Raw genomic sequence first — 72089 nt, forward strand, 5'->3', positions numbered from 1 at the left:
GAAAACCTAAGATCTTCGATCAGGTAACCACAATGTTTGTGCATTTTTTTTTCTTGGAGGCGTTACTTATGGAGAACCTTTTTTGTAGTCCGGGTGCTGTCTTTGGTGGTGGTTAGAGTGTTGCTGCTACGAGTGATTGATCACCGTGGCGAGGTCTTTTTTCTCCTTTTTCATTTTCTTTTTTGGTTGTGTGGGTCCTTAATGTCTTCGGGCATGTTGTTAGTGCAGAGACTAAGTGTAATTGGTATACTTGCAATATTAATATATTCCATTTCTCAAAAAACTTTGCAATGTGTACTTTAGACAAATCTCATGCTGATTTGAGCTAAACTCAAATACGGACCAGCCCTATAACATCAAACGATGTTCCAATTGGCACGAACACAAGTACCTCCGATGTTGGAATCACGCTTTCAGAAATTCCTGCATCTCGCAAGTATACATGTCGTTTTAAGAAAAGGAAACATAGTTCTTCGACATGCAACTTTGACCACTTAGCAAAAATTATAAAATACATTTTTATGGAAATATTCTCCATAACAAAACCAAGGGTATTATTTTCACCTATCTAATCTTCACATTCTCGCATACATATATTGTGAGTTTTTGTTAAATTTGACTTCACACGTTCTAAAAGGACAAATTTGCTAATGGAGCAAGCAACTTCTAAGACTAGCCACAATGGGTAGTAACATAGACTAGTAACATGCCCATGTTACTAGTCTATGTTACTATCTCTATAGTGGGGAGTAACATATGTGTAGTAACATGAAGCACTTCATTTATTAGGCTATAGTGGGGAGTAACATATGTGTGATGTTACTCATAGTAGTAGTAACTAGCTATGTTACCACTTTCATCTCTTTCTTCATTTATTGCATGCCACATCATCTATTTAACCTAGATATGTGTGATGTTACTACCTATGTTACTCCATTATGGGTAGTCTAAGGGAAAATCCCAATTTTTTTAACATCATATTGTTTCAAAAAGAAACAAGTACAACGCGCGTGCACGCGCGCGCGCACACACACGCACAAACTCGTACATCATCCACTAAATACGATAGTCGCGAAACTTCAAGATTGTCGAATCAGCACTAGAGACTTGCTATTGACGGGAACATGGCCTTCCATTGCGAGCTTCTTTGATCTTTAAAACGCAAAAATAATAAAGATGTAGGATTGGAATTACATTGCATTTTGAGATCTATGGAGACTAAAAATGCGAGATTGTTCAATAGATATTGTTTAGTTGCACCAGAGGAAGAATGCATGACTTTTTTGTGAATGATTGGGTTGTACACTACTAGATCTCCAAATATAAAGTGATGCTCCCGTCAGTTATGACTATACTCCCTCCTTTCCGGTTTATAGGGCTTATCTCAAAATTTTAGTTTTTCCATTTTATAAGGCTCAATTTGGTTGTTCCTTATCACATGTTCAGATTCTAAGGTGCATTAAATCATTGCATGCAAGTATTAAGAGAAAAATGTCCAATGCATGTGCTTTATGCATGCATGCATGGCAATTAATGCATTGGTAAACATATTTTTTTAGGAAAACAAGAGCATTAATTGGGTGCTTTTGCAAACTACAAAAAGTATTCCACCACTCACCATCTACCTTGGTTTGGTGAGATTTTTGAATTGAGCCCTATATAGCGGAAAGGAGGGAGTACCTGACAGTGCACCATCAGTATCTCCCATCGGTGATGCTCGGTCGACCAATAGGCGACGGTACTGTCGGCTGTCATCTTTGCCCACGATGCCCAGCCAACGATGAGCCGTCGACTATTTCTTGGTCCATGGTCGCCTCACCATGTCGAGACGATGCATATAACTGACTGTGCCCCATCAATTATGTATTTTACGGCGGCAATTTCTCCCATTGGTACTGACAACAGTCGACGGTATATTTATCCCGTTGAGTTTAGTCATAGCCGAGAGGATGCCTAACATGATTGGTATCAATAATGGTTAACAGTGCACATAGAGACCCTCAAGGAAGGCTATAGCCAAGAGGTGTGACTCACTAGGTTACCTAATCTAGTCATGCATATTGTTATCATTTACTGCAAGAATTTCACGGGTGCAACAATTAATTATATTTAGCATAATCTCATAATGTATCGCAAGCACACCGAGAGTTGTATCCAAATCACATTAACCCTTAAATGATCCATGGAAAGAAAACATAAAATGGTAACTAGAACATAATGTTCTACACATTTTTTAAAGATAAATGGTCTTGAAACGTCAAACACCATCAACATTCCAACTTGAGAACTTCACTCAGATGATCTACTTCAACCACCAGTCTTGGTTAAGGTCACCTAGCTTCCATCATCAACTGATTTCAAGACCTCACCTTGCTACCTTAGTCGTCATTGAAGCTTCCTCAATCGACACGGACAATCATCTTCATCATCAGCTTCCTTTGGTTTAGTCCACCTTCATCGATGCAAACAAGGATGCATGTCAAACATTTTATTTTCATTTTTCCAATTTCTCACACCACAATGAAAAAACATGAATGCGCTTAATTAGATACTACAATTTCCCCTTTCATATCCCATGGATGGATTAAGACTTTTTTTGGAATTTAGCCTCTCCACCACTATACTAGTCAAGATTGCCTTTCATCATTAACGGGATGAATATCTCGCCTAGTTTGGTCGATGGGCGTACATGGTATAACGGCCGTCTTCTCTTATTTAGCCTGGACAAGACTATCTGCCATGAAGTACTCAAAAACGCTTGCACCGTTGGTCTAGACAACGCCATATATTAGTCTGAACCATATTTAGAAGTGATGGAACGCATGCATTAACCCATGGTTTAACATGTTGGCTATTTATAACCATGTTGCAACCAGCAATAGTTGTTTGTCGTCAGCAAATTATTTACAACAAGCCGACAATTATCTGGGACACATGCATGGGACGTTCCACATGTTTATCCTTGTCAACCAATGAAATATATCACCGGGGGAGTGAATGCCAACTACCAGTTGTTGTTATTCCCCACCGAATATTATCTAATAATCGAGAGTCACATACAACTCGTTGGCCATTTTCACTCATAGATGAGAGTTTTAGTTGGACCTTCGCCTATTAGATTTCACCGCCGGTTATATCATGTAAAAATAAACACTACATTAAAAACCATTGTTATTAGTACGCACGGTTGGGCACTAGATTTGGTAGCCGAGAGTTGGATTTTTTAGGAAATTTATAATATTGTTGATTATCGGTAGTCATACTCGTGAGATTGATGATAGCCGTCCACCATTACTCGTACATTGGCTATTAGTGTATTATCCAATGGGTCATCGGCTATTAAGTTTCATCGCCGGAAATAAGTGGATTTGTAGTAGTGGTATGTCAAAGTTGTCACTAAAATACAAACATGTTCACGAGGTTAGACTCAATGTAAAATTTTCTTTGAAATTGCATCCAAATCAGACCACACAAAAAATGCATATGGTTTGCAATTCTACAAAACAAAACAAGCTTCGTAGAAAATATCCCAAAGGATGAGATCATCTAAATTACAATAAAATTTCTTTGAACCAAATGCCCTAACTGAATATTTGTTTTAACGAGGATCTTATCCAGTATACCCGTTACAACCATCCCTGTAGTCATCCAACAAGAAGTTGGTTCTCCACCTAATACATACACATTTTAGAGAGTACTTGCAACTACATCTTGTCAAAGTGGACAGGAACTTTTGGGACATGGTTCCACGGGCACCCATTAGAACAGTAAAATAAAGACACATATTAGAAACTTTTTTAAAAATATCTGAATTTTCTTGTAACATACGTAGTCCGCCGGTATACTCGCGTATGAAGTTTCACAAAGAAATGAAATCCCTGGTAATATGGGCGAAAATAAGAAAAAACGAAGTTGTATTAAGAAACATTGTTTGATGAATAGTAAGGTTCCAATTATATTTTCTTCACTAAGAGTACTATGGCTGTCAAAACTTCACACATGAGTAGAATGGTCGACCAAGTTTGATACCCCGAAATTTCACAAAAAATATATTAATTTTCCTAGTATTTTTTTAATTTACTATTCATGTGGGTGCACGTGAAACCATGTTCACCTTGATATTGTCGTTGTCAATATACCTTATATATAATCCTTAATTGTAAAACCAAACAACTTACCCTTGAATGCCAAAGTTGTACGGAGTTTGTTCCTCTGAGTACTACAAGGTGGGGGTACTCTATGGGGGTGGATCCATACACGTAGTGGATAACCAGTTTAAGTGGATTAGAAAATCAATAGTAATTGAAAGAATTAGTATAAGAAAAGCATAATAATTGAATCTTTCTGAATTATCATTCTATAAATTCTCAAAATTTGACTTGAAAATGAAAAAGAAAGAAAAATACTGTAAGATACTTCATGAAAGAACCAGGAATAACCCACAAACTTCACTGGATATCTTAAACTTTCAAAGTACAAGAGGGGAAATAAAATCATAATTATACTAGAAAACTACTTACTTCAGTCCATAAGATGTTCTATTTTTTTGTAAATCGGTTGTGCATACACACATTTTTAGTGTGTTTGTTCACTCATTTTAGTCCGTATATAGTCCAGAATATCTTATATTTTTGTGAACGGAGGGAGTAACTTTTAGAAAACAAATCATGTGTGTTTTCATGTTAAGTCGATTTTTTGAACACGGTAAAATCGCAAATGATACATACATGCACATGCACCCCACCCCCCCCCCCCCCTCCCCCCATGAACATAAGCACGCACACCCTACCCCTATGAGCACCTTCGAGATACTGAGCCGACGCGACATCTTGAGATCGACGAAGTCACCACCGACACCTCGTAGCCATCTTGAGATCGACGAAGTCACCATAGATGCCTCGTAGTCGAATGAAACGTCTCGTCCCACTAAACAAACAACATCGAAAAGACTGAAATAAATCCAAAAAATTATGAGCACCAGTGAAGTCTAGGACTTTTTTTTTTAAACAAGGCAAAAGATCAAACTTGTCTGGATTTGAAGTCAAAATATGTACATGTTTTGTACTACTAGTTATTTACAAATCAAACTTGTCTGGATTTGAAGTCAAAAACCTGAACTGGACTCGGGGTAGCGGGAGAGGAGGACGTAGGTGTTACAGCTTTTTTACCATTGTGATCTGCAACTGCAGCAGGGAAGACACCAGGCGTGACCTGTGTGCACCTGCATGCTCCAGCTGACGTCGTACGGTGCACAGCTCTTTTGCACCGCAAGGAAGAATATTTGAGGCGCGCCATTATAGCCTTTTGACTTGCCAAATTAAATCCCCCGTACGAAAATATATCCTGCCTATATATAGCCGGCCTCTCCCAGTGAACGAGCACACACACACAAACACAGAAACGTCCAGCGCGCTCGGCATCCATCGATCGGTTGCTCCTGTCTTGGCCATCCGCTGACAAGATCATCGACAGGCGCCTCCCCCCAGGGATCGATCGGAGATGCCGAAGATAGCGCTGGGCCACCGCCGCGAGGCGTCCGACCCCGGCTGCCTCCGGGCCGTGCTCGGCGAGCTCGTCCTCACCTTCCTCTTCGTCTTCGTCGGCGTCGGCTCCGCCATCGTCGGAGGTACGTGCGAGCACGGAGCAGTGCTCCTCCGCCACTTAATGCCGGCCACATCTGTTCGTTCCGTGCATGCAGTGCACACACCCTGAAGCAACCGTTCGATTTGTTTATTAGTTCATTATTTAGTTTTTGTTACAACTAGGTGGGGCACATACGCGCGCCAACTACGGGACGACACGTGTGTTTTGCCCGTAGAAAAATGGAAGCACCTGCGCCAAGTTTGGATATCGTAAAAAAATGACAAAAAGGCGTCTGAGGAATCGGTTGAGATAGAAAGTGACAGACTAGAACCAGTAGGTTGTGAGCGGTAGGTTCCTTGCCACGTCGAAGTCTCAAAATTTACAGCACCAATGCTTGCATATTATATTGGTTTATGAAGCTCGCACGTCACCATGCGGATGATTGAGTTGTCAAGTTTCTTCTCCCTCCTTTTTGCGGCAAAAAAGAGTACTGGCATGCATAATTTCATCAGTTAATAAAGTACTGGCATGCATATGTCATCTCGCGGCGGCACTGTATTGTATAGACTTTAATCGAGAGAAATGTCGCGACCACCTAGAGCTTCAGATTAGTCATGTCCAGTGCTCCCGTGAAGATACCCTTCCATTATGTTCCTTCCATATCACCCGCATTTGCGGTGTGATGGCACGATCGTCTTGAGAAAATGCAGTGTGGAACCAGCGTATCAGGATCCGCAGGCTGCTGATTTCTTTTGTGTATTCGTTAATCAGGACAAGCAGTCGCTGCCGGAGGCGACACGTCGGCGGCGTTGATCGCGGTGGCGCTGGGCCATGCGCTGGTGGTGGCGGTGTTCGCGACCGCAGGGTTCCACATCTCCGGCGCCCACATGAACCCGGCCGTCACGCTCAGCCTCGCCGTTGGCGGCCACATCACCCTCATCCGCGCCGCCTTCTTCGTGCTCGCCCAGATGCTCGGCTCCTCCCTCGCCTGCATCCTGCTCAGGGCCCTCACCGGCGGACTGGTACGTCGCGTCGATCCTCCTACCTGTCACATGCATGCCTGACCACCTCAAGGTACTACTGTACCACAATAGTAAGTGCCATTGTTGACGATCTGTGCACGCTCCGGCGTGTCACGCTGCAGGTCACTCCGGTGCACGCGCTGGCGGCGGGCGTGGGCCCGATCCAGGGCGTGGTGGCGGAGGTCGTCTTCACCTTCACGCTGCTCTTCACCATCTACGCCGCCATCCTCGACCCCAAGAGCTCCGCGCCAGGGTTCGGCCCGCTGCTCACCGGCCTCCTCGTCGGCGCCAACACCATCGCTGGCGGCGCGCTTACCGGCGCGTCCATGAACCCCGCGAGGTCCTTCGGGCCGGCGCTGGCCTCCGGAAACTGGGCCAACCACTGGGTCTACTGGGTCGGCCCGCTCGCCGGCGGGCCCCTCGCCGTGGCCGTCTACGAGTTCATCTTCACCGTCCCGGCGACGCACCAGCAGCTTCCAACGGTGGAGTGAAAGGAGCTCGTCCTACTGGGGAAGCTCTCGGTAAGTTGCGGGCCGTTGGATGATCAACCGCTCCGACCAAAGCTGTTATCTACGGTATATGATACATCGAGTGTTCAAGTGTGTTTGCCCCGCGTGTTTGAGGGCTGGCTTGATTTGTGCGTAATGGGTGGTCGTGTGAAGAATATGCGTGCGGTGCGTGCACGCATGTGCGTCTCAATGTTTCGTTCGGCCAATGAGCCGTGGAAGTAGCAACATTGTTTCTTTCACCGTAAGTTTGTAAGTGTATAAGGCCTCCCCGTGCATGGAAATATATGTGGAATATACATACATGTTATTACTACTATCTCGTTGTATCATCTTCTGTATTCCTTTCTCTTGACGGAAAAAAACTTACAATCCATTCATCTTCAATCATGACAGTTAGTCAACTACGCACAACTGGTTGCAGCCAAAAGGCTCTTTTTAACTAGAGGTGACACCCGAGATTGGCGTGGGTGCTCGCATTTTCTTGGATTTAATTCAGCCTTTTTGATGATGTTCGTTGATTACGGAGGCTCGTGTACTTGTCTATTTGAAGATGATGTGCCACGACAAATTATTTAACATACCATGGCAATTTATCTTAACATACCATGACAAATTATGTGACTATTTCACAAGTTTTCTTTATTCCTTTTGTCATTGTCTTTTGAAATCATTTTTTGTGGCAAATATGGCTAGGGCTGGGCATTCGGTTCCCCCGAACCGATCGGGTCGGTTTCTCGGTTGATTTGAAGTTTCGGTTCTGCCAAAATACTGACCGATCGGTCAACGAAAGATTAGCTGACCGAAGATTCTTTGCACCGAAATTTCGGTTCGGTCGTCGGTTCGACCGAACAACACCGAGATACTGCCTCTATTCTTAATCTATAATACCCGTACCAGTAGCAGGAGCTGCTATAGTTTATTCTGATGTACAGTGCCTCCTTGGCTACTGCATCTGATTGATTCTCGCGAGCAAAATTTTACTCTGTAAATTTAGTGGTGGGGCTCACAAGGTGAAGTACCTACCCGAGGGTGTACTACTTCTCTTTTACACAAAATTTATGACAACATTGGCTCAGTTGGTCAGGTTCACCACTTCCCAACGCGGCTGTGGGACTCGTGCAATTACAACGACGAAGTAGAAAATAGACTGTCCATATTCTTACGAAAGAGCACTTGAGTAGGAACAGGCGCGCAGCGGCGCAGGTTTTACCCCTATGTTTACTCGGTTTTCGGTCCATTCGGGTAACCAAGGGATACACCCGAATTCACCGGACTAATTTCGGTTTTCAACAAATGTAAACCGAACGTACTACCGAAGTTCTCGGTTTCGGTGAATTCGGCTTCGGTGCCGGTTAATTCGGTTCGGTACATCGGTTTTCGGGTTATATGCCCAGCCCTAAATATGGCTATGTGATGACTACAAACAATTTTTTTTAAATGATGCTTTTTGAGAAACATTTCCCCCTTAATTTTCCATGTGGCTATTACAACTTTTTTCAAATCTTGCTAGGAATTTTAGGAAACACACATTTTCCTGTAAAATTGCCATATGAGCATCAAATGCATTTCTAATTTTGCCATGTTTCCAGAAAGCATTTTTCCCTTCAATTTTACCATCCAAGCACTTTTACTCTAACATGCGGCATTTTTACGCTATATAACATGGCAATTTTGTTTGTGTTTTGAGATGGCAATTTTTTAATGTATGATTCTTGAAAATGGCAAGTCGTTTTTCAACATATATGTGAATTATTATCATGAACAAGACAAACTTCCTATTGTGTTTAAGATGACAAAATTTGGAACATTTTGTTTTCCCATACTACCTATGGCAAATTTAAGAATTCTCATTATGTTTTTTTGCGCGAGTCTCATTATGTTTTTTAACTAACATTCTGGAATTTTACTTTCTTGTACTCCCTTCGTCCAAAAATTCTTGTCTTAGATTTTTCTAAATATGAATGTATCAAGTCACGTTTTAGTATTAGATACATCCGTATCTAGAAAAATCTAAGACAAGAATTTTGGGACGGAGGGGGTATCATACAGTAGCATTTTGTGTGCTTTCCTCTTCCTCCTGACTTTTTTTAATGTAACCCTGTCTATTTTTTCCTACAGCATGAAAAATTCCTTTTTTGTACATTTTTTGTTCAAGGAACGTGATCATGCTGGGAGGCCTAGTAAAGGGCTTGTGCGGCATGGTTCTCGTAGCAAACTAAAACGTCCGCTTGTCCCCCTATCAAAAGATTAGAGGGGACGATTCGTTTACTGGATCCTGCTTTCACAGTTGATGTCCCCGTGATATTAAGGTTTTTTTAGGGGAAAGTTTGGAAACAGGTTTTTTTAGACAAGTTTGGAAACATTTTTTTTTTTTGAGAATCAGGTGTTTCTTTCTAGCCGTAGTTTGGAAACATGTGGCAGTATCTTCCGCACCGCGTCTTGTTGATTTGTTCGGCCCAAAGCCCAGTCAGCACTTTATCGTACAGACTTTCCTCCTAGGCCCAGTGAGCAGTCGAGACCTGTCTCCTAAAAAAAGCAGTTGGGACCTGGCGCAACCAGCAAATATGCCCTCTTCCCTCAAAAAAAAAGAGCAAATATGCCGTCCCCAATTCCCCACCCCTTCAGCGGCGGCGGGTATAGCTAGGGCTGGGCATATAACCCGAAAACCGATGTACCGAACTGAATTAACCGGCACCGAAGCCGAATTCACCGAAACCGAGAACTTCGGTAGTACGTTCGGTTTACATTTGTTGAAAACCGAAATTAGTCCGGTGAATTCGGGTGTATCCCTTGGTTACCCGAATGGACCGAAATCCGAGTAAACATAGGGGTAAAACCTGCGTCGCTGCGCGCCTGTTCCTACTCAAGTGCTCTTTCGTAAGAATATGGACAACCTATTTTCTACTTCGTCGCTGTAATTGCACGAGTCCCACAGCCGTGTTGGGAAGTGGTGAACCTGACCAACTGAGCCACCGTTGTCATAAATTTTGTGTAAAAGAGAAGTAGTACACCCTCGGGTAGGTACTTCACCTTGTGAGCCCCACCACTAAATTTACAGAGTAAAATTTTGCTCGGGAGAATCAATCAGATGGAGTAGCCAAGGAGGCACTGTACATCAGAATAAACTATAGCAGCTCCTGCTACTGGTACGGGTATTATAGATTAAGAATAGAGGCAGTATCTCGGTGTTGTTCGGTCGAACCGACGACCGAACCGAAAATTCGGTGCAAAAATCTTCGGTCAGCTAATCTTTCGTTGACCGATCGGTCAGTATTTTGGCAGAACCGAAACTTCAAATCAACCGAGAAACCGACCCGATCGGTTCGGGGAACCGAATGCCCAGCCCTAGGCCCACTGTTCTCGTGCTTGATACAAATCCGGAATCCTATTACGGCTGGAGCTCCATTACCAGGCGGATTATTGGTCCAGGTTCAGTTTCGCATATAATTAATCTGCAGCGGCACACACAAATCAATCCATCGATCTGTCCAACAACACCCACCTCAACTTTCTGAGGAATCGAAGATTTGTTGGTGCGCTTTGTTCATTCTGGGATTCCTAGTTCGTACGCCCATCGATCGATTAGCCATGGCCTTGCGATTCTTTCTCAAGAAAGCCTACCACCCGTTGGCCATATCAGGAGACCTCTTGCATGCGTCTGCTCCAGCAGCAGCAGCCGCCGCCGCTCCGGCGGCCGGACCTATCTCGGTACGTACTCTTAAGTTGTTCTTGTGCTGTTCATTCAATTGGTGAATACCCCCCTGGAATATATGTTGTTTCCGCACGTGGGTGATTGAATGTCTCATATGTCAGGTTGGTGCTAGAACACTCAGTAATGCTTATGGTGGAGTTCTCTGTCTCCACCCAAGCATGGATATGCCCAATAATATCGGGCTCCTTATTTGTTAGGATGTTATATTGTTCAGCTGATTTATGAGACATCACCGGAGTTTAATCCTAGGGCCAAATCAGTGCGCCTTGCCTCCTTGAGTGAATGCAAGACCTCCTATTCAAATTTTGCAAAATACAAAAGCATGCCTCAACTGATAAAATTAAGTACTCTAATTGCAGTCTTGGACCCTGGCATCTCACATGTATGTTTTTGACTTGTTTTTCTTGATTACTTGTCTAACTGGCCAAACCTTACCTGGCCCGGCTCACCTTCTTGAATGAATGCTAGGTCTCCTACCCTAATTTGAAAAAACATTGGTTCAACTGGTAACATAGTCTTTGTACTTGGCATTAATCTCAATTCTCAAATATGTGTTTAACTTGTTTTGTTCTTGGTTAGGCTCTAACTAGCCAAACCGACCTATTGTGTCTGGCCTTGTGAATGCTAGAGGTTCTATCCAAATTTTGATAAAAAAACGCATGCTTTGACTAATTTAAAAGGAGTAATGTGATATTGGACTTCCACATGAATCTCAATGTTCGTATTTATGTTTGGCTTGTGTTTCTCTTGATTGCTTCTCTATGTGGCCAAAATGAGTCCATCGCGCCTCACCTTCTCAAGTGAATGCTAGAACTCTTATCCAAATTTTAAAAGCTAAAAAAATTGGTCCTACTTATGAAAAGTGTATTCTTGGACATGGCAAAAATTTCTCAATTCTCAAATATATATTTTGACATAATTTTGTCTTGGTTATATCTCTAGATGGCCAAAACTTGTTGGAAAACGGCTCCTACGACCACGACTGCACCCTCCTGACCGAGTCCTGCGGCTGCACCAGATCGCTCCCACGACGCCTCTCTTCGTGCCTCTGTTATGCACGTCGCCCTTGAGTATAGCTCGGGCTGTTGTAATCTCAAGTGTATATATTGTAACTCTGTATCAATGATAAACTGTGCGTGAAATATATCTTCCAACTTGGTATCAGAGCTCTCTTTCCTCAGGCCCATGGCGATGGACAACTCCTCCTCCTCCTCCTCCTCCGGCGACACCACGAGCCCTATCCCTCCTCCTCCTCCTCCGCTGCCCTCTTCTCTCGGGCTCACCTCACCCATCGGCACTGCCCCACCCGCCTCTTCCACCTCTGCCATGACCGTGGCTCCCATGCTCCCGGCTGCGGCGCCTTCCGCCGCCCTCCCCTCCATCCACAACCTCAACAACATCGGGAGTCTCGTCACCGTCAAGCTCGACGTCCAGGCTGGCAGCTACTCCAAGTGGCGCGAGCTCTGGCGCTGCATCCTCACCATGTACGCCGTCGAGAGCCACGTCGACCACTACTCCGACCCCTCCCAGCAGACTCCTTCCTGGCGCCACACCGATCTCACGATCCTCCTGCTGATCTACTCCACCATCACCGACGCCCTGTACGAGGTCATCCGGGGCGACGGCAACACGGCGTACCGCGCCTGGCACATGCTGCAGGAATTCTTCCTCACCAATCAGCCCGCGCAGGCGGTCCACCTCAGCGCGGAATTCCGCACTCTCACCCAAGGCACCCTCCGCGTCGCCGACTACTGCGGCAAGCTCAAGGCTATGGCGGACGCCCTGTCTGACGTCGGCGAGCGCATCATTGACCGCACCCTCACCCTCCAGATGCTACGCGGCCTCTCCCGACGCTTTCAGGTGATCGCCACGGTTCTGCCGATGCAAAACCCCTTCCCCACCTTCAATCAGGCACGCTCGCAGCTGCTCCTCGAGGAGCTCACGCAGGACGCGCGCGACCGCGCTGACGGCTCCACCGCGCTCGCGATCGGGCTCGGCGGCAGTGGCGGCGACGGGGGCGGGGGGCCCTTGTCCGGTGCTGGTGGCTCCTCCTCCGGTGATCGCAGCAAAGCCCCGGCTGATGCGGGCACTCCGGCGCGTGGCGGCGGCTACTCTCGCGGGCGTGGCCAGGGGCGCGGCCGTGGTCGCGGCCAAGGTCGCGGCGGCTTCAACAACGGGCAGCCGGCCGGGCGCGGCCATGCTCATCTGATGCCGGGGGGCCAGACTCCCTGGATGGGCTACTTCGTGCCCTGGGGCGCGCCTTTTCCCCCGCAAGGTCGTGCGCCCTGGATCCCGCCCAACGCCGCCGGGGTGCTCGGACCGCGCCCTGGCAATCCTGCCCATGCCTACCGCATGGCCTACCACGGCGGCGCTTCGTCCTCGACTCCGCCTCCGCCGCATCAGTCGTCATGGGATCAGGCCGGTCTCCTCGCCGCTATGCACAACCTGTCCATGCAGCAGCAGCAGCCTGGCGCCCAGGACGAGTGGTACCTCGACACCAGCGCCGCCGCCCATGTGACCGGGAACCCAGGTAACCTCGACACGCTTTGATCTCCATCAAAGTTTTCTTCTTCTAGCATCATTGTCGGTGACGGGTCTCATCTTCCCATTACTGCCACTGGTTCATCTACCCTCACCTCGCGCCCATTCTACCTCCGCAACATCCTCTACTCTCCACGCGTTGTTACGAATCTTATCTCTGTCCGTCGTTTTTGCATTGACAATTCCGTGACAATTGAATTTTTCCCTTTTGGCTTTGTTGTGAAGGATCTAGCCACTCGGACACCACTCATGAGCTCCAGTAGCTACGACCAGCTCTATCCGTTCTACGGCGACACCACGACTCGTCCAGCGGCGCTCTCCGTGAACGTTGACAGCCTCTGGCATCGGCGCCTCGGTCACCCCAGCGCGGCATCACTTTCCCGTTTGCAATCTTTTTTACCTTCGTGTAATAAGCTAGTGCACCCCGCAGTGCGTGTGAGGCGTGCCAACTAGGGCACCAGGCTCGCCTCCCCTTCCCTACTTCGGTCCACTTTACCACTTTTCCTTTTCAAATTGTCCACTGTGACCTATGGACCTCTCCTGTATCAAGTTTTTTCGGATATAAATACTATTTGCTTATTCTAGATGATTTTACACACTTTTCTTGGAGTTTTCCTCTCCGCAATAAATCTGATGCGCTGCCACTCTCGAACGCTTCTTCACCTACGTCCGCACACAATTTCATGTTGTGATCAAATGCCTGCAATGCGATAACGGAGGCGACTTCTTGGATGTACGCCTCTGCACTTTTCTCTCCGATCACGGCGTTGTGCTCCGTCTCTCCTGCCCCCATACGTCTCCACAGAACGGGAAAGCCGAACGTGCCATCCGCTCCACAAATGACATCCTTCGCACCCTCCTCCTCCAAGCCCACATGCCACCCGAGTTTTGGGTCGAATCTTTGCACTCCGCCACCTATCTCCTCAACATTCGTCCCTCGCGCGCTGTAGGAAACCTTACACCTTATCTCGTCCTCTTTGGCACCCACCCAAACTACGCCACCCTACGCACCTTTGGTTGCTTGTGTTTTCCTAACACCTACGCCACCATGCCCCACAAACTCGCGTCGTGCTCGGTTCGCTGTGTGCTACTTGGCATGCCATTAGAGCACAAAGGCTACCGTTGTCTCGACCTAGCCACCCATCGTGTTATCACCTCTCGGCACGTCGTTTTTGACGAGACAACTTTTCCTTTTAGCTCTCGCCACGCCACACAGACGACCGCCCCGCACCCACCACACCGGATCCCGCGCCAGCCTTCCAGCCTATCCACCTCGATCCCCACCCCTCACCAATCCCCGCACCTCGTACTGACCGATTCCCCCCAGGATCCCGCCCCACCAGCCCATCTTCTCCGGATCGCGAGCCCACCACACCTGCGTCGCCCTCGCCCGAGGACCCGGGGCCCAGCGCATCCTCCTCGGATCACGCGCCCACCTCGCCCGCTCCCCGCTCGCAATCTCGCTCGCTGTCCCCTACCAACCCCACCGAATCTGCCCCGTCCTCTCCTGATACGCCACCTGCCCGCCCACTACCACCGCGCGCCATCCCAGTCGCGCCTCCCAAGAACCTTCACAATATGCGAACGCGGGCTAAATCTGGCTTCCTCCAACCACGTAAACTAATGACGATCACCACTACCCCATCCTCCATCTCCCCCATTCCCCCTAACTATAAAATCGCTCTCAAAGACCCCAGCTGGTATAATGCAATGCTTGAAGAATTTAACGCTTTGGTGCAAAACAAAACGTGGTCTTTGGTTGCTTGTCCCGCAGGTGTCAACTTGGTGTCCGGCAAATGGATTTTTCGCCACAAACTCCACCCCGACGGCTCCCTCGCTCTCTACAAGGCACGTTGGGTACTTCGAGGTTTCACTCAGCAGCCCGGCGTCGACTACAGCGAGACCTTCAGCCCGGTGGTCAAGCCGGCCACCATCCGCGTCATCTTGAGCGTCGCCGTCAACAACAACTGGGCCATCAACCAGCTCGACGTCAAGAACGCGTTCCTTCACGGGACGCTCGACGAGGTCGTCTACAGTCAGCAACCGGCCGGCTTCGTCGACAGTGCGCGGCCTTCTGCCGTGTGCAAGCTCCATAAGTCCTTGTATGGGCTCAAACAGGCTCCTGGGCCTGGTTCCACCGGTTCACCACGTTCCTGCTCACGCTGGGGTTCTAGGCCTCACGCAGCGACTCCTCGCTGTTCATTCTCCGGCGAGGCTCGTCCGTGGCCTACCTACTCCTATATGTCGATGACATAATCCTCACAGCCAGCACCGCCGCGGTCCTCGCCTCTCTCACCACCGCGCTCACCACCGAGTTCGCCATGACTAACCTCGGCGCCCTCCATCATTTTCTTGGCATCAACGTGCAGCGCAGCTCGCGCGACCTCTTTCTCTCGCAGCAGCAGTACACTCTCGAAATCCTCGACCGCGCCTCCATGCTCAACTACAAACCCATAGCCACTCCCGTCGACACCAACGCCAAACTCTCCGCCACCGACGGTGCTCTCACATCGGATCCCTCTCTCTTCCGCAGTCTCGCTGGGGCACTCCAATACCTCACGCTGACCCGCCCTGACATAGCCTATGCCGTCCAGCAGACCTGCCTGGTCATGCACTCCCCTCGCGCACCGCATGTCACCCTGCTCAAACGCATCCTCCGCTACCTCTGTGGCACAGTACATCTCGGGCTTCACCTCCACCCATCTCCCTCATCTCAGCTTGTGGCCTATACAGATGCTGATTGGGCGGGGTGCCCGGACACCCGCCGGTCCACCTCCAGATACTGCATGTACCTCGGGGACAACCTCATCTCCTGGTCCTCCAAACGACAGGCGACGGTGTCTCGCTCCAGCGCCGAGGCTGAATACCGAGCCGTCCCAACACAGTTGCTGAATCATGTTGGCTGCGCCAACTCCTGCAGGAGATCGGCCGCCCCCCGGAACGAGCGACCATCGTCTACTGCGACAACATCTCTGCCACGTACCTCTCCTGCAACCCCGTCCAGCACCAACGCACGAAGCATGTGGAGATCGACCTCCACTTCGTTCGTGATCGCGTGGCTTTCGGCGACGTCCGCGTCCTTCATGTACCGTCATCCTCCCAGTTCGCCGACGTGTTCACGAAAGGGTTGCCGACGAGCGTCTTCCTCGAGTTCAGGTCCAGCCTCAACGTCATCGCCGATCCCGTTTCGACTGCGGGGGGCTGTTGGAAAACGGCTCCTACGACCACGACTGCACCCTCTTGACCGAGTCCTGCGGCTGCACCAGATCGCTCCCACGACGCCTCTCTTCGTGCGTCTGTTATGCACGTCGCCCTTGAGTATAGCTCGGGCTGTTGTAATCTCAAGTGTATTGTAACTCTGTATCAATGATAAACTGTGCGTGAAATATATCTTCCAACTGTCCCACTTTGTCTCTTCTCCTTGAGTCAATGCTCAAGAAGTAACCTGATGTTGGACTTCTGCATCGATCTTAGTACTCAAATTGAAATATCTGTTGTTTCACTGAACCGGGAAGGGGTGGGGATTAATCTCCATTCTGTGATGTATGTTTTGATCTGTTCTTATCTGTTCTTGTTCACTTCTCTAGATGGATTCATATGTGTATGTTTTGATTTCTTATCCTTAATGCAGGCAACGAGGTACTTAAGCACATCTCCATGTCGTCATGCTGCTGCTGCAAAAATAGGCTACCCCAAAACTGGCATGCCCTCAATAAATATCAATTACATGAGGTCCATGCAAACTTCTTCGACCAGGGCAACCATGATAAATGTCGAGTCATCTTCAGCATCCCAACTCGCAGCGTAAGTACCAGTTCAGTATCTCTTGTTACATTTAAATTGGATTTATTGAAAGAGTATGCTTGTGCTTGCTGTTTCCTGTATGGCATGTTAGAAGGAAGAGAGGGAGATTGGTGGAATATATCATTATATTGCTTGAGCCTCGTAGGCATATATATATATAGGAGTACATGATCTATTTGGAGTACAAGACAAGCCAGAATACTTCCTAGTTTATCCTATGTTTCCTAATACAATCACGTTACTCAACATCCCCCCCGCAGTCACAACGGTAGCGACGCAGACGGTGAGACTGGAGAAGAATCCGAAGGCAAGCCGGGGCGACGGCGGGAAGACCTCGGGGCGGCGGCTGGGACCGCGGGCCGTGGCGTTGCGGCCCGAAGGGGCGACGCAACGGCGGCGCGCGAGTCGGTGCAGCCATGGGGACGGCCTCGGGCGGCGGCAGAGACCGCGTATCGCGGCACTACGGCCCGTAGGGGCGACGCAGCGGCGACGCACGAGTCGCTGCAGCCACGAGGAGAACCACGGGGCGGCGGCGCTGCGGCCCGACGGGGCGACGCAGAGGCAGCCCGTTGCTCGATCGGTGGAGGGGCGCGCTGAACTCGGGGACGATCTTCACGGGACCTGCGGAGGCGCGCGTAACCAACGGGCCAGGTCGGTCACGCGGCGTAGATGAGGCGGATCGCGGCGGGGAGTGGGTGATCAAGCCGATCGCGCGCGAGGTCGGGGACGCCGCTCGGTGGAGGCGGGGTGGTGGTGGAGTCCGCGATGAGGCCGGCGACGGTGGGCGGCAGGGGCGGCTATGATTGGCCGCCGCATGGCGCGAGGCCGCCGGGTCGGGGTGATGCAGGTGTTCCGGTCGGAGCAGGGCGGTGACGGCCGACGCAGGGCGAAGGGCGGACCGACGCGCGGACGGCGGCTGGACCGGACAGGCCGCCGCGGCGCGCGTGGCCGCCGGGTCGAAGGAGAGGCCGGCTGGTCGCGCCGGGGTCGAAGTAGAGGCGCACGGGGGTCGACGGCGGCGGCGGGCGACGCAAACCGATCAAGATTAGATCGGAAAACCAAAAAGAAAAACGCCGATCAAAACGATCGGCGAGAGAGCGAAAAAAAACCGGAGCAAGGGCTCGGGAAAAAGACTCTCTAGGGCAGCCGGTCAACACAACCGGCGGACGAACCCTAGGTACGGGCTGCGCGGCCCCCGGCGGCGATCATGGAGACCGACCGCCCCGGGGGCGGCGCGGAGCGGAAGCGACGGCGCGGCTAGGGTTTGAATCGGTTAGGCTGATACCATGTTAGAAGGAAGAGAGGGAGATTGGTGGAATATATCATTATATTGCTTGAGCCTCATAGGCATATATATATATATATATATATAGGAGTACATTATCTACTTGGAGTACAAGATAAGCCGAACTATTTCCTAGTTTATCCTATATTTCCTAATACAATCACGTTACGCAACATGGCATATATTCAAAACAAATGTGAGCCACACCCCATGGGGACACCTCAATGCAAAAGGCACCATATGAGGTAGGGGCAGAATGCAGCGTGAGGCGACCCTAGGCTTCCACTTGTGACGGCATTATTACATTTTCTATATTGGGCCATGTTTGTATGCGTTCCCGTCTAAAATAAGTCCCTATATAGGCCTGTGGCGCTGGCTCTGTTAGTTCATTTCTACAGTGTTTCTTGTTGCCCGAGTGGTCATGTTTGCAAGTAGTGAATTTCATGGTGTTATTAACACAATTTTCTGACTAAAGTTGGTTCATTGTCCATTCAATCATGGTAGAGTTGTGAAGTTGTCCAACGAATGCTACGCCCACAGCTGTGTTTTTTCTTTGTCTGAGGGATAGTTTTGCGCCTACATCATGTTAGAATAAATCCGAGGTATGCGAATGATTCACCGAGGAACAAGCAATCATAGACAATGACGACACCGAGATTTGTTAACGAGGTTCGGCGAACTCGCCTACTCCCCGGGGCAATGATTACGGGCGCTCCTCCCCGAGATACCGCAACACCGGCCACCCGGGCGCCGGCACAAGCCGCCAGCACCCCCTTGCGAGCCTGTCGCTATCTAATCGTCATGGGTTACAACGTGGGGTGCTTCCTCATATATAAGAGGCCAAGGGTACAACGTGTCCGGCTCCGACACTACAAGTATCCTACCCACACTACAACACCAAGTCCAAGCATAACCCAACTAGTACAAAATATTCGACACAAACACAACAAACTCCACCTTGGCGAATATTCTCCACCACCTTGAATTTGTCCATGCGTCAAACTTCCATGTACTCCGGACTTGTGTTGTCTTCTTCGTAGCTTACTGTGAGCTACTCGACGAGTCTGCCCCAGACCCGCCGCCGCCGTGAGACCCCGCTGCTACTCCTGCAACTCCAGTCTTCGTGACTCCACCTGCAATAGTGCTCCCTTGCAACTTGTAAAGATGCGAAGCCGTCCTCTCTCCAATCATCACGGTCACCTTATCTTCCATGATTCTCATGATCTTCCTATCCCGATCACAATGGAATACCATACCACCATCATGAAGAACACCAAGCGAAATTAGATTCCTCCTTAGCCCTGACACATGCCTGACTCCCCGAAGCATCCGCTCAACTCCGTCAAACATCTTGATTTTGATGTCACCCACTCCAGCAACACGATAACCTGTGTCATCGCCCACATAGGCAAAACCAAACTCATCAGACTTGTACGAAGAGAACCACTCCCTGTTGGGTGTCGCATGAAAAGAGCAAGCTGAATCCAACATCCACGCTTCACCTTTGGTTGACCGCCTGTCTGATAGTATGAGAACATCACTACTGCTGTCTGAGTCATCACCATAAGTTGCCTTATTAGCACTTGCCCCACTATTGAGTTCTGGACAGTCCTTTCTCATATGTCCCCACTGCTTACACTTGTGACACTGTATATTCTTTTTCTTTTTCTTGTTCTTCCCAGCCTCATATCCCTTCCGCCACTGCTCACCCTTGACTAGCAAACCTTCACCATGAGAGACTTCCACCGCGTTCTTCTTTCTCATATCATAAGATAGCAATGCCGCAGTAATATCCTCATTCTTGACGGTCTCCTTGCCGTGCGTCAAAGTAGTGATCAAATGGTCATAGGATGATGGCAACGAACAAAGAAGCAGAATTGCCCTATCCTCGTCGTCAACCGTTGCACCCAAGCGTGCTAGATCTGTCACAACTTGATTAAAGGCGTTCATATACTCCACAAGATCTGACCCCTCCTGCATCCTCATCCCATACAACTTTTGCTTCAGATACACCTTGGTCGTTGCAGTCTTGGACATAAACTGACTTTCCAGCTTCTCCCAGATCTTCTTCGGCGAATTCTCATCCATCACATGATAAATAACCTGGTCCGACAGACACAACCATATAGTCCCGACTGCTTTCAACTGTAACTCCTCCCAGTCATCCGCCTCCATCTTAGCTGGCTTGGCTTCCTGCAACAACGCCTTCAAGCATCCCTGTTGTGCCAACAAATCTTTCACCCTTGTCTGCCATAACCCAAAGCTTTCAGTTCCGTTGAACTTCTCCACCTCAAACCTGGTATCCGATGGCGCCATGGTTCTTTGTACAACTGACCTTGCGAAAAATTATCCGAGCTTTACACGCGATGCCCAAGTACACAAAGAGAACACTAGTAGCAATTCCAACCAAAAAATCCCTTCCGGTCTTCAGCGTGTAGCAGCTTTGATCTTGGCTCAACTCTTAATTGCTAGGCTAATTGCTTTGCCCCAGCCCTTGCTCTCGATGGATGCGTGTATCTCCTGATGGAATTTTCTATTCTACCGATCTATTGTTTTGTCTCGTTATCCAAGGACCTGCCCTGCCGCTGCTTTTATTACCGAGCTGCGCATCTAGCAGTCCGCCTCGGAGACGATTCCCTTCGGGACTCGGTCCCTTCTTTTCTCAAAACAAATCCAGTCTGATCCCGCCACGCGCTGCACCGCTATTTCGCTCCAGCCGCTCGCACACTTCGGAGTCCCTGTGCCGCACGCCCGCGCCCGACTCAGTCGGGTCGCCCAGCCCAGCTGGCCTCACGCGCGTCTAAGCCTTGGATTTCCATCGCTGCACGGCTGCACGCGCGTCGGGTCCCAGCCGCTCCTGCTGCCTCCGCGTGATGCTTTCCGATCTCATCGAGATCCCATCGAATAAGTCGCACCGCGGTATACGCAACGAGCTCAACAATGGCCTTCCTCTGGATCAATGCACAGCAACCTCTTCGTAACCTTGCTCACGATACCACTTGTTAGAATAAATCCGAGGTATGCGAACGATCCACCGAGAAACAAGCAATCATAGACAATGACGACACCAAGATTTGTTAACGAGGTTCGGCGAACTCGCCTACTCCCCGGGGCAATGACTACGGGCGCTCCTCCCCGAGATACCGCAACACCGGCCACCTGGGCGCCGGCACAAGCCGCCAGCACCCCCTTGCGAGCCTGTCACTATCTAGTCGTCATGGGTTACAACGTGGGGTGCCTCCTCATATATAAGAGGCCAATGATACAACGTGTCCGACTCCGACACTACAAGTATCCTACCCACACTACAACACCAAGTCCAAGCATAACCCAACTAGTACAAAATATTCGACACAAACACAACACATCATGTGTTCTAACGAGTTTTCTAGAAGTTCTTGTATATGAACTTAAACCCACCTAGCAATTTTCTGTGCCCGCAACTGAATTTACTTGAAGATAATCTGAATACATATACTCCTAGTTGAATTTTTAACAGGACAACTTAGTCAAAGAATGTGAACTCTGGGCTATATGCATGTTGAACTTTGTAGAGAAGTTTATTCTGTTCACCAGATTTGTTTTTGGTTTTTCAGGTCAGGAGCTAGTTATCGAAGATTTTTGAAGAATGTTAGGCTCGTCGCCTGTGGTTTGAGCTTGGTGTGGGCCTTTACGCTATACTCTGCATGGTCAAACCAGCATAGATGTTCTTGCAATGGTCGATGTGGCCATTCAAAATCCTCTAATATGAAAAGAGGAGGTCAAGTAGTTTGAGGCAGCGGTGGCCTATTTTGGTAGTTTTTCTATCCTCGTGAGTATCCCTCTTGACTTGCGTGTGCCCGACTTGAACAAAAATTCATGTTATCTCGTTACATTGTCTTTTTTACCGAGTCATCCACATATCTGTGATCATTGAAACAAGAAAAAAAAACTGCATGGACGTCGGAAATGATCTAACTGAGAGCTTGGGAGCTCTGGAAGTATATACCCATGTAAACTTTTTACAAGGGTATTTTACCGGCCACCAATAGAACTTTCGAATATTCCCTTGTAATTGTTTATGCTTGTAAAGTCCTGTTTGGCTGAAACAATACAGAAATGAATTTTGGTGACAGAAACGGCAACTGGAGATTTGAAACCAACCGGAGTAATTTTACATGCTCATACAAATAAACCGGTGGAATGCAGGTGTAAGATCATTCCGTTCCTATGAGCTACTCCCTTCGTTCCTAAATGTAAGTCTTTTTAAAGATTCCACTACAAACTACATACGGATGTATATAAACATATTTTAGAGTGTAGATTCACTCATTTTGCTCCGTATTTGGTTCATAGAGGAATCTCTAAAAAGACTTATATTTAGGGAGAAGTACTTCGGTACAACCCCCCCCCCCCCCCCCCCAATAAACGTAAAAGGGGTAGTATTGTCCGTACTAAATTATGTATTTGTGTACCCGCCGTCCGTCGTAGGGCCGGCCGCCTGTGTACGTCCCGGCCCGTACGCCCGCGTCGTACGCATACCGTGCGGTTCGGTAGTGCGATCGGGAAAGGAAAAAAAACGACGCCCCACCCCGACACCCCATCCCCGCGTACGAAACCCTAGCGGCATCAACGGCGCCGTGGTCCACCGCCGTCACGACGTCGGGCAGCGTCCGTAGTCACCACGCGCCGTATCATCGGTGTCGCGTGAAACCGACACCCCATCCCCCTAGGAAACCCTAGCGGCATCAACGCCGCCGTGGTCCACCGCCGTCACGACGTCGACCCCGACGTGCCCGTCTAGTCGCGAGCACCGACGGCGTCCGTATTCACGCACACGCCGTGTCGCCGGTGAAACGCCCAGCGCTCCCGCGTCAACGTTCTGTCCTGGTACGCGCCCTCCACGACGTGGGTGTGGCAGCAGTGCATCGGCGTCGACCCCAGGCGAGGACCCCTCGACGGCGCACAGTAGGTTCTCTGGCTCTTTTTTTTTTCTTTTTAATTTGTCCATTGCATTTTTTAATGCAAAATGATTCCCTACTTAGCTAAATTAGAGAGGAGAGTAGTGACCTCTTAATGACCTCATAATGATTTTGTATGTTCAAATTTGTATGCATGCCACATAGTCATGTCACTGTTGACGAATTTACTGTATTCGCGATGATGTTGTGGAATGTTGGCATTGATCTCACACCTTATTTGTATGTGCATAGATGGAGCAAGTAACCGGATACGCCAGTGATGATTCCGGTAGCGATAATGGATCCTCGTCATTAAATGCGAACCAACCTCCCGGAGACAACTATATGAGTCAGGATGAATCGTACAGTGGTAATGTAAGTGCCTTCAATGTTGACCAAAACATATTGAATACAAACTAGTTATTTGACACTTACATGTCCTTTTAAATTTGTACAGCTACATGGCAATGATGACGATGAGGAATATGATATAGATGAACAATTTTATGCAGATAGTGTGAGCCAGGTATGTTGAAAAAATTGTAGGGCAATGATTGACATTAAAATTGTATGACCACTTATTTTACTTTACATGTGCACAGATAAATGCTAATGGTGACAATGAGCGTAATAATATAGATGATGACAATGCCGAGAGCGAGGTCGATGCATCTCGTAGTGGGAGCGGTTGCCAAGTAAGTTCTTTACATTATTTATGGTTAGTAACAATACAAGAACAGATTGACATGCAACGTTATATGTCATATTTTGCAGGGAGGTGTTGATGGTCCTAGCGGGAACGGTGAGCACAGCGATGATGATCAGTTTGACCTTGACATGTCCTATGATGAATATCAGCAAGAGTCACTTGATAGGCATTGGGCAGTGATGGTAAAGACATTCAAGTCATTAGACGAGGCGTACACGTTCTACAACAAGCACGCGAGAGAACGTGGGTTCAGTATCAGGAAGGACTCGCTAAAACATTAAAAGGATCGCGCAAGGACTGTGTGCTTGAGGAGGTATCTCTGTTCCGCCGCAGGAAAACGACAGGCCAAGTTCTGTACCATGGAAGGCCGGACCCGCAGGCTTAGACCGGAGAGTCGATTCTTATGCGAAGCCCATTTGACAGTTAAGCTTGATAAAAAGCTCAATCTTTGGTATGTCAGCAGTTTCTCCGATGATCACAGCCACACTCTTGCACGACCGGACGAAGTCCCTTTCCTCCGATCTCATAATCAGATCAAAGCATTTGAGAGAGCTGAGATCTTAGCTATGGCTGGAGCTGGGATAAGAAAACATATCATTTTTGACAACGTCGTTAGCAGGTATGGGTCCTATGCAAAGTCACCGTTTCAGAGGACAAAGCTGTATAACATGTGCTATAGGGAGAAGATGAAATTGCTTGCACAAGGTGATGCTGATACTGCCATAGGAATCATGTTGACCAGAAAGGACAGAGATCCAGACTTCTTCTTTGAGCACACAGTTGACGTTGAAGGCAGGCTCCAAAACCTGTTCTGGTGTGATTCGCAGTCACGCCGGGATTATCTAGACTATGGTGATGTTGTCGTCTTCGACAGCACATACAAGATGAACAGGTATGGAATGCCGTTCATCCCTTTTGTGGGTCTGAACAACCACCGTTGCACTACGGTATTCTCCTGCGCCATTGTTTCAGACGAGATTGAGGCTACATATGTTTGGTTGCTTAACACGTTCTTGAAAGCTAACTGTCAGAAGAGGCCCAAATCTGTAATTACCGATGGAGATGCAGCGATGATAAGGGCTATCAGGAAGGTGCTTTCTGACGCGTGGCATCGTCTATGTTCATGGCATATTGAAAAGAATATGCAGAAACACCTCAACCACAAGTCATTGAAGGAGTTCAGGGCATTATTGTACTATGCCACTCGAAATAAGGTTTTTGAGGAGAGATGGGCTGCGTTTGTGCGCAAATGGCAGACAAAGAGAACGAAAACATGGCTCCATAGGATGTACAGGAAGAGGACGCTTTGGGCTGCATCATATTTGTCTGGTGGGTTTTTCCTTGATATGCGCAGTAATCAGAGGAGTGAGAGTCTGAACTCCAGCCTGCACCTTCATCTTGACTATGGTATGACGACCGTTGACATGATTGTACACTACGAGAATTTTATTGTTCGCCTCCGTGAGAATGAAGCTTATGATGACTACACGGCCTCACAGACTCTTCCAGTAATAGTGACTGAGTGTCAGGCCATTGAGTCGTATGCTGCGAAAGCATTCACGCAGGCAAACTTTTATATGTTGCAACAAGATATGAAGAAGGTACAGGAGCTTGAGGTAATTGATAGACTGACAGGGACCGATAGTCAGAGATTTGTGGTTGCGTGGAAGAATAACAGGGATCACAGATTTAATGTGGACTATACGCCAGGTAACTCGGCAGAAACTATAAAGTGTAGTTGCCGAAGTATGACTCGCAAAGGGCTTCCTTCCAAGCATATTCTTCATGTTTTGAATGCACTGAACTTACCTGTGATACCCAAGTGTTGTGTCCTGCGAAGATTCTCAAAAAAAGCACGAGCTGGACTGCCCGTGAAGCGCACCAGCGATCTGTTTGCGTGGGGTTGGTCGAGTGGTGAGGACAGAGCTAGATATAGTGAGTTGACCATCAAATCTTCAGAAGCATGTCATGTCGCATGCAGTAATCCTTTCTTATTCGACAAGTTGACGGCAGCTCTGGATGATATTATAGCGAATAAGGACATTCAAGGAAATGAAGATGATAGTCAGCGAAGCTTCGTGAACAATAATCCATTTGAGCCTAACCGAGATCATATTCTGGTTCGTGATCCAGTAAAGGTTTCGACGAAGGGCGCACCTAAGCAGAACAGTAGAGGTCACGGTAAGGGTGGCCCAGATGTGACAAAAAATGAGAGGCCTAAAGCATTTGACGAGAAATCTGGACGAAAATGTAGCATATGCAGCGGCTCAGGTCATAACAGGAGCACATGCAGCAAAAATGAAGAGTATGTCTATTCTTTGTTTATGTTAGTTTTGTTGTTTCATTTACGGTACATTTACGGTACATTGATTCTCATAGTTTATTCTATGCAGCAACTGGGCTTGAAGACAGAAGTGAGGACGGTGCATCTGTTTTACTGCATCCATTTATATGTAACTGTATGTCTTTTTACTTTGTTTATGTTAGTTTCGTTGATTCATCTACCGTACATTGGTTCTCACAATTTTTTTATTTATTCTATGCAGCAACTGGGCTTGAAGACTCAAGTGAAGACGATGCAAGTGTTTTACCTCTTCCATTTATATGAAAAACATATGTTAAATTTATGTTCGTGTTGAGTATTTTATATGTGTGAAACAAGATTATTGCCTACAGACCGTTGTTATTTGAGACTTGTTATTTTCTGTCCACTACAATAAAATTACTGTGGTAACAATTGTTATGTTGAGACATCATTATTGTTGGTATAAATATTCACTATTCATTATTTATATTATGAATTCTGCATGTATTTACTACAGTTCCGTCGGCTGTCAAATATATTAAAATAAGAGAAGTACTCTGCAAATTATTGTTGAAAAAGAAAAAAAAAGGAAAAAAAATTGCCCGCCCGTCTCCACAGAGCACGCCGTGGAAACCAGGCCCAACAGGGTAGCATCGACGGGGTAGTAGACCAGAGGAGTTCAATGTGCCGACGGGAGCTGGGTATATAAACTGGTCGTTGTCGCCTTCGGCCGGCGAGGTGGGACTAAACTAGCGTTAGTTTCCCTGCCGCGTCGTCTCAGCGTGGGTTAACTGGGCCGGCCCACGGTGCGTCGAGCCGTCGAGAAGTCCGCGCCGTCCATGGCCTTTTTGGGCCGGCCCACGTCGCGTCTGGCTGTCTCCACGTCGCCCCGCGGCCGACGCAAGTTTAGTCCCACCTCGCCGGCCGAAGGGGACGACGACCAGCTTATATACTCAGCCCCCGTCGGCACATTGAACTCCTCTGGTTACTACCCCGTCGATGTACCCCGTCGATGCTGCCCTGTTGGGCCTAGTTTACACGGCGTGTTCTGAAACGCCTGTCGTAGTCGCCCGGTGGGCTTGATAACGACGGGCTTACTAAGACACGTTGTGGACGGGCGGGCAATTTTTTTACCTAAAATATTTTTTTAGCTTTTGTAAACTAAACTAACACCCAGTGTGCTGTAAACCAACTTTTTGCTGACAAAATAACACGCAGTGTGCTGCCATAGTTCGGAAACAAAAAATCATGTAAACCAAAAAAGACTGATTATATAATATTTATGAAACAAAATATCATGTGGAGATAAAAAACGTAATTAAGTGTATAATCTTTTCGGAACAAAATAGTGGAAAAATCAATAAATATGTCTATTACATAAAATTTATAAGCAAGTGCGCAAAGCGTTTGGAAAATATAGTCCTCCACTACCACCCAATCACATGCAAAACTCCTCTGTGGCGCATCTATTTCTTCTTCTTTGATATCCGAATTACTTTATTTTTCACTTCATCAAGCTTGTTTCTTTCCGAAAAGATAAGTTGCGCTATCATTACCTCTCTCGAATCATCAATTGACCTCTGAAAAAAAGTGGTGTTAGCATAGCTTTCATTGTACATCGTAGTATAAACATTACTTGCGTACCTGTGAAAATAAGCCTGTCCATTTGTCACCATCCTAATATTGAAAGCATCGAAGGAGAAATATTTCACACGAATTCCTAGTGCATACAATTTACGAAGATTAAATATGTACTGTACATACAGGACCGACATTCTGTCAAAGTAAGAACTCACCCATCATGTTGTTTTGGCATGTCATACGTTTGAATAGGCCAATTGGAAACATCCGGATAATTCACAATTCCGGTTGCATTTGCTTCTTGGATATCTTCTGCTAGTTGTTTTCTCTAAAGATATAATTAACATGGTGGAAAGAATGTCATTCAGTGTAGTAAAGAAAACGAATGTTACCAAATGCACATTTGAAAGTTAAACCTACCAGGTCCTCAACGAGTTCTCTAGTAACACTGTCAAGTTTTCCGGTCATCAACGAGTCAAGAACCTGAAACTCTCTCTTCCCGCTATGCATGACGACAGTAACCCAGTGAGTGTTTTCCTTGTTTAGAGGAATATAAGTCTGCATCACAAGGACCATAAAACACAATCAGCACATACTGTCGTATGTATGTACCGTGTAACCAATCAAACTTACCTTTGATTTTTTGAAATACTCGTCCTCACATCTATTCACGGGTCCATTACTATGCGACTCTGCTTCATAATCGTTACCGGCGGTCTTCTTTCCGGGTCTAATGTGAAGCAACCAATGAATCCTCCAAGTTGTCAACATGAAACGATCATCATTAACTTTGTCGACCAAATATGATGAGTATGCATTAATTACCTATAAATAATGTGTCAGATTTAACAATGGTATTTTTGAATCAATTGTATAACAATATATGAAATTAACTTACGTCGCCACTTAGCCACTCATGGTTAGTATCTGACAAGCTCTCTGCACACTGAGACCTTGTTCCATGCCATCATTGAAAATTTCTATTTTGGCATGTTTTTTTGAATACTCATGCGCGCGCACGTACTTGATGGACGCTTTCACCACATCATACTCATCACTAGATTTGTTAACACCACCATTTTGAAACAATTCTGTAACACACAACTCAAATATTTATAAACGCAAATATATAAATAATTACTACGCAAGAACAATTAGAAACACAAAAAACTTACTTCCTTTCGCAGAACGTTTTGCACGCTTGTTCGGTTTAGGGACCACATAAGGAGACTTGACATGTTGTGATCCTCTGCGCTTGCGCCTGCCAGTAACCTCCTCCACTTCCTCTTGTACTCCTTGAGAACCCAGCGATGCATGCGATGCGATCTTGTCCGTCCCTAAAGATGTGGCAGCTTTTTCATCTGATACTTCTGGTACTTGGATAGGATCATCCATATCACCCTTGAAACTACCCCAGTACTCAGGTGTGCAGTAAAAAGGTGTGTTTCCACGAGAAGTTACATCAACGCCGTCATCATCCTTTTGCAAATTCATTTTGGAAGGTGTGCGGAACCGGTCTGAATCATCTTTTTGATATACAAACTCTTTTTTCAGAAGTCCACCATCGTTTGAAGACTCATTAATGCCTCCGTACAGATTCTCTTCGTCTTCTTCCAGGTTACTGGGTTTGTAGAAGACACCGGTTTTGTTCAGTTTCTCAACCATCCTCTTCAAGAAAACATTTCATCTTAGTTCTTCAATTCAGTGATGGACATTAAAGTGACGTGCTCAAGTGTTACCTATGCGCATAACTCTGGCAAACGAATCATTTCCTTCCGAAGCTCATTCATCTCACTCAAAATCCGGTCCATAGTAGGCTTCTGGCTCGAAGCCTCCGAGGTACTGCCCTCTTTCCTCATTCCAGTAACGTTAGATTTTTTGCTACTAGCTTTCTTGGTTTTTTGAGCTTCTTCTTCTGCAATTTTTTTCAGCCTGTACTCCTCTGTAATGTTGTCATCGATCTACAAATGCAACAACAGAATTATACATACAAACCATATGCACACTTAATTTTATTTCATAAATGTAAAAAAAACATGATTACTCGGATTACCATCCCAACACCACGACCATATTCATAGTCGTATTTGTCTCTTCTCACAGCCATATCTTCCGTCCAGTTCCTCATGAGCGGGCTCAACAATGCCAACGGATCATATTTTGGACCGGTAATTGGTTGCACCTTCTCCCAATATAGGTACTGCAAAACACATAAACTAATTAAATTACATGTTCTTCCGTGACATTTTATAACAAAAGTGTTGAAATTAATAAATACAACGTACTTGCAAAAGGGCGAGGTTCCCCTGGGGCCACTGCCTAACATGGCCGTCCTGCAGAAGCTTACCAATCTCCGACAAACAGAATCGCGAAGTGAATGCATTCCAGTTGAACTTCCTTATCAACTTAATATTTTGCACTAAGGCATAGTATTTCTTCGGAACGTATTCATGAGACACTGGTGCAATTATAGTTCCTAAGAGAACTAGAAATGTCATCCGAATAAAGTCATCGTCAGTGCTCTTATTCTTCACAATCTTTTCTATGAGATCATCAATCATGATCTTACCATTTTTCTTGCTAACAAAACTAACTGGTATTTTTTCGTTGCTTTTTCTCCTTCAGTACTAAGAAACCCAAAAACATCCACTCCATTGTTTTTCCAACCAAATATGGAGTACACATCATCAGGCCTTAGTGAAATAAGGACTTTACTTCCAGCAGTACTTGTAGAACTCTCTTCGACCATGAATTTTTTGCTACTTGGGTTGTAACCTTGGAGTAAAAAGTGAAGCAAATAATCACGCATCTGTATCGATGGTATTCTAAACATGCCCTGCATATCCGTTTCATAAAACCGGAATTTTTGACTTGGTGACAGTTTATCAACTAGGCTAACCCACTTTTGAATAGACACATGGAATCACACCGTCGATATTCATACTGCATCAAATAGTTTTCTGTCACATACCATCATACTGCTATGAGCCTCGTCGTATAAAAAAACAGACCAAAAAAACTTACACGACGGCGACGGTGGGAGAGGCACCGGCGGCGTATAGTGGGCGACAGATCAGGGTACGCAGGCCGGCGCGGGCGCACCGACGGCGTTTGGACGGTGGGGCGACGGTGGGAGCGGCACCGGCAGCGTATAGAGGGCGACGGGTCAGGTCAGATCAGGCCGGCGCGGGCGCCGTTTGGAGTGTGGGGCGACGGGCGGCGTACGTCGGCAGCATGTGCAGATCGCGGCGGCGGCGAGACGGGCTAGACATACAAGGAAAATTTGCATGCGCGTCGGCTAACGACGTCGCCCGAGCGCTGATTGCGGCGTCGTTGTTAGTGAGACAGCCCCATGCACGCATGCGCGTCGGTTAGCGAGACGGCCGGCGTTTTTTTTCATAGAGGGCCTCATTTTTTTAACTAAATAAAATAGGCTCATTTTTTTAAACTATATCAAAAATTTTTACCTTCACCAATTTTTGTTAACTTAGCCAAAGTGCCCATTTTTTTACTTAATCAAGTAGGCTCATTTTTTTAACTTAGCCAAACGTGCCCAATTTTTTTCCACGTGCTACAGTGCCCTTGTAGGGCACGCACGCAAAAATTTGTCGCGTTTCGAGTCCGTATGGATTTTCTACGATTTTCCGGGCCGAAAACCCCTAAAATACTGCCCGGACGTGACGCAACGTGATTTCGTTGTCGGATTTCGTTCATTTTGTCCGTGGGGTGCCCGGGTGGGGCCCCACACGTGCTGGCAAAAGTTGGGTGCATTCCGTGAAACCGCTCGGGTACTTGCTATGGAAGGGGGTGGTTTCGGTATGGGCGGAGGGGACCTCGGTCGCACGACTCCGCTTCACATCGGCCAAACGTGCCCAATTTTTTTCCATGTGCTACAGTGCCCTTGCAGGGCACGCACGCAAAACTTTGTCGCGTTTCGAGTCCGTATGGATTTTCTACGATTTTTCGGGCCGAAAACCCCTAAAATACTGCCCGGACGTGACGCAACGTGCGTTCGTTGTCGGATTTCGTTCATTTTGGCTGTGGGGTGCCCAGGTGGGGCCCCACACGCGCTGGCAAAAGTTGGGTGCATTCCGTGAAACCGCTCAGGTACTTGCTGTGGAAGGGGGTGGTTTCGGTATGGGCGGAGGGGAGTATAAGGAGCAGATAACTCATGAGTAACACCAAGTTCATCAAGATAGTCATCAAGACCAGAATTCTTGAACTCAGTTCCATTGTTACTTCTGATGTGCTTGATCTTCACACCAAAGTTGGTTGAAGCCCTCGAGGAAAATTGTTTGAAGACTTCCTGCACTTCGTGTTTGTAAGTGACAATATGTACCCATGTGTAATGAGAGTAATCATCAACAATAACAAAGCCATATAGAGATGCATCATTTGTAACTGCAGAATAATGGTTAGGACCGAAGAGATCCATATGAAGCAATTCAAATGGTCGAGTGGTAGTCATGATTGTCTTTGCTGGATGTTTGACCTTGGTCATCTTTCCAGCTTCACAGGCTCCGCATAAGTGATCCTTGAGGAATTTGACATTCTCAATGCCAATGACATGCTTCTTCTTCGCAAGCGTGTGCAAATTCCTCATGCCTGCATGACCAAGTCGTCGATGCCATAGCCAGCCTTCTGAAGCTTTTGCAAGTAGGCATACGGCTGGTTGTGGTCCTGTAGAGAAATCAACAATATACAAGTCTCCTCTCCTAAAGCCTTCGAAGGCTTTGGAATTGTCAGCTTCCATGATCACAACACAATGATACTTGCCAAAGACAACAACCATATCAAGATCGCAAAGCATTGAGACAGACATGAGGTTGTATCCTAAGGACTCGACAAGCATGACTTTGTCCATGTGTCGATCCTTTGAGATAGCAACCTTACCTAGACCCAATACCTGACTTTTACCTTTGTCAGCGAAGATGATATGCTTCAGATGCGATGGAGATAAGGGAGCATCCATCAATAGATTCTTGTCACCAGTCATGTGATTTGTACATCCACTATCGAGGACCCACTCATGGGCTTTGGGTTGATCATCCTGCAGATGAATTAGTGCAGCTTACGAACTCATATACTTCATCAGTGAAGAATATGACATCAATTCATCAGATCAATTTCATCAAGCAATAGAACAGATAAAGCGGTGTGAGGACGTGAGAAATGAGGGTTCATTTCTTCATGATTAGCCTGCGTCCTTTCAGGCAATTTCAGGTCTCCAGCAAATTCTTCAGACGTTTACGCACGTCTGGAGACCTGGCCCTGCAGAAGATATTAGATCTTTTTCTTCACCACCCACATCTGAAGGGGTGGCAAAGAGTTCATCACTCTGCGAGCTCCATACGAGAAAGGTGGCATAGAAGCCAGTCCATTTCATTTCACATAAGAGGAGTTAGGATAAGCATATGAATAAGCAGAGAAATTCTTCGAGGACTTATGAACATAATGGTTTGAAGAATAATGCACATATTCATAGCCCTTAGCTCTTCCCTGCGAAACAGAGGGGTTAGCACAATGATGTTCATATGAGGACTTGGATCCTTTTGAGGAATTTGATCCATATGAAGAATTTGATCTAGGTTTCCTATTCTTCACCGGTGGTGTCATGAGGACATTCACCTGAAGACTTTCAAGGCACCGTTTGGGAACCCAGATTTTCTTCATAGGGGAACCGTTCCTGCAGTTAGTGCCAACATATCTAGCAAATACTTCACCATTCTGATTTTTGAACAGTTTATAGTTGGAGCCAAATGACTCATCAGCAGAATGAGGAGAATCACATGTAAAGCCAGATAAATTAGATGGATCAATTAGAGGTCCCTTTGTAGCAACCCATGAGGTTTTGGGGTACTGCTCAGGCTTCCAATAAGTTCCATCAGCATTGAGTTTCCTCTCAAAGGCAATACCCTCTTTCCTAGGGTTCCTGTTGAGGATCTGCTTTTTAAGCACACCACAAAGAGTCTGATGCCCTTTGAGGCTTTTGTACATGCCTGTCATGTGCAGTTCCTTCAGCCCTGCATCATGAGTGATACTAGCAAGGTCCTTAGATGAGGAATTAGTGATAGCAGAGACAGGTGAAGAGTTTGTAGCATTAGAAGCATTTGAACATTCAGGTGAAGAATTAGCAGATTCACGTTCAATGCACTTCAAACATGGAGGAACAAATTCTTCCTGATTAGCGTTGATTTGTTGAGCAAGTAATGAATCACGCTCCTTCTAAAGATCTTCATAACTCACTCTTAGCTTTTCAAGATCTTGCTTTCTTTGAAGAAATTCATAAGAAAGCTTCTCATGCTCAGATAAGAGAGTGTTATTGTTGGGGATATAACTATTAGGCATGACCCGCCCAGGAGGGGCCGGGTTATACCTACGAAGACTCTCGAAGCCCAAGACCAAGCTTGAAGATGGCGGTTCAATTAAGGGCCCAAAGCCCAAAGACGACTTAAGGCCCGTAGTGATAAACCGCCGTAATGGTATGACTTGTATCATAAGGCAAGATTAACTAGTCACCGAGCCGGACACTGTTTATGAGCCGGCCGGGACTCTGTAGACCGCAGGGCGTCAACCCATGTATATAAGGGGACGACCCCGCGGCGGCTTAGGGCAAGTAACATCAGATCGAGAGCTAGGTGAAGCGGATTCTCTCCCTGGTTATCGAGACATACGCAATCCCACTCAAAACTGGATCGTAGGCTTTTACCTTCACCGTAAGGGGCCGAACCAGTATAAACCTCGTGTCCTTTGCCCCGATTAACCCCTTCTTGCTTGCTAGTTGCGATGGCTCCACGACTAAGTCCTTTCACTAGGACATCTGCCGTGACAATTCCACGACAGTTGGCGCCCACCGTGGGGCCAGCGCACGGTGGATTTGAGTTCTTGAAGGGCAGTTTCGAAGGACTCAAGGGATACGCTGTGGGCCGGATGACCAAGAGTCGTCGCGGCAAGCTCTACATCGACGACGCAGGCTGGGGCCCCGACGCCGGCTCAATTGAGTACGGGTACCGGGTCCCCTTCGGCGGAATTCACGTTTTCATCGGCCGGACCGGCGAGCCGGGCCCTGAGCCGGACATCTGCACCGACATCGTCGAGACGGCTCAGCATGCGAGACCCGCCCGCGCTCCGCCCGCTATGAAGCGTGCCTTCGTGGGATGCATCCATGGAGGGGAAGTTCCTGAAGGATCCATGTCTGACGGTGAGACGGCCATCTATTCGGACGGTGAGTCGTCCATGGGTGAGACAGATTCGTTGTATCAATTGCAAGACGACGGGCTTGGGGGCTGTTCCGATGGCAGCAGTATTCCGGACCCTTTTGAGCCGCCGAGCAGAGTAGGGATCTTCATGGCCGGCACTCAACCAGGTCAAAACTCTAAGGCTATGGCAGCGATAACCTCCGGGTCAGGGGCAGCCGGGGCAGGAGGCCTTGTGCGCCCGCCGGCTCAGGTGCTGATTGATCTCACGGATAGACTGACAACCATGTTAACCGCCACAGTTAATCCGGCGGATCAGGCTAAACATGATGCAAAGGTGGCTCGGTTACGTAAGGAGATAGCACAAGCCAAGGAAAACCTAGCAGCTGAAGGTACCAGATTGGCTACGGAGCGGGCGGCTTTGGATGCTCGAGCCCAGCAGCTTCAATCAGAAGCGTTCTAGCTTACGATGGATATAAACGGATCAAATGAGGTCATGAGGAGAAGGCACCAGAAGTCTCAATCCCGTTTGCCCTCAATTTATGATCCTAGAAATCTCTTCCACACACCCGGGGCAGGTCCCAGTAATCCGCCAGAGGCAAACCCAGTTGCGACTCCCGGAGCTAGGACGCCGGTTCAATCACGGGTGACGGAACCTCCATGAGTGAACGCTGCTCCGCCTCAGTACATACCAAGACCGCCGGGTCATTATTCTAACCCATTGGAGAACATGATCGCTGCAGCAGCGCGATTGGCGGCTCTCCCGGTGGAGGGCGACTCTCCGACGGCGATTGAAACGCGAAGGGTCAGAGAACTTCTTCAGACGGCTCTGGCACAGCAGGAGGCATACTCTTACAGTCGGGACAGAATTCATTCGACCCCTCGCCCAAGCCGGAGCCCGAGTTATAGCAGACATGTGGACTCGGCGGCAGTTTCAAGCAATGTCCGACGCCGTGATCAGCCAGGCAGGCGAGACCCGGTGCGAGATGGGGCCCTTAACTTGGTTAATCAGGATAGGGAACGTCAAGAGGCTGAGCAGGCGGCTCAGCTGGCGATGGAGTAGGCAGCTCAGCGGGCAGCTTACCAGCCTTCCCCGGTTTATCCGACGACTTCTATTGAGGCAGGCGCAACCACGAGAACGGGAGGTGTCCCTTGCTTAGTGCCAGCACTGCGTAATGAGCGTTTGCCCAAGGACTTTAAGGGGCCTCGAAAGGTGCCTAACTACATGGCTGATTTACAGCCCAGGGCATGGATTGAAAGTTATGAGATGGCCATGGAGTTGCTGGAGGTCAGCGACGCGGCAATGGCCAAGTACTTCACTATGATGCTGGATGGAACGGCCTGCACTTGGTTAAAGGGACTGCCCCCTAATTCCATTGGATCCTGGGCCGAGTTAAAGGCCCGGTTTATTTAGAACTTCAAGGACACATGCAAGCAGCCCATGTTGATTGTGGACTTGACTAATTGCAAGCAAGGGGAAGGTGAGTCCACGACCCATTGGGTGCGCCTGGTGAAGGAAATAATACAATCATCTGATAAGATGGATGTCGGCTCTGCAGTCTTAATGTTGGAGAAAAATTGCCGTTTTGAACCTCTGAAGCAGAAGGTGGGGCGGCTCAAACGCGATTGCAATGACATGGGCCAGCTGATGGCGGCTGTAGTCAAATACGCCGACTCTGATAGTACCAAGGATCCCGCGTCTGACGAAGAGAAGACAGGGAAGGGAAAGAAGAACGGCAACGCTAAGGGTCTTCAGCATAACCCGGCGAATCAAGGAGGTAATAATAAACGTAAGGCTGACGGTAGCTCGGAGTTTGTGGCTAACACACAGGGTAATAATCAGCGACGTAAGAGGAGGCCACCTCCTCGGTCTGGCGGGTCAGGTCCCACCCTTGAGCAGTTGCTGAATGAGCCCTATCCAAGACACGACACCCAGGAGAAGCCGACCACTCATCTATGGAAAGACTGTACGATCATGAAGGCTTTCAAGAATTCTAACATGCTTGATGGAAATCATGGGCCGGGCGGCGGTTCAGGTGGTGGCGGCTTTCATGGCCCGGGCGGCGGCTCAGGCGGCGGCGGTTTTCATGGCCAGGGCCCTCAAGGTCATCAAGGTGGTTATAATCAGCAATCTGGCCAAGGGGGTCAACAACAGCAGCAATCCGGGTATCAGAGTAACCCAAAACAGCTGAATAGTGGGCAGTATCACGTGTTCACCACTAGCTTATGCAAAAGGGACCAGAAGCTTCATAAGAGGGCCGTGAATGCCGTTGAGCCGGCAGTCCCTCATTATCTGAGATGGTCTGAGCAGCCTATTGTATGGAGTAGGGAGGATCACCCTCCCCGGGTTGACAATCTGGGTCACTTAGCCTTAGTAGTGGCGCCTCAAGTTGGTGGATACAAATTCACAAAAGTGCTCATGGATGGAGGCAGCAGCATCAACATCCTATATTATGAGACCTTTCGTCGCATGGGGTTGACTGATAAGAATCTCAAGACATCCAACACTGTTTTTCATGGAGTAGTGCCTGGTAAGTCGGCGTACCCAATAGGAAAGATTGAGCTAGAAGTGGCCTTTGGGGATGAGCATGATTCCAGGGCTGAGAAGCTAACTTTTGAGGTTGTCAAAATCCGGAGCCCGTATCACGCATTGTTTGGACGGCCGGCTTATGCAAAGTTCATGGCGCGGTAGTGTTATGTTTACTTGCAGCTCAAGATGCCGGGTCATAAGGGCACTATCACAGTGCATGGGAGTCGGAAGATAGCCTTGGAATGTGAGGAAGGCGATGATGACCCACAAGTATAGGGGATCTATCGTAGTCCTTTCGATAAGTAAGAGTGTCGAACCCAACGAGGAGCAGAAGGAAATGATAAGCGGTTTTCAGCAAGGTATTCTCTGCAAGCACTGAAATTATAGGTAACATATAGTTTTGTGATAAGATAATTTGTAACGAGCAACAAGTAACAAAAGTAAATAAAGTGCAGCAAGGTAGCCCAATCCTTTTTGTAGCAAAGGACAAGCCCGGACAAACTCTTATATAGAGAAAGCGCTCCCGAGGACACATGGGAATTATCGTCAAGCTAGTTTTCATCACGTTCACATGATTCGCGTTCGGTACTTTGATAATTTGATATGTGGGTGGACCGGTGCTTGGGTGCTGCCCTTACTTGGACAAACATCCCACTTATGATTAACTCCTATTGCAAGCATCCGCAATTACAAAAGAAGTATTAAGGTAAACCTAACCATAGCATGAAACATATGGATCCAAATCAGCCCCTTACGAAGCAACGCATAAACTAGGGTTTAAGCTTCTGTCACTCTAGCAACCCATCATCTACTTATTACTTCCCAATGCCTTCCTCTAGGCCCAAATAATGGTGAAGTGTCATGTAGTCGACGTTCACATAACACCACTAGAGGAGAGACAACATACATCTCATCAAAATATCGAACGAATACCAAATTCACATGACTACTAATAGCAAGACTTCTCCCATGTCCTCAGGAACAAACGTAACTACTCACAAAGCATATTCATGTTCATAATCAGAGGAGTATTAATATGCATATAGGATCTGAACATATGATCTTCCACCAAATAAACCAACTAGCATCAACTACAAGGAGTAATCAACACTACTAGGAACCTACAAGTACCAATCCTAGACTTAGAGACAAGAATTGGATACAAGAGATGAACTAGGGTTTGAGAGGAGATGGTGCTGGTGAAGATGTTGATGGAGATTGGCCCCCTCCCGATGAGAGGAGCGTTGGTGATGACGATGTCGATGATTTCCCCCTCCCGGAGGGAAGTGTCCCCGGCAGAACAGCTCCGCCAGAGCCCTAGATTGGTTCCGCCAAGGTTCCGCCTCGTGGCGGCGGAGTCTCGTCCCGAAAGCTTGCTTATGATTTTTTTCTCGGACGAAAGACTTCATTGTAGGAGATATGCCCTAGTGGCAATAATAAATGTTATTGATTATCTCCCTGTTCATAATTATGTTTATGTTCCATGCTATAACTGCTGTGGTTCCCGAGCCCGTATATCCATAAAGGCTCTGGGGAGAACCCATATGCACGTGTGGAATAATAAACGATAAAATGTATTCCTAGTCATGCCTCTAAGACTAGCTCAAGTGTTGCATGATGATTATGTTTTCCCAATCATGGGCATGTCTATGCCAAGCAACTTTGAGGGCACAATGTCAGGAAGGACATTTGTGTTGAATCGACCCGAATTGATGTTATGCTATGAGATACATTCGTCACAAGTTTATTGGTACATAACACAGAGATGGTTAACGTTTGCATGATTCCTTAGACCATGAGAGTATCGAGTTTCTTCATGCTTGCTTCATGAACTTTGGGGTTTGTTAAACGTCATCCGTAAATGGGTGGCTATTACGGCGGCTTACGGGTTCATGGAAAAGTGTGTCAAGTAACTTGATAGCTCAAGATTGGGATTTGCTCCTCCAATGATGGAGAGATATCTCTGGGCCCTCTCGGTGTTACGGTATCCATCATCGTCTGGCCAGACACTTTGTGATTTGATCACGGGGATGCCGGAACACGATAACGAGAAAAGAGAACAATACTGGTAACGAGGTAACTAGCATAGTGGACAAGTTGTTGATCCACGGGAATGCCAACATGTCTCACCTCGGGTATTTGTAACATATCGCGAAGCAACAGGAATAGCACACGGCAACTGGAGGTTCACTCGAATATTTATTCGTGTGGGTATAGGGGTCAATATGGGTGTCCACGGCTCCGATGTTGATCATTGATCGGAAGGGGTTCCGGGTCATGTCTATACTTCACCGAACCTATAGGGTCACACGCTTAAGGGTCATCTATCTGCTGAATACTAGACAGGGAGTCTGAGAGAAAATCACCGAAAAAGTTTCGGACACCGAAAAGTTTCGGACAGCGGAATCGTACCGCTGAGAGAGGTCATCGGATAAGTTTCGATGATACCGAAAAGTTGTTTCGGGGTACACCATTAAGTCAAATTGGTTTCGGCACATGCCTGATAATTCTTGGAGGATGCCAGAATCATTCTGGAAGCTTTTTGGAATTTTCTGAGATAAAAACCGGAAATGTTCCGGAGCTGCCGGAGCCACTTCAGATGCGTTTCGCAGATGAAAATCACTAAAACCGGAATTGTTTCGGAACGCGTTGAAAATCATTTTAGTGGGTATTGGAAATGTTCTTAGCCCAGATAAATATTTTCAGTTCGATCAGACGCTGAAAAATGTCGTCGTGAATAGTGAAAATCAGCTTTATGGTTACTTTATGGAAAGCCACCTTTTGGGGCTTTGCTCCAAAAGATCTTGGGGATGACATGGATGGATAGGAGCCATTTTTTGGGCCCCTCATGGGGGTGTGGCCGGCCACATGGGGTATCCCCCCTTGGGGACCCTCTTGTTCCTTGGTTTCACTCCTAGGTCCTTGTGGAAGGACTTCATTCATGTGCATTTTGGGTTTTTTGTGAAACTACCCTACCCCCTTGGGATTTCCTATAAATAGAGGTGGAGGGGCAGCCCTCCACACTCATCCCTTGCTCTCATACACATGCCATGCATTATCTGGCTTCTTCTCTCCCTCCCACAAAAAGAGTTTCGTAGAGCCGTAAGGCTGTCTGGGTTCCGGCAGGAACTAGTTCTGGACGGCGAAGCCCTGCCGGATAGATGACACCGTATGTGTGCAACTCTGTAGAGAGATCGTAGTTTCGGTCTTAGTTCATGAGTGCCTCCTGAAGGGCTGTCCGTGTGACCGTCCGAGTTTCGAAGGTCCTCCCGGAGGGCTGTCCGAGTGACCGTTCGAGTTTCGAAGGTCCTCCCGAAGGGCTGTCTGCGACACCGTCCGGGGGGCTGTTCGACCGCCTCCCGGAGGGCTGTCTGAGGAGCAGATGAGGGTATACATCCTTGCGGTTGGGAGGTTGTAAATCCTAGCTGCGGGGATCTGCACCGCCGATCGTCATCGACTCTACTTCCCGCTGCGCTACGAGTCGGTAACGAAAAAGATCAAACCATGTATGCAGTCTCCATAGTGGTCCTGGGCTGGTGCGTAGGTCGGAAATTTTTTGTTTTCTGTCGCGTTCCCCTACATTCATATAGCAGAAGATGGGCATCGGAGGGCCACCAGGGGGCCCACGAGGCAGGGGAGCGCGCCCAGGGGGGTAGGGCGCGCCCCCACCCTCGTGGACAGGGTGTCGGCCCCCTCTGGTATTTCTTCCGCTCAGTATTTTTCATTATTTCCAAAAATAACTTCTGTGGAGTTTCAGGACTTTTCGAGTTGTGCAGAATAGGTCTCTAATATTTGCTCCTTTTCCAGCCCAGAATTCCAGTTGCCGGCTGCTACCTCTTGAGCACTGCGTTGGTTTTCCCTTGAAGAGGAAAGGGTGATGCACCAAAGTAGCGTAAGTATTTCCCTCGGTTTTTGAGAATCGATGTATCAATCCAGTAGGAGGCCACGCATGAGTCCCTGGAACCTACGCAAACAAATAAATCCTCGCAACCAACGCAATAAAGGGGTTGTCAATCCCTTCACTGTCACTTACGAGAGTGAGATCTGATAGATATGATAAGATAATATTTTTGGTATTTTTATGATAAAGATGCAAAGTAAAGAAAGTAAAATAAAAACGGCGTCAGAAATAGCTTGTTGTCGGGAGATTAATATGATGGAAGATAGACCCGGGGGCCATAGGTTTCACTAGTGGCTTCTCTCATGAGCATAAATATTACGGTGGGTGAACAAATTACTGTTGAGCAATTGACAGAATTGAGCATAGTTATGAGAATATCTAGGTATGATCATCTATATAGGCATCACGTCCGAGACAACGAGACCGACTCCTGCCTGCATCTACTACTATTACTCCACACATCAACCGCTATCCAGCATGCATCTAGAGTATTAAGTTCATAAGAACAGAGTAACGCTTTAAGCAAGATGACATGATGTAGAGGGATAAACTCATGCAATATGATATAAACCCCATCTTGTTATCCTCGATGGCAACAATACAATACGTGCCTTGCTGCCCCTACTGTCACTGGGAAAGGACACCGCAAGATTGAACCCAAAGCTAAGCACTTCTCCCATTGCAAGAAAGATCAATCTAGTAGGCCAAACCAAACTAATAATTCGAAGAGACTTGCAAAGATAACCAATCATACATAAAAGAATTCAAAGAAGATTCAAATATTGTTCATAGATAAACTTGATCATAAACCAACCATTCATCGGTCTCAACAAACACACCGCAAAAGAAGATTACATCGAATAGATGTCCACGAGAGAGGGGGAGAACATTGTATTGAGATCCAAAAAGAGAGAAGAAGCCATCTAGCTAATAACTATGGACCCGAAGGTCTGAGTAAACTACTCACACATCATCGGAGAGGCTATGGTGTTGATGTAGAAGCCCTCCGTGATCGATGCCCCCTCCGGCGGAGCTCCGGAACAGGCCCCAAGATGGGATCTCACGGGTACAGAAGGTTGCGGCGGTGGAATTAGGTTTTTGGCTCCGTATCTGGTATATTGGGGGTACGTAGGTATATATAGGAGGAAGGAGTACGTCGGTGGAGCAACAGGGGGCCCATGAGGGTGGAGGGCGCGCCCTGGGGGGGGGGGGGGGGTAGGCGCGCCCCCTACCTCGTGCCCTCCTGGTTGATGTCTTGACGTAGGGTCCAAGTCCTCTAGATCACGTTCGTTCCGAAAATCACATTCCCGAAGGTTTCATTCCGTTTGGACTCCGTTTGATATTCTTTTTCTGTGAAACTCTGAAATAGGCAAAAAACAGCAATTCTGGGCTGGGCCTCCGGTTAATAGGTTAGTCCCAAAAATAATATAAAAGTGTATAATAAAGCCCAATAATGTCCAAAATAGAATATAATATAGCATGGAACAATGAAAAATTATAGATACGTTGGAGTCGTATCAAGCATCCCCAAGCTTAATTCCTGCTCGTCCTTGAGTAGGTAAATGATAAAAACAGAATTTTTGATGTGGAATGCTACTTGGCATAATTTCAATGTAATTCTTCTTAATTGTGGTATTAATATTCAGATCCGAAAGATTCAAGACAAAAGTTTAATATTGACATAAAAATAATAATACTTCAAGCATACTAACTAAGCAATTATGTCTTCTCAAAATAACATGGCCAAAGAAAGTTATCCCTACAAAATCATATAGTCTGGCTATGCTCTATCTTCACCACACAAAATATTTAAATCATGCACAACCTCGATGACAAGCCAAGCAATTGTTTGATACTTTTGACGTTCTCAAACTTTTTCAATCTTCACGCAATACATGAGCGTGAGCCATGAACATAGCACTATATGTGGAATAGAATGGTGGTTGTGGAGAAGACAAAAAAGGAGAAGATAGTCTCACATCAACTAGGCATATCAACGGGCTATGGAGATGCCCATCAATAGATATTAATGTGAGTGAGTAGGGATTTCCATGCAACGGATGCACTAGAGCTATAGGTATATGAAAGCTCAACAAAATAAACTAAGTGGGTGTGCATCCAACTCGCTTGCTCACGAAGACCTAGGGCATTTTGAGGAAGCCCATCATTGGAATATACAAGCCAAGTTCTATAATGAAAAATTCCCACTAGTATATGAAAGTGATATCATAGGAGACTCTCTATCATGAAGATCATGGTGCTACTTTGAAGCACAAGTGTGGTAAAAGGATAGTAACATTGTCCCTTCTCTCTTTTTCTCTCATTCATTTTTTTGGGCCTTTTCTTCTCTTTTTTTATGGCCTCTATTTTTTCGTCCGGAGTCTCTCCCGACTTGTGGGGGAATCATAGTCTCCATCATCCTTTCCTCACTTGGGACAATGCTCTAAAAACGATGATCACCACACTTTTATTTACTTACAACTCAACAATTACAACTCAATACTTAGAACAAAATATGACTCTATGTGAATGCCTCCGGCGGTGTACCGGGATATGCAATGAATCAAGAGTGACATGTATGAAAGAATTATGAACGGTGGCTTTGCCACAAATACAATGTCAACTACATGATCATGCAAAGCAATATGACAATGATGGAGCGTGTCATAGTAAACGAAACGGTGGTAAGTTGCATGGCAATATATCTCGGAATGGCTATGGAAATGCCATGCTAGGTAGGTATGGTGGCTGTTTTGAGGAAGGTATATGGTGTGTGTATGATACCGGCGAAAAGTGCACGGTATTAGAGAGGCTAGCAATGGTGGAAGGAAGAAAAGTGCGTATAATCCATGGACTCAACATTAGTCATAAAGAACTCATATACTTATTGCAAAAATCTACAAGTTATCAAAGCAAAGTATTACGCGCATGCTCCTAGGGGGATAGATTGGTAGGAAAAGACCATCGCTCGTCCCCGACCGCCACTCATAAGGAAGACAATCAATAAATAAATAATGCTCCGACTTCATCACATAACGGTTCACCATACGTGCATACTACGGGAATCACAAACTTTAACACAAGTATTTCTCAAATTCAAAACTACTCAACTAGCATGACTCTAATATCACCATCTTCATATCTCAAAACAATTATCAAGCATCAAACTTCTCATAGTATTCAACACACTCATAAGAATTTTTTTCTTTACTAATCTTGAATGCCTATTATTGTTAAAGCAAACTACCATGCTGTTTTGTAGGACTCTCAAAATAATCTAAGTGAAGCATGAGAGAACAATATTTTCTATAAAACAAATCCACCACCGTGCTCTAAAAGATATAAGTGAAGCACTAGAGCAAAAACTATATAACTCAAAAGATATAAGTGAAGCACATAGAGTATTCTAATAATTTCTGAATCATGTGTGTCTCTCTCAAAAGGTGTGTACAGCAAGGATGATTGTGGCAAACTAACAAATAAAGACACAAATAATACAAGACGCTCCAAGCAAAACACATATCATGTGGTGAACAAAAATATAGCTCCAAGTAAAGTTACCGATGGAAGTAGACGAAAGAGGGGATGCCTTCCGGGGCATCCCCAAGCTTTGGCTTTTAGGTGTCCTTAGATTATCTTGGGGTGCCATGGGAATCCCCAAGCTTAGGCTCTTGCCACTCCTTGTTCCATAATCCATCAAATCTTTCACCCAAAACTTGAAAACTTCACAACACAAAACTTAACAGAAAATCTCGTGAGCTCCGTTAGCGAAAGAAAACAAAAGACCACTTCAAGGTACTGTAATGAACTCATTCTTTATTTATATTGGTGTTAAACCTACTGTATTCCAACTTCTCTATGGTTTATAAACTATTTTACTAGCCATAGGTTCATCAAAATAAGCAAACAACACACGAAAAACAGAATCTGTCAAAAACAGAATAGTCTGTAGTAATCTGTAACTAACGCAAACTTCTGGAACTCCAAAAATTCAGCCAAAATAGGACGACCTAGAAAATTTATTTATTGATCAGCATCAATTGGAATCAATATTTTATCACGTTCTGATGATTTTTAACAATTATTTTCGTGAACAGAAAGTTTCTGGAATTTACAGCAAGATCAAATAACTATCATCCAAGCAGATCCTATAGGTTTAACTTAGCACAAACACTAATTAAAACATAAAAATACATCTAACCAGAGGCTAGATCAAATATTTATTCCTAAACAGAATCAAAAAGCAAAAAAACTAAAAATAAAATTGGGTTGCCTCCCAACAAGCGCTATCGTTTAACGCCCCTAGCTAGGCATAAAAGCAAGGATAGATCTAGGTATTGCCATCTTTGGTAGGCAATCCATAAGTGGCTCTCATGATAGATTTATATGGTAATTTTATTTTCTTTTCTAGGGAAGTGTTCCATGCCTTTCTTTAATAGAAATTGGAATCTAATATTCCCTTCCTTCATATCAATAATTGCACCAATCGTTCTAAGGAAAGGTCTACCAAGAATAATAGGACATGAAGGATTGCAATCTATATCAAGAACAATAAAATCTACGGGCACATAGTTCCTATTTGCAACAATAAGATAATCGTTTATTCTTGCCATAGGTTTCTTAATAGTGGAATCCGCAAGGTGCAAGTTTAGAGAGCAATCATCAAAATCACGGAAACCTAGCAAATCGCACAAAGTCTGGAATTGTGGAAACACTAGGACCCAAATCACACAAAGCATAAAATTCATGATCTTTAATCTTAATTTTAATAGTAGGTTCCCATTCATCATAAAGTTTTCTAGGGATAGAAACTTCCAACTCAAGTTTTTCTTCATAAGATTGCATCAAAGCATCAACGATATGTTTGGTAAAGGCTTTATTTTGACTATAAGCATGAGGAGAATTTAGCACGGATTGCAACAAGGAAATACAATCTATCAAAGAGCAATTGTCATAATTAAATTTTTTGAAATCCAAAATCGTGGGTTCATGAATATCTAATGTTTTGATCTCTTCAATCCCACTTTTATCAATTTTAGCATCAAGATCTAAAAACTCCGAATTTTTGGAACGCCTTCTAAGTAAAGGTGGATCATATTCAGTCCCATCAGTATCAAGATTCATATTGCAAAACAAAGATTTAATAGGGGACACATCAATAACTTTTAGATCTTCATCTTTATTTTCAAAGAAATTTGAAGAACACGCTTTCATAAAGCAATCTTTCTTAGCACGCATCCTAGCGGTTCTTTCTTTGCACTCATCAATGGAAATTCTCATGGCTTTGAGAGACTCATTGATATCATGCTTAGGTGGAATAGATCTAAGTTTTAAAGAATCATTATCAAGGGAAATCCTATCAACGTTCCTAGCCAATTCATCAACTTTAAGCAATTTTTCTTCAAGCAAAGCATTGAAATTCTTTTGCGAATTCATAAATTCCTTAACACTAGTCTCAAATTCAGAAGGCATCTTATTAAAGTTTCCATAAGAATTGTTGTAGGAATTACCATAATTATTAGAGGAATTACTAGGATAAGGCCTAGGATTAAAGTTTCCTCTATACGCGTTGTTACCAAAATTATTCCTACCAACAAAATTCACATCCATAGATTCATTTTATTCTCAATCAAAGTAGACAAAGGCATATCATTAGGATCAGAAGAAACAATCTTAGTAGCAAATAGTTTCATAAGTTCATCCATCTTTCCACTCAAAACATTAATTTCTTCTATCGCATGCACTTTTTTATTAGTAGATCTTTCAGTGTCCCATTGAGAATAATTAACCATAATATTATCTAGGAGTTTAGTGGCTTCTCCTAAAGTGATTTCCATAAAAGTGCCTCCCGCGGCTGAATCTAAAAGATTTCTAGAAGCAAAATTCAATCCGGCATAAATTTTTTGTATAATCATCCACAAATTCAAACCATGCGTAGGGCAATTATGTATCATTAATTTCATCCTCTCCCAAGCTTGTGCAACATGTTCATGATCAAGTTGCTTAAAATTCATAATATCGTTTCTAAGAGAGATGATCTTAGCGGGAGGAAAATATTTAGAGATGAAAGCATCTTTGCACTTATTCCAAGAATCAATACTATTTTTAGGCAAAGACGAAAACCAAGCTTTAGCACGATCTTAACAATATCATTGTCTACATCTTTCTTCTTTGGCATATCACACAAATCAACGAAGCTATTTTAGATGGGTATCGGCATCTTCACTAGGAAGGCCGGTGAATTGATCTTTCATGACAAGATTCAACAAAGCAGCATTGATTTCACAAGATTCAGTATCGGTAAGAGGAGCAATCGGAGTGCTAAGGAAATCATTATTGTTGGTATTGGTAAAGTCACATAATTTGGTATTATCTCGAGCCATCGTGACAAGCAAGCAATCCAACACACGAGCAAACAAGAAGCAAGCGAAAAAGAAGCGAACGAAAAAGAGAGGGTGAATAAAACGGCAAGGGTGAAGTGGGGGAGAGGAAAACGAGAGGCAAATGGCAAATAATGTAATGCGGGAGATAAGGGTTTGTGATGGGTACTTGGTATGTTGACTTTTGCGTAGACTCCCCGGCAACGGCGCCAGAAATCCTTCTTGCTACCTCTTGAGCACTGCGTTGGTTTTCCCATGAAGAGGAAAGGGTGATGCAGCAAAGTAGCGTAAGTATTTCCCTTAGTTTTTGAGAAGCAATGTATCAATCCAGTAGGAGGCCACGCACGAGTCCCTCGAACCTGCACAAACAAATAAATCCTCGCAACCAACGCAATAAAGGGGTTGTCAATCCCTTCACGGTCACTTACGAGAGTGAGATCTGATAGATATGATAAGATAATATTTTTGGTATTTTTATGATAAAGATGCAAAGTAAAGAAAGTAAAATAAAAACGGCGTCAGAAATAGCTAGTTTTCGGGAGATTAATATGATGGAAGATAGACCCGGGGGCCATAGGTTTCACTAGTGGCTTCTCTCATGAGCATGAATATTACGGTGGGTGAACAAATTACTGTTGAGCAATTGACAGAATTGAGCATAGTTATGAGAATATCTAGGTATGATCATCTATATAGGGATCACGTCCGAGACAACGAGACCGACTCCTGCCTGCATCTACTACTATTACTCCACACATCGACCGCTATCCAGCATGCATCTAGAGTATTAAGTTCATAAGAACAGAGTAACGCTTTAAGCAAGATGACATGATGTAGAGGGATAAACTCATGCAATATGATATAAACCCCATCTTGTTATCCTCGATGGCAACAATACAATACGTGCCTTGCTGCCCCTACTGTCACTGGGAAAGGACACCGCAAGATTGAACCCAAAGCTAAGCACTTCTCCCATTGCAAGAAAGATCAATCTAGTAGGTCAAACCAAACTGATAATTCAAAGAGACTTGCAAAGATAACCAATCATACATAAAAGAATTCAGAGAAGATTCAAATATTGTTCATAGATAAACTTGATCATAAACCCACAATTCATCGGTCTCAACAAACACACCGCAAAAGAAGATTACATCGAATAGATGTCCACGAGAGAGGGGGAGAACATTGTATTGAGATCCAAAAAGAGAGAAGAAGCCATCTAGCTAATAACTATGGACCCGAAGGTCTGAGGTAAACTACTCACACATCATCGGAGAGGCTATGGTGTTGATGTAGAAGCCCTCCGTGATCGATGCCCCCTCCGGCGGAGCTCCGGAACAGGCCCCAAGATGGGATCTCACGGGTACAGAAGGTTGCGGCGGTGGAATTAGGTTTTTGGCTCCGTATCTGGTAGTTTGGGGGTACGTAGGTATATATAGGAGGAAAGAGTACGTCGGTGGAGCAACAGGGGGCCCATGAGGGTGGAGGGCGCGCCCTGGGGGGGGGGGGGGTAGGCGCGCCCCCTACCTCGTGCCCTCCTGTTTGATGTCTTGACGTCGGGTCCAAGTCCTCTGGATCACGTTCGTTCCGAAAATCACGTTCCCGAAGGTTTCATTCCGTTTGGACTCCGTTTGATATTCTTTTTCTGCGAAACTCTGAAATAGGCAAAAAACAGCAATTCTGGGATGGGCCTCCGGTTAATAGGTTAGTCCCAAAAATAATATAAAAGTGTATAATAAAGCCCAATAATGTCCAAAACAGAATATAATATAGCATGGAACAATGAAAAATTATAGATACGTTGGAGACGTATCACCGGCATTCTCCCTCTTTATGTAAACCTTGTAAAATAAGAGAGAATAGGCATAAGTATTGTGACATAATATGTAATAACAACCCATAATGCAATCAATATCGATATAAAAGCATGATGCAAAATGGACGTATCAACTCCCCCAAGCTTAGACCTCGCTTGTCCTCAAGCGGAAGCCGATAACGATAAATATGTCCACATGTTTAGAGGTAGAGGTGTCGATAAAATAAAATACGGACATGAGGGCATCATGATTATTCTCATAACAGCAACATATATGGATAATGTCATATGATTTCTTATGCTCAAGTAATAATCTATTCACAATGCAAGGTATGAATCAGAAACTTTATTGAGAACTAACAAACTATAAACTCAGTCATTGAAGCAATTGCAATTTATCATACCATCAGAAAGAGTCTATGTCAGAGCTTTTCAGGAAGTCCACATACTCAACTATCATTTAGTCTTTCACAATTGCTAACACTCACGCAATACTTGTGGTTACGGAATTTTAATCGGACACAGAGAAAGATAGGGGCTTATAGTTTCGCCTCCCAACCTTTTACCTCAAGGGTAATGTCAACAATAATAGTTCATGCTAACTTACATCCAATTAGATATATATGTCTGGATCTTTCCAACACACTGTGCTTGCCAAAGGATAAAATATAAAAAGGAAAGGTGAAGATCACCATGACTCTTGCATAAGGGTAAGAGATAAAAGTAAAAGATAGGCCCTTCGCAGAGGGAAGCAGAGGTTGTCATGCGCTTTCAGGGTTGGATGCACAAAATCTTAATGCGAAAGAACGTCACTTTATATTGCCACTTGTGATATGGACCTTTATTATGCAGTCCGTCGCTTTTATTTCTTCCACATCACAAGATCGTATAAAGCTTATTTCCTCCACACTAATGAATCATACATATTTAGAGAGCAATTTTTATTGCTTGCACCGATGAAAACTTACTTGAAGGATCTTACTCAATCCATAGATAGATATGGTGGACTCTCATGGCAAAACTGGGTTTAAGGGTTTTTGGAAGCACAAGTAGTATCTCTACTTGGTGCAAAGAATATGGCTAGCATGAGGGGGAAAGGCAAGCTCAACATGTTGGATGATCCATAACAATATACTTTATTTCGGATATAAGAAAACATAACCCTGTACAACATCAACTCTTTAGCATGTCATATTTTAATGAGTGCTCACAATCATAAAAGATGTCCAAGATAGTATATTTATATGTGAAACCTCTCTTTCTTTATTACTTCCTATTAATTGCAACGATGACCAAATCTATGTTTGTCAACTCTCAACAACTTTTAATCATCATACTCTTTCTATGTGAAGTCATTACTCTCCATAAGATCAATATGATCTCTTTATTTCTTTTTATTCTTTTATCTTTTCTTTTATTCACGCAACATCATAGCAAGATAATCAAGCCCTTGACTCAACACTAATCTTTATTATATAGCTCACGGACTCGATTACATAAAGGGATCATAAAGCAAAACTCAAAACTAGATCATACTAAAACTTTTATTCTACTAGATCAAGATAATACTAAAAAGGATCGAACTAAGAAAAACGGTAAAGATAGGAGATGTGGTGGTGATACGATACCAGGGCACCTCCCCCAAGCTTGGCAGTTGCCAAGGGGAGTGCCCATACCCATGTGACGCCCGGATAATCAAGCTACAGTAACCTCTGCTAATGATGCCACGTCACCTCGATTACTGTTGCTAATCTCGCGTTAGTTCGAAACCGATTCAAAATTCAAATTCAAAAATATGGCAAACAACAAAAGTTTTCAAGCATTAGAACAAAAGTGTTCGGTTAGTGCCAAATATTGCATAGGTAATTGTTGTGAAGAAAACACATATTTAGAAAATGCTAAGATGCCCTAAATTTAAATAAAACAGAAAAGGGAAATAAATAAAAGAAAAGAAAATACAAAAACAGAAAACAAAGCTAACAGAGAGAAAAAAGGCCCCTGCCCCACTGGACCAAACGGCCTAGCTGGCCGTCGGCCCACGCCAGCCGGCCCACTTCCCCTCCCCTGTCGTCTTCCCCTTTCTCCTGTTTGACCGACCCGCGCGAGCGGTCGCCATCGAACCCGCTCGTCGCCACGCGCCTCGCCGAAGAGGGGATAAGGATCCCCTCCCTCCTTGTCGCCTCGATCCCCTCTTCCCCCGCACTTGCACCTCTCCTCCCCCAGATCCACCTCTCCCTCTGCTTCGTTTTGGAGAGGAGACCGACGCGGTCGCCGCCGTTCTCCGTCGTCACCGCGGCCACAGCCAGCGCCTTGCTCCACCGTCTTGACGTGAAGCTCCGCCGGGGTCGACTCCGTCGTCTGGTGCCCTCAGGTGGAGCTGGAAAGCACCGCAGCCGCTGTTCGTCCTCGTCCCCATCTCCGGCTGTCGTCGATCTTCTTCGTCTCCGGCGCCGCCCCTGCAGCTCCTAAACCGCCACCGAGCCTCCTTGTGCTCCGCGGTGAGCTCTCCTTCCTCCCCGCTCTCTTCTCCTCGCCCCCAACGTGCCCGTAGCTGCCGTCTCGTACGTGCCTGAGCCCATCACCGCGGGGGCTCAGCGCCGACAAGCTTCCGGCGACCAAATGGTCCCGCGCTAGTGCCCGTTTAGCTCGCCCACGCACGTAGGACCTCGCTCCCCCCTTTACCTCGCCCGTTTGCGCACTTCTGCTGCTAATCCACTTCCACCCGAAAGCCACCGCCGCCCACACTCATCGCCGGCGCAGTTCCGGTCTCCCCCGAGTCCAACCGACCGCACCACGCGGCGCGGCATCGAGTCCTCGTTCAAATGCAACAAACCGCGTGCGATTTGGTGTCTTGTGGCGCTTTTCCGAGCATCTCCGGCGATCTGCCGTCGTGCGCGAGCTCGCCGGAGCTCCTCCGCCGCCGCCGCTGACCTGGCAAGCGTAGGGCCCACCCCGGTGAGGCTGACCGTGGGCCCCAGCGCCTCAGTTGACCGCGTTGACTACGGTCAACGCGGGCACTGTTCACCCCCTGCCACTGACTTGTGGGCCCTTGCGCTTAATTAAGATAATTAAGTTTTTCAAACTAATCTGCTAATTAGAATACTCACTGACACATCGGGCCCACACCCCTAATTAACCCTGTGTGAACAATTAATCCACTGTTAACCCACAGAGGCTGACATGTGGGTCCCTGTGGCCCCACTGGTCAATTTGACCTGGTCAGCCGTCCTGTTGACTGCTGACGTCACAGTGATGTCATGCTGGCGTAGTATTCCTTTTCTGTTAATATTAATAATTCCACATAATGCTTTAATCTTTGAAAATTCATAGAAATTAAACCGTAACTCGGATGCAAATGTTTTCTACATGAAAGTTGCTCAGAAAAATCAAACGAATCCGAATATGCGGTTCGTTCATCTGTCACATGCCCCTAGTAGGCTGAACATGGAACATTCCCCCTCTGGTCATCTGTCTGACACAGGTCCGGAACCGGGAATACATTCCCGGTTGAATTCCCCCATCACCTATATCGTGTAGACATACGTTAGGTCACACCCGGCACAGCTTATTGCCACGTTATGCTTTGTGTGGCTATGTTTGCTTTATATTACTGTTTCTTCCCCCTCTTCTCTCCGGTAGACCGCGAGACCGATGCTGCCCCTGTGTTCAACTACGGTGTTGACAACCCCTCCTTTCCAGAACAACCAGGCAAGCCCCCCCTTGATCACCAGATATCGCCTATTCCTTTTCTATACTGCTTGCATTAGAGTAGTGTAGCATGTTACTGCTTTCGGTTAATCCTATTCTGATGCATAGCCTGTCATTGTTGCTACAGTCGTTACCCTTACCTGCTATCCTACTGCTTAGTATAGTATGCTAGTGTTCCATCAGTGGCCCTACACTCTTGTTCGTCTGGCATGCTATACTACTGGGCCGTGATCACTCGGGAGGTGATCACGGGCATATGATATATACTTTATACTGTTACATTACTTATGATACTGTTCGGAGATGGGGGCTGAAGGGGCAGGTGGCTCCATCCCGGTAGAGGTGGGCCTGGGTTCCCGACAGCCCCCGACTGTTACTTTGTGGCGGAGCGACAGGGCAGGTTGAGACCACCTAGGAGAGAGGTGGGCCTGGCCCTGGGCGGCGTTCGCGGATACTTAACACGCTTAACGAGATCTTGGTATTTGATCTGAGTCTGGCCATTTGGTCTATACGCACTAACCAACTACGCGGGAACAGTTATGGGCACTCAGCGTCGTGGTACAAGCCGAAGCCTTCGTGACGTCAGCGACTGAGCGGCGCGCGCTGGATTGGACTGGAATGCCTGCTAGGCTAGGTCTGCTTGCGGCCGCCCTCGCAACGTGCAGGTGTGCAATGGGCGATGGGCCCAGACCCTTGCGCCATAGGATTTAGACCGGCGTGCTGACCTCTCTGTTGTGCCTAGGTGGGGCTGCGAGGTGTTGATCTTCCGAGGCCGGGCATGACCCAGGAAAGTGTGTCCGGCCAAATGGGATCGAGCGTGTTGGGTTATGTGGTGCACCCCTGCAGGGAAGTTTATCTATTCGAATAGCCGTGTCCCTCGGTAAAAGGACGACCCGGAGTTGTACCTTGACCTTATGACAACTAGAACTGGATACTTAATAAAACACACCCTTCCAAGTGCCAGATAGAACCCGGTGATCGCTCTCTAACAGGGCGACGAGGAGGGGATCGCCGGGTAGGATTGTGCTATGCGATGTTACTTGGTGAACTTACCATCTACTCTCTTCTACATGCTGCAAGATGGAGGTGGCCAGAAGCGTAGTCTTTGACAGGATTAGCTATCCCCCTCTTATTCTGGCATTCTGCAGTTCAGTCCACCGATATGGCCCTTTACACATATACCCATGCATATGTAGTATAGCTCCTTGCTTGCGAGTACTTTGGATGAGTACTCACGGTTGCTTTTCTCCCTCTTTTCCCCTTTCTATACCTGGTTGTCGCAACCAGATGCTGGAGTCCAGGAGCTAGAGATCCCGAGGATGATTCTACGTGGAGTTCGGCTTTGAGGAGTAGTTAGGAGGTCCCAAGCAGGAGGCCTGGCCTTTTTGACCGTTGCTACTTTTGTGCTAGCCTTCTTAAGGCAATCTTGTTTAACTTATGTCTGTACTCAGATATTATTGCTTCCGCCGACTCTTGTGTATTCGAGCTTATGTATTCGAGCCTTCGAGGCCCCTCGCTTGTAATATAAAGCTTGTATTATTTTAATTTGTGTCTAGAGTTGTGTTGTGATATCTTCCTGTGAGTCCTTGATCTTGATCATACACATTTGCGTGTATGATTAGTGTACGATTGAATCAGGGGCGTCACAAGTTGGTATCAGAGCCGACTGCCTGTAGGAATCCCCCTTCCACACTCCTTGGCTGAAGTCGAGTCTAGTCACTACAAAACTTTTACTAACATGGCTGTGCGGCCCATGGGCCCACATCGCCTTTGGGTGGTATTAGGATCTTTTACTCCTCGACCTTTACTCTGGGACTCTGATCTCTCCTCTATTCGGGTTAAATGATTTTACTAACACCGACTCTAGGTTCTCGTAACTACTTCCTGCCGGTGAGCCCCTTCATTACAGATGATCGACCGCTTCAACAGAAGATTCTGACAATACTCTCCGTTGTTCTCCCGAGACTTTGTGCCATCGCTTTTGCAATTCCCTTCCATCGATAAACCCTATGGATAATCACGTACACCTGCCATTCATACAATGATTCCCCGTTGATCTTGTTATTACAAGATACCTCGAAATTCTCTCTATTGTTTCGACAATACTTTGTGCCTACTGCCTTACAATTCTTAGCCACATGAATACCCCTACGGTTAATTCCTCGCACTTATCGAGTATCCGCTCATTCCCAGTTGTTCATGTGTTTCACGAAAGTCTTCGAGATACTATTCGATCTGTCGAAAATCCTAAGCAGTCTATTGCTCTTGAAATTCTTGCTTGCTTGCATTATGTTTAATCCCATAAGTCTCGTAATCTTATTGGCATCCCTTGTCATTATCATTTTGAGTCCGTTAATTCAATTTGTTGCGAATGCTCGCAATCCTCAATCAGATCCTAGAATTCATTCTTCCGGCCCAGACATCATTTGGATATGAGCTGGTTCTTGACCAATCAATGCCTTGATCGGTTGTATCCCTAAGCCTATTCAGCTTATCCATCCTAATCAGAGCATTGCTTCTGATCCCTTGTCTTGGAATTCATAATTCCTTTGCATTTAAGCTTTGAGTTAGTCAGTTGTTTCTATAATCCGATGCACTTGCATTCCTTCTTCCTTTGATAGAGTACCGATACTCACATCAGCTCCGTTGTAGACCACCGGACCTCTTGTTGGATTATTATCCGACAGTGTCCTTCATATTCAAATAACCTTGTGAGTCTTTCCACGGATATATAAAGCCTTGTGTAAATTGTATCCTCTGTTTTCTCAACCATGCTCTGTTTTCGAGCTGGTGGTATTTACTATTGAAGCTTGTGGTATATGTTTCCACGATACCCTGACGGGTTGAACCTATGCCTTCCTTAATATGTGTGAACTCGGAAGTTTTCACGAGTCATACTCATCTGGTATTTCACCAGGTAAAACTTTCAACACTAATGCCTTTATCAAAGCGAGAAGTGAATGGAAGGTTATACATTTAAGAAGTGGGAGTCGACCTTGAACCTTGCGTTCATGCCCATGGACACGATGTATAACTTATCATGGAAGCTGCTTGTAAAAATAATTACCCCCTTGTTATAAGTTCATCTTGTATCCGTGGTTCGATCATTTATGATCGTGGTTCCAACCATATTTTCTACTTGATCCCAATTCTCAAGCAAGTGAAAACACTTGTCTTCTGCGGATCAATACATCTCCGCAACCCCTATGTCAATCTTCCTTCGAGTAATACCCTCCAGTATCTCGAGAATATCAATGAACTGTGTTGCTTCCTACGAGTCTTCATCTATTATTGCTTCTCACCGATTTCAGATTTCCCCCGGGTTCTGAGTTATTTCACTCGAGAACACCGATAAGTGAATCGATTCCGCACTCCGATTCAATAACTCTAAGTAATTTTCATTGCTTACCAGTTTAATAATCCTTCAAGTCATTCCTAGCCTGATCGACTATATCATTGTGCTAAATTTTAACTGTGCTACCTGGTCCTTAACCCTGGAGCACAACTTTTGATGATGAGCTAAGCTTACGCCGATCTTCCTCTCATACCATTTCACCTTGAACAACAAGCTTGATTTCAAGTTTGTGTCCTACCCATGGTTCCAATAACTGTCTGCTTCATCATTCCTTTGACTTGATGTCGTTGCTGATTGATTACATCTTCATGAAATCTCTCGACAAATGTGTCGTGATCATCATCAACCTTATGCGCTCTTCCAGGATATCGATTGAGTTCATGATGAGAAATACCGTCCTTGCCCTCGATGATCTGTGTTATCATCGACCACTTTATTGCCTTCCCACCAACACAAACTTGTTCGTGTTTGGTGTTATACCTTGAGTTCCTTGCTATCCAGCAATTGTTCTTCTTTACCTTGGAAGATTAACATCTCTTTTGTCCTCAATGTTGTGAGAATTTCACCACCTCTTAAGAAATCTTGGTATGGTGATACTTCTCACCATCACCATTCCTTCTTGGGTCCTCGTGTTGATTCCAACCGGGGTACCAACAAGTGAGCGGTGCTATTTGGATCCTGCCCTTCTAGCAACCCTATTGCTTTGAAGTTAATGGTCGGCCGTTCATTCTTAGACTATTGATTATTGAATCACCATTCCGACGTTGGTCGTGCAACCCAGCCAATATTTCGGGTGCACCTTTCAACCAATGTTTAATTGTGTATGTTTTCCTCGAGCACACATCATTATACCAATTGTTCTGACAAATGTTATCTCCTTGTTCACATAGTTGTGGAAATCCATCTTTTGTTAATCTCGATGAATTGTCGATGATTCCATCAGCCACCTCCTCATCCTCTCGTTGGTTTACTGATGAACTCTTGTTTCGGAACTCGCTTCCATAGTTCATTTCCCGAGAATCTTACAATGTCATCTCGTCAAATTGTGCCGCACCTTTTCTTCTCAGGCATCCTAAGTCTGAGGTATCGTGACACCAATCAGATCTGAATCTCGGTCAGATGTGATGGTTGGAACATATTTCCAAGAGTTATAATGTTGGTCTTTATATGACCCGGTAAGGTTATGTCATGCATAGCACACCTGGCCGGAGGACCTATTGTTATAGCTTCCTTTTCAGCAAGGTTACCCATTCTTCCATGAGGAAATTGTCAGACTTATTCTACAAGTTGTTCCTGATGGATCCTTCCTCTATCCAAAGTCTGACCTTTGCTTGAAGACCATGTCAATGCTATCTGAACCATGTCTGTGCTAATCCGATTTTCAATAAGAGCATTTGAAGCACAATGCTAAATTTTCTTTATCATTTATCCTAACACCGTTGTATGGGTAATATCATGAGATTCCTCCCCCCTTACCTAAATGGGTTTCTACTTTCTATCCTGTCATGGATATCTTGCTCCGCTTGTCCTTGGGAAGGATATACCCTCGAAATATGTGTGTATACACATTTTCCTTTCCATTGTTCTGATTAATCTGATAATCGTATTTTCCTTTCTATTGTTTTGTTTAACCTTTCTGGTAATCTGACTTAACTAAGCAGTGATAATTCCCTTCTTAGTTAAGAACCTTGTGGTACCACGCTGTTAGTAAGACCCTGTTACTATTGTTGATGACATTCCGGTAACCGCCGATGGACGAGAACTTTGCCTATTGGTCTGCCTCGTTCAACGAGCAGGAAAATGGTTCTCTTCGTCCCTCGCCCTTGGTATTGATGTTGTTGTCGACATAACTGGTAGGCTATCCTCTGACATGCCTTGCTATCATGACCGTGCAAGAGGTCAGCGCCCTTCCTACTCTTAACCCACATGGTGGGCCCATAACCCACAGTTCCACAGGATCGAAACCTGACTCTCCTGTACACCTTGTTGTCAAAGTTATTCCTCACGCTTGGCTTCGTATGCAGATCATGAGCCACATTCGTAGAGATCATCAATTCTGGTATCTAACACAATATGTAATCCGTTGCTCTGAACCCCTTTCACGCCCTATTTCAGGCATCGAACGATTGCATGCCTGCTCGAAACTTCCCATGACACCTCCTTACTTTGCTCTCGATATATTCTTAAGTTTCAATTCGAGAGTTACTTTCCGCCACCTTCCCCGATGTTATCGACCCGATAGTCAACCTTGCCGAGGTTCGTTCTCCCGGAATACCCACCCTTTATTCTTTCGTAAGTACGATAGAGTTCCCGAAGGAAGGATGCCGACTTCATCATGATGACCTGAAGCAGAGGAATGAAGACATCAACGTAATGGGTCGACCTCTTGAGAAAAGCAACCAAGATCGAGAAGATTCGTTAGAATTTCGTAACCAGATCTTTCCCCGTTACTCCACCCCGTAAAATCTCGGGATGAGATTTCTTGTAGTGGAGGAGAATTGTGACGCCTGGATAATCAAGCTACAGTAACCTCTGCTAATGATGCCACGTCACCTCGATTACTGTTGCTAATCTCGCGTTAGTTCGAAACCGATTCAAAATTCAAATTCAAAAATATGGCAAACAACAAAAGTTTTCAAGCATTAGAACAAAAATGTTCGGTTAGTGCCAAATATTGCATAGGTAATTGTTGTGAAGAAAACACATATTTAGAAAATGCTAAGATGCCCTAAATTTAAATAAAACAGAAAAGGGAAATAAATAAAAGGAAAGAAAATACAAAAACAGAAAACAAAGCTAACAGAGAGAAAAAAAGGCCCCTGCTCCACTGGACCAAACGGCCCAGCTGGTCGTCGGCCCACGCCAGCCGGCCCACTTCCCCTCCCCTGTCGTCTTCCCCTTTCTCCTGTTCGACCGACCCGCGCGAGCGGTCGCCGTCGAACCCGCTCGTCGCCACGCGCCTCGCCGAAGAGGGGATAAGGATCCCCTCCCTCCTTGTCGCCTCGATCCCCTCTTCCCCCCCACTTGCACCTCTCCTCCCCCAGATCCACCTCTCCCTCTGCTTCATTTTGGAGAGGAGACCGATGCGGTCGCCGCCGTTCTCCGTCGTCACCGCGGCCACAGCCACCGCCTCGCTCCGCCGTCTAGTCGTGAAGCTCCGCCGGGGTCGACTCCATCGTCTGGTGCCCTCAGGTGGAGCTGGGAAGCACCGCAGCCGCCATTCGTCCTCGTCCCCATCTCCGGCTGCCGTCGATCTTCTTCGTCTCCGGCGCCACCCATGCAGCTCCTAAACCGCCACCGAGCCTCCTTGTGCTCCGCGGTGAGCTCTCCTTCCTCCCCGCTGTCTTCTCCTCGCCCCCAACGTGCCCGTAGTTACCGTCTCATACGTGCCCGAGCCCATCACCGCGGGGGCTCATCGCCGACAAGCTTCCGGCGACCAAATAGTACCGCGCCAGTGCCCGTTTAGCTCGCCCGCGCGCGTAGGACCTCGCTCCCCCCTTTACCTCGCCCGTTTGCGCACTGCTGCTGCTAATCCACTTCCACCCGAAAGCCACCGCCGCCCACACTCGTCGCCGGCGCAGTTCCGGTCACCCCCGAGTCCAACCGACCACACCACGCGGCGCGGCATCGAGTCCTCGTTCGAATGCAACAAACCGCGTGTGATTTGGTGTCTTGTGGCGCTTTTCCGAGCATCTCCGGCGATCTGCCGTCGTGCGCGAGCTCACCGGAGCTCCTCCGCCGCCGCCGCTGACCTGGCAAGCGTAGGGCCCACCCCGGTGAGGCTGACCGTGGGCCCCAGCGCCTCAGTTGACCGCGTTGACTACGGTCAACGCGGGCACTGTTCACCCCCTGCCACTGACTTGTGGGCCCTTGCGCTTAATTAAGATAATTAAGTTTTTCAAACTAATCTGCTAATTAGAATACTCACTGACACATCGGGCCCACACCCCTAATTAACCCTGTGTGAACAATTAATCCACTGTTAACCCACAGAGGCTGACATGTGGGTCCCTGTGGCCCCACTGGTCAATTTGACCTGGTCAGCCGTCCTGTTGACTGCTGACGTCACAGTGATGTCATGCTGGCGTAGTATTCCTTTTCTGTTAATATTAATAATTCCACATAATGCTTTAATCTTTGAAAATTCATAGAAATTAAACCGTAACTCGGATGCAAATGTTTTCTACATGAAAGTTGCTCAGAAAATCAAACGAATCCGAATATGCGGTTCGTTCATCTGTCACATGCCCCTAGTAGGCTGAACATGGAACATTCCCCCTCTGGTCATCTGTCTGACACAGGTCCGGAACCGGGAATACATTCCCGGTTGAATTCCCCCATCACCTATATCGTGTAGACATACGTTAGGTCACACCCGGCACAGCTTATTGCCACGTTATGCTTTGTGTGGCTATGTTTGCTTTATATTACTGTTTCTTCCCCCTCTTCTCTCCGGTAGACCGCGAGACCGATGCTGCCCCTGTGTTCAACTACGGTGTTGACAACCCCTCCTTTCCAGAACAACCAGGCAAGCCCCCCCCTTGATCACCAGATATCGCCTATTCCTTTTCTATACTGCTTGCATTAGAGTAGTGTAGCATGTTACTGCTTTCGGTTAATCCTATTCTGATGCATAGCCTGTCATTGTTGCTACAGTCGTTACCCTTACCTGCTATCCTACTGCTTAGTATAGTATGCTAGTGTTCCATCAGTGGCCCTTCACTCTTGTCCGTCTGCCATGCTATACTACTGGGCCGTGATCACTCGGGAGGTGATCACGGGCATATGATATATACTTTATACTGTTACATTACTTATGATACTGTTCGGAGATGGGGGCTGAAGGGGCAGGTGGCTCCATCCCGGTAGAGGTGGGCCTGGGTTCCAGACGGCCCCCGACTGTTACTTTGTGGCGGAGCGACAGGGCAGGTTGAGACCACCTAGGAGAGAGGTGGGCCTGGCCTGGTCGGCGTTCGCGGATACTTAACACGCTTAACGAGATCTTGGTATTTGATCTGAGTCTGGCCATTTGGTCTATACACACTAACCAACTACGCGGGAACAGTTATGGGCACTCGGCGTCGTGGTATCAGCCGAAGCCTTCGTGACATCAGCGACTGAGTGGCGCGCGCCGGATTGGACTGGAATGCCTGATAGGCTAGGTCTGCTTCCGGCCGCCCTCGCAACGTGCAGGTGTGCAATGGGCGATGGGCCCAGACCCGTGCGCCATAGGATTTAGACCGGCGTGCTGACCTCTCTGTTGTGCCTAGGTGGGGCTGCGACATGGTGATCTTCCGAGGCCGGGCATGACCCAGGAAAGTGAGGCCGGGCATGACCCAGGAAAGTGAGGCCAAGGAAGTTTATCTATTCGAATAGCCGTGTCCCTCGGTAAAAGGACGACCCGGAGTTGTACCTTGACCTTATGACAACTAGAACCAGATACTTAATAAAACACGCCCTTCCAAGTGCCAGATACAACCCGGTGATCGCTCTCTAACGGGGCGACGAGGAGGGGATCGCCGGGTAGGATTATGCTATGCGATGTTACTCGGTGAACTTACCATCTACTCTCTTCTACATGCTGCAAGATGGAGGTGGCCAGAAGCGTAGTCTTCGACAGGATTAGCTATCCCCCTCTTATTCTCGCATTCTGCAGTTCAGAAGACCGATATGGCCCTTTACACATATACCCATGCATATGTAGTATAGCTCCTTGCTTGCGAGTACTTTGGATGAGTACTCACGGTTGCTTTTCTCCCTCTTTTCCCCTTTCTATACCTGGTTGTCGCAACCAGATGCTGGAGTCCAGGAGCTAGAGATCCCGAGGATGATTCTACGTGGAGTTCGGCTTTGAGGAGTAGTTAGGAGGTCCCAGGCAGGAGGCCTTGCCTTTTCGATCGTTGCTACTTTTGTGCTAGCCTTCTTAAGGCAATCTTGTTTAACTTATGTCTGTACTCAGATATTGTTGCTTCCGCTGACTCTTGTGTATTCGAGCCTTCGAGGCCCCTGGCTTGTATTATAAAGCTTGTATTATTTTAATTTGTGTCTAGAGTCATGTTGTGATATCTTCCCATGAGTCCTTGATCTTGATCGTACACATTTGCGTGTATGATTAGTGTACGATTGAATCGGGGGCGTCACAACCCATATGATTATGTCTCCTTTTTCGGAGGTGGTGATGATGGAGTTGTTGATGATGACAGTTGTGCCTTTAGCTTCTTCATACTGTAATTGAGCAGGGCAATTTCCTCCTTTAAGTCATCGACCTCCGATTCCAGCTTCAAGATCTTGTCACATAAATCTCCTTTGCTTTTCTGCCGAAAACGAGAAGGAATAGATCGGCTGTTAGATAGTTTAGCCCTCTTAGGGAGACTAGATTTCTTGAACTTCACGTGCATATCCCTAGGTTGAGGTACAGGGACATCCTCCTCCTCCGAACTTGAATCATTGATCCTCATCAAATGAGCATCCTCCTCCTCATCCGTAGTTCGACCACAAGGGGATAGATCCCCATAGGTCTTTGGGTCAGCAATGAGGTGCGAGACATAGCTCTCTCCTTCGGAATCCTGAGATGACATCTTGCTCCAAATCTGCTACAGAAACAGCTCGAAACGAAAACAGAAGATAATTGCGTGATACGGTGGTCAAAACCTTCGGGAGATTATATAATAAATTTTTACCGACCAAAATACGTATCATGCAAGAAAACAGAGTCCGGAGAGCGCACGAGGTGCCCACGAGGCAGGGGCGCGCCCAGGGGGGTAGGCCGCGCCCTCCACCCTCGTGGAGCCCTCGTGTCCTTCCCGGACTGCTTCTTATTTTTCTATTTTTCTAAATATTCCAAAACGGGAAAAAATTGCCATTAGAACTGGTTTGGAGTCGGTTTACTTACCGTACCACATACCTATTCCTTTTCGGAGTCTAAAACGTTCTGGAAAGTGTCCCTTATGTATTCCTCCGGGGTTACGGTTTCAATGATATTGGTTTCAACAGTTATAGGATTAACTGAGATATAATGTTTGATTCTTTGACCGTTCACCACCTTCGGATTTGTGCCTTCGAAGTTGTTGATTTTTATGGCACCGGAACGATAGACCTCCTCGATAACGTAAGGTCCTTCCCATTTAGAGAGAAGTTTTCCTGCAAAAATCTTAAACGAGAGTTGTATAACAATACATAATCACCTACATTAAACTCATGCTTTTGTATTCTTTTGTCATGCCATCTTTTAACTTTTTCTTTAAACAACTTGGCATTCTCATAGGCTTGGGTTCTCCATTCATCAAGTGAGCTAATGTCAAATAACCTCTTCTCACCGGCAAGTTTGAAATCATAGTTGAGCTCTTTAATGGCCCAATATGCCTTATGTTCTAGTTCGAGAGGTAAGTGACATGCTTTTCCATAAACCATTTTATACGGAGACATACCCATAGGATTTTTATATGCAGTTCTATAGGACCATAATGCATCATCAAGTTTTTTGGACCAATTCTTTCTGGATCTATTAACAGTCTTTTGCAAAATTAATTTGAGTTCTCTATTACTCAATTCTACCTGACCACTAGACTGTGGGTGATATGGAGATGCAATTATATGATTAACATCATACTTGGCAAGCATTTTACGAAAAGCACCATGAATAAAATGTGAACCACCATCAGTCATTAAATATATAGGGACTCCAAACCTCGGAAAGATAACTTCTTTAAGCATCTTACTAGAAGTGTTATGATCAGCACTACTAGTTGGAATAGCTTCTACCCACTTAGTAACGTAATCAACAGCAACTAAGATATGTGTATATCCATTAGAGGCAGGAAACGGTCCCATATAATCAAAGCCCCAGACATCAAATGGTTCAATAACAAGTGAATAATTCATAGGCATTTCCTGACGTCTACTAATATTACCAATTCTTTGACATTCATCACAAGATAAGACAAACTTACGGGCATCCTTGAAGAGTGTAGGCCAATAAAAACCGGATTGCAATACCTTATGTGTAGTTCTATCTCCAGCGTCGTGTCCTCCATAAGCCTCGGAGTGACACTTGGGAAGGATCTGTTCCTGTTCATGCTCAGGTACACAACGTCTAATGACACCATCTACTCCTTCTTTATAAAGATGTGGGTCATCCCAGAAGTAATGTCTCAAATCATAGAAAAACTTTTTCTTTTGCTGGTATGTGAAACTAGGTGGTATAAATTTAGCAACAATGTAATTAGCATAATCAGCATACCATGGAGTAGTACGAGAAGCATTTATGAAATTTAATTGTTCATCAGGAAAGCTGTCATCAATAGGTAGTGGGTCCTCAAGAACATTTTCTAACCTAGACAAGTTATCTGCAGCGGGGTTTCTCAGCTCCCTTTCTATCAATAATATGCAAATCAAATTCTTGTAGCAAGAGAACCCATCTAATAAGTCTAGGTTTAGCATCTTTCTTTTCCATAAGATATTTAATAGCAGCATGATCAGTGTGAATAGTTACTTTAGAATCAACAATATAAGGTCTGAACTTATCACAAGCAAACACAACTGCTAAGAATTCCTTTTCAGTAGTAGCATAATTTCTCTGAGCATTGTCTAGAGTTTTACTAGCATATTGAATAACATATAATTTCTTATCAACTCTTTGCCCTAGAACAGCACCTACAGCATAATCACTAGCATCACACATAATTTGAAAAGGTAAATTCCAATCAGGTGGCTGAATGATAGGTGCAGAAATCAATGCTTTCTTAAGTATTTCAAATGCTTCTACACAATCATCATCAAAGACAAATGTTATATCTTTTTGTAATAAATTAGTCAGAGGCCAAGAAATTTTTGAGAAGTCCTTAATGAACCTCCTATAAAAACCAGCATGACCAAGGAAACTTCTTATACCTTTGATGTCCTTGGGACATGGCATCTTTTCAATAGCATCAACCTTGGCTTTATCAACTTCAATGCCTCTTTCAGAAATTTTATGCCCCAAGACAATGCCTTCATTAACCATAAAGTGGCACTTTTCCCAATTCAAGACAAGGTTAGTTTCTTCACATCTCTGCAAAACTCGATCAAGGTTGCTCAAGCAATCATCAAAAGAGGATCGATAAACGGAGAAATCGTCCATGAAAACCTCACAAATCTTTTCACAAATGTTAGATAATATAGCCATCATGCATCTTTGAAAGGTAGCAGGTGCATTACATAAACCAAAAGGCATACGTCTATAAGCAAAAGTACCGAAAGGGCAAATAAAAGTGGTCTTAGCTTGATCATTAGCTGACACAGGTATTTGAGAGAAACCAGAATAACCATCTAGAAAGCAAAAATGTGTATGTTTGGATAATCTTTCTAGCATTTGATCAATAAAAGGTAAGGGGTAATGATCTTTTTTAGTAGCTTTATTTAACTTGCGGAAATCAATTACCATCCTATAACCTGTAATAATTCTTTGCGGAATCAATTCATCTTTATCATTAGGAACGACAGTAATACCTCCCTTCTTAGGGACACAATGGACAGGACTTACCCACTGACTATTAGCAACGGGATAAATTATACCTGCCTCAAGGAGCTTTAGTATTTCCTTTCTTACCACTTCTTTCATCTTAGGATTCAGCCATCGTTGATGATAAATAACTGGTTTGGCGTCTTTCTCCAAATTTATTTTGTGTTGGCGTAGAGTGGGACTAATGCCCTTAAGATCATCAAGAGTATATCCAATAGCAGCACGGTGCTTCTTCAGAGTTTTCAATAATTTTTCTTCCTCCTTCTCTAAAAGGTTAGCACTAATAATAACATGGTATATCTTCTTTTCATCAAGATAAGCATATTTAAGGTTATCAGGTAATGGTTTAAGCTCAAACACAGGATCACCCTTGGGTGGAGGAGGATCCCGTAGGATTTCAACAGGCAAGTTGTGTTTCAGAATAGGTCCCTGTTTAAAGAACACTTCATCTATTTCCCTTCTTTCATTCATAAACATATCATTTTCATGGTCTAGCAAATATTGTTCTAGAGGATCACTAGGAGGTACGGCAATAGAAGCAAGACCAATAATTTCATCTTTACTAGGCAGTTCCTCTTCACGGTGTTGTCTACAAAATTTAGAGAAGTTGAACTCATGAGACATATCGCCTAAACCAATAGTAACAACATCCTTTTCACAGTCTATCTTAGCATTAACAGTGTTTAAGAAGGGTCTACCAAATATAATGGGACAAAAGCTATCTTGTGGGGAACCAAGAACAAGAAAATCAGCCGGATATTTAGTTTTCCCACATAAGACTTCAACATCTCTAACAATTCCAATTGGTGATATAGTATCTCTATTGGCAAGTTTAATTGTGACATCAATTTCTTCTAACTCAGTAGGTGCAATATCCTGCATAATTTCTTTGTATAATTCAATAGGTATTGCACTAGCACTAGCACCCATATCACAGAAGCCATGATAACAATGATCTCCTATTTTAACAAAAATAACATGCATGCCTACCATAGGTCTATGTTTATCTTTAGCACAAGGTTTAGCAATTCTAGCAGTCTCATCACAGAAATAAATAACATGCCCATCAATATTATCAGCCAAGAGATCTTTAACAATAGCAATATTAGGTTCAACTTTAACTTGCTCAGGAGGTGTATAAGTTCTAATATTGCTTTTACGAACCACAGTTGAAGCTTTAGCATGATCCTTTATTCTAACAGGGAAAGGTGGTTTCTCAACATAGGCAGTAGGAACAATAGGGTCATTATAAGTGATAGTCTTTTCTTCAACTTTAATAGGTGCAGCTACTTTTACTTCTATGGGAGGATGATATTTAAACCACTTCTCCTTAGGGAGATCAACATGAGTAGCAAAAGATTCACAGAAAGAAGCTACTATCTCTGAGTCAAGTCCATATTTAGTGCTAAATTTACGGAAAACATCGGTATCCATAAAAGATTTAACACAATCAAACTTAGGTGTCATACCTGACTCCTTACCTTCGTCGAGATCCCAATCTTCAGAGTTACGTTTAATTCTTTCCAATAAATCCCATTTGAATTCAATAGTCTTCATCATAAAAGAGCCAGCACAAGAAGTATCGAGCATGGTGCGATTGTTATCAGAAAGCCGAGCATAAATTTTTTGAATAATCATTTCTCTTGAGAGCTCATGATTGGGGCATGAATATAACATTGACTTAAGCCTCCCCCAAGCTTGAGCGATGCTTTCTCCTTCGTGAGGCCAAAAATTATATATATAATTACGATCACGATGAACAAGATGCATAGGATAAAACTTCTGATGAAATTCCAATTTCACTCGTTTGTAGTTCCATGATCCCATATCATCACATAGCCTATACCATGTCAATGCATCTCCCTACAAAGATAAAGGGAATACCTTCTTCTTGATAACATCATCGGGCATACCTGCAAGCTTAAATAATCCACAAACTTCATCCACATATATTAGGTGCTCATCAGGATGTAATGTTCCATCTCCTGCAAAAGGATTAGCTAGCAGTTTTTTATCATACCCGAAGGAATTTCAAAGTAGACATTTTCATTTTCAATAGGTTCAGTAGGTTGAGGAGCAACTCTTTGCTCTACTGGACGGGGTGAAGATACCCCGAACAAGCCCCTCAGAGGATTACTTTCCATAGTAACAAGTGACAATAAATTTCAGCACACTATATAAATTTTTCCTTACCAAATTCCACCTACCAAAGGCGCTTCACTCCCCGGCAACGGCACCAAAAAAGAGTCTTGATGACCCACAAGTTTAGGGGATCTATCGTAGTCCTTCCGATAAGTAAGAGTGTCGAACCCAACGAGGAGCAGAAGGAAATGATAAGCGGTTTTCAGCAAGGTATTCTCTGGAAGCACTGAAATTATAGGTAACAGATAGTTTTGTGATAAGATAATTTGTAATGAGCAACAAGTAACAAAAGTAAATAAAGTGCAGCAAGGTGGCCCAATCCTTTTTGTAGCAAAGGACAAGCCTGGACAAACTCTTATATAGAGAAAAGCGCTCCCGTGGACACATGGGAATTATCATCAAGCTAGTTTTCATCACGTTCATATGATTCGCATTCGGTACTTTGATAATTTGATATGTGGGTGGACCGGTGCTTGGGTGCTGCCCTTACTTGGACAAACATCCCACTTATGATTAACTCCTATTGCAAACATCCGCAACTACAGAAGAAGTATTAAGGTAAACCTAACCATAGCATGAAACATATGGATCCAAATCAGCCCCTTACGAAGCAACGCATAAACTAGGGTTTAAGCTTCTGTCACTCTAGCAACCCATCATCTACTTATTACTTCCCAATGCCTTCCTCTAGGCCCAAATAATGGTGAAGTGTCATGTAGTCGGCGTTCACATAAGGCCACTAGAGGAGAGACAACGTACATCTCATCAAAATATCAAACGAATACCAAATTCACATGACTACTAATAGCAAGACTTCTCCCATGTCCTCAGGAACAAACGTAACTACTCACAAAGCATATTCATGTTCATAATCAGAGGAGTATTAATATGGATATAGGATCTGAACATACGATCTTCCACCAAATAAACCAACTAGCATCAACTACAAGGAGTAATCAACACTACTAGCAACCTATAAGTACCAATCCTAGACTTAAAGACAAGAATTGGATACAATAGATGAACTAGGGTTTGAGAGGAGATGGTGCTGGTGAAGATGTTGATGGAGATTGGCCCCCTCCCGATGAGAGGAGCGTTGGTGATGACGATGGCGATGATTCCCCCCCCCCCGGAGGGAAGTGTCCCTGGCAGAACAGCTCCGCCAGAGCCCTAGATTGGTTCCGCCAAGGTTCCGCCTCGTGGCGGCGGAGTCTCGTCCCGAAAGCTTGCTTATGATTTTTTTCTCGGACGAAAGACTTCATATAGTAGAAGATGGGCATCAGAGGGCCACCAGGGGGCCCACGAGGCAGGGGGCGCACCCAGGGGGGTAGGGCGCGCCCCCACCCTCGTGGCCAGGGTGTGGGGCCCCTCTGGTATTTCTTCCGCTCAGTATTTTTCATTATTTCCAAAAATAACTTCCGTGGAGTTTCAGGACTTTTGGAGTTGTGTAGAATAGGTCTCTAATACTTGCTCCTTTTCCAGCCCAAAATTCCAGCTGCCGGCATTCTCCCTCTTTATGTAAACCTTGTAAAATAAGAGAGAATAGGCATAAGTATTGTGACATAATATGTAATAACAGCCCATAATGCAATAAATATCGATATAAAAGCATGATGCAAAATGGACGTATCAGGCGATGCTGCTTATGCTGAATCTGTTTGTGCGACAGAGGAGTTGAAATTCTACAAAGACAATGTTGACCCGGCGGACATGACGTCTTTGAAAAAGCCAACCACGGAGCATGAGCCGGTGATGAAATTTAAGTCGGCTGATGAAACCAAGCTTGTTGATTTTGTTCCACGCGACTCATCTAAGCAGTTCAGTATCAGTGCTAATCTGGATCCCAAATAGGAAAGCGCGCTCATCGAGTTCATCCGTGAGAACCAGGACATCTTTTCATGGAAACCTTCCGACATGCCGGGTGTACCGAGAGAACTCGCTGAGCACACTCTTAATATTGATCCAAACTTTAAGCCGGTCAAGCAGTTTCTTCGGCGGTTTAATGAGGAGAGGCGTAAAGCTATTGGTGAGGAGGTGGCCCGGCTCTTGGCGGCCGGGTTTATTTTTGAAGTTTTTCACCCATAATGGTTGGCTAACCCGGTACTTGTGCTAAAAAAGAACGACACCTGGCGTATGTGTGTGGATTACACGGACTTAAACAAGGCTTGTCCGACTGATCCTTTTGCTCTTCCCCGTATTGATCAAATCTTTGATGCTACGGCGGGTTGTGAGCGTCTGAGCTTTTTGGATGCTTATTCTGGGTATCATCAGATTAAAATGGCAGTTAAGGACCAGGAGAAGACGGCTTTCATCACTCCGTTTGGAGCCTTCTATTATGTGTTTATGCCTTTCGGGCTTAAGAGTGCCCAGGCGACTTATCAGTGATGTGTGCAGAATTGTCTCCACAATCAGATTGGGCGCAACGTTCTTGCTTATGTGGATGACATTGTGGTGAAGTCCAGAGAGAAGGAGACCTTGATAGTTGATCTGAAGGAAACCTTTGATAATCTCCGGGTCTACAAAATGATGCTTAACCCGGCCAAGTGCATTTTTGGAGTGCCAGCTGGCAAGCTTTTGGGTTTTCTGGTCTCTAACAGAGGCATTGAGGCTAACCCGGAGAAGATCAAGGCAATCACCTCTTTGGCTAAACCGGCGTGTATCAATGATGTTCAGCGTCTGGCGGACCGTATTGCTGCTTTAAGCCGGTTAGGTGAGAAGGCCATACCACTATATCAGATGATGAAGAAGACGGACAACTTTGTCTGGAGTGATGCTGCTAACGCTGCCTTTGAAGATTTGAAAAAGCAGTTATCTGAGCCGGCGGTCCTTGCTGCTCCCATTGATAAGGAGCCCTTATTGCTATATGTGACTGCTAACACACGTGCTGTCAGTGTTGCAATTGTGGTGGAGCACAAAGAGGCTGGCAAGGAGCATCCGTTTCAACGGCCGGTTTACTACATCAGTGAGGTTCTTATTGAGTCCAAGCAAAGATATCCACATTGGCAGAAGCTCGTTTACGGGGTGTTCATGGCAAGCCGGAAGCTTAAGCAATACTTCCAGGTTCACCCCATCACTGTGGTAAGTTCTGCTCCTTTGGGAGATATCATTCAGAATAGAGAAGCCACGGGACGAGTCGCCAAGTGGGCTATTGAACTTGGGCCTCATGGCTTAAAGTATGTGCCATGCAATGCTATTAAGTCCCAAGCATTGGTGGACTTCATAAACGATTGGACAGAGTTGCAGATGCCTGAAGAGAAGCTGGACAACACATATTGGACTATTCACTTTGATGGGTCCAGGCAATTGGAGGGCTCGGGGGCTGGAGTTGTTTTAGCTTCCCCTCGAGGTGATAAATTCTGTTATATACTCTGGTTGATGTTTCCCTGTACTAACAATGCAGCTGAGTATGAGGCCTTGCTCCATAGTCTTCGGATGGCTAAGGAGATGAACTTCAGCCGGGTAAGGTGCTTTGGCGACTCAGATTTGGTGGCTCAACAAGTCTCAGGCAGGTGGGATTCTAAAGATCCTCTCATGGCAGCTTATCATCGTGAAGTTAATGCAATTGCTGGAC

At 45.8% G+C, this 72089-nt stretch overlaps 2 protein-coding genes and 1 pseudogene across 2 annotated transcripts; 2 read left to right on the plus strand and 1 right to left on the minus strand.

The window, feature by feature from the left end:
• Positions 1 to 5361: 5361 nt before the first annotated feature.
• LOC109776527 (aquaporin TIP4-3) lies at positions 5362 to 7425 on the plus strand. Its single transcript, XM_020335168.3, has 3 exons — positions 5362 to 5626; positions 6355 to 6605; positions 6728 to 7425. The coding sequence occupies exons 1-3, from the start codon at positions 5500 to 5502 to the stop codon at positions 7094 to 7096; spliced, it is 747 nt and encodes a 248-aa protein (XP_020190757.1). The 5' UTR covers positions 5362 to 5499; the 3' UTR covers positions 7097 to 7425.
• A 17246-nt stretch (positions 7426 to 24671) lies between these two features.
• Positions 24672 to 26713, plus strand: LOC109776525 (protein FAR1-RELATED SEQUENCE 5-like). Its single transcript, XM_073511670.1, has 3 exons — positions 24672 to 25815; positions 26499 to 26564; positions 26652 to 26713. Exons 1-3 carry the CDS (start codon positions 24672 to 24674, stop codon positions 26711 to 26713), a joined length of 1272 nt encoding a protein of 423 aa, XP_073367771.1.
• A 1163-nt stretch (positions 26714 to 27876) lies between these two features.
• Positions 27877 to 30646, minus strand: LOC109776526 (uncharacterized; annotated as a pseudogene).
• Between the last annotated feature and the right edge of the window lie 41443 nt (positions 30647 to 72089).

The sequence above is a fragment of the Aegilops tauschii genome, chromosome 3 (genome assembly GCF_002575655.3).
Source record: "Aegilops tauschii subsp. strangulata cultivar AL8/78 chromosome 3, Aet v6.0, whole genome shotgun sequence".
In the NCBI taxonomy this organism is placed as follows: domain Eukaryota; kingdom Viridiplantae; phylum Streptophyta; class Magnoliopsida; order Poales; family Poaceae; genus Aegilops; species Aegilops tauschii.

What these genes read in the sequence shown, in the direction of transcription:
- LOC109776527 (XM_020335168.3), top strand. Translation starts at nt 5,500, where the DNA reads ATGCCGAAGATAGCGCTGGGCCACCGCCGCGAGGCGTCCGACCCCGGC. An exon ending in CGGCTCCGCCATCGTCGGAG is followed by an intron (nt 5,627 to 6,354) that starts GTACGTGCGAGC and finishes TTCGTTAATCAG; the next exon opens with GACAAGCAGTCGCTGCCGGA. An exon ending in GGGCCCTCACCGGCGGACTG is followed by an intron (nt 6,606 to 6,727) that starts GTACGTCGCGTC and finishes GTCACGCTGCAG; the next exon opens with GTCACTCCGGTGCACGCGCT.
- LOC109776525 (XM_073511670.1), top strand. Translation starts at nt 24,672, where the DNA reads ATGGCTGGAGCTGGGATAAGAAAACATATCATTTTTGACAACGTCGTT. An exon ending in TAATGTGGACTATACGCCAG is followed by an intron (nt 25,816 to 26,498) that starts GTAACTCGGCAG and finishes TATTCTATGCAG; the next exon opens with CAACTGGGCTTGAAGACAGA. An exon ending in GCATCCATTTATATGTAACT is followed by an intron (nt 26,565 to 26,651) that starts GTATGTCTTTTT and finishes TATTCTATGCAG; the next exon opens with CAACTGGGCTTGAAGACTCA.